The sequence below is a fragment of the Hypanus sabinus genome, chromosome 6 (assembly GCF_030144855.1).
Source record: "Hypanus sabinus isolate sHypSab1 chromosome 6, sHypSab1.hap1, whole genome shotgun sequence".
Taxonomy (NCBI): domain Eukaryota; kingdom Metazoa; phylum Chordata; class Chondrichthyes; order Myliobatiformes; family Dasyatidae; genus Hypanus; species Hypanus sabinus.
The window spans coordinates 157971264-158043352 of NC_082711.1; the positions used below are offsets into that span (position 1 = coordinate 157971264).

General features: G+C 43.0%; 1 long non-coding RNA gene across 1 annotated transcript; it reads left to right on the top strand.

Moving 5' to 3' along the window:
- The first annotated feature begins 25388 nt into the window (after positions 1–25388).
- On the top strand, positions 25389–28756 carry LOC132395998 (uncharacterized). Its single transcript, XR_009512804.1, has 3 exons — positions 25389–25470; positions 27611–27693; positions 28575–28756. It is a non-coding gene; the product is annotated as an uncharacterized LOC132395998 (long non-coding RNA).
- Positions 28757–72089: the final 43333 nt, after the last annotated feature.

Here is a 72089-nt window from a genome sequence, read left to right on the forward strand (position 1 = left end):
GCTTCTTTCGACCCTGTGCAGTAGTCCTCATCCATACCAGACAGTAATGCAGCCTGTCAGAATGCTGTCCACCGTACATCTATAGAAGATTTTGCGTGATTTTGTTGATGTACCAAATTTGTTCAATCTCATAATGAAGTACAGTCGCTTTCTTGCCTTCTTTATTGCTGCACCAATATGTTGGGACCAGGTTAGTTCCTCAGAGATCTTGACAACAAGAAACTTGAAACTGCTTACTCTCTTGAATCTTATGAGAGCCTATAACTACATCCCTGTAATCAGATTTACACTGTGACAGAAACAACACAGCCTCTTGCCCATGAGTTCTTTCTCCATCTATCCCTCTACCTTTTTTTACTGGCTGACTCCCCTTTTCCTTTCCAGTCCTGATGAAGAGGTTCCGACCCAAAACTTCAACTATCCATTTCCTTCCTTCGATGATGCCTGTCCTGCTGAGTTCCTCCAGCATTTTGTGAGTTGCTTCAGGTTTCCAGCATCTGTAGTCTCCCTTTGTATGGGTTTTGTGACTCCAATGAAGTCATGAGTGATCTGTGACACAAGTGTGTTTTACCCCATAAATCTCAGTAATGACCTTTACCTGAGGAAGTGAGTTCCAGATAGCTGCCACCCATTGAAAAAAAAATCTTTCTGCAAGAACTTACTTCTGACTTTAAACATTAATCTCTCACCTAAGTGAATATTGTCTACCACATCTCCCTCTAGGTTATCATTAATATATTGAGAATTTCAATCAAAACACTGGCTAATTATCAAAATTCCAGGCAATATAGCACTAGTTTGAATAATTGCTCCCTGTAATTTGATCAACAAAATAGCAAAAATGCAGTACTTATAAAATGTACAATGATGTGAATAAACGAATCATTCTTGAAGCTCCCTTATCAAAACTAAACACATCTCCCATATAAATTGCTTTTTACCATATAATTTCTTAGTCATTCATTTGGATATAAAGTATTCCATCTCATTAAACAATTACAATTACTGTATTAACATTGCATTTCTCTTGATATTTTAAGGCATACCCTTCACCAGACATGTCGGCTGAGAAATTCTACGGACTTCAGGCATAGCCTGATTGCATAGGGGATCTTGGCAGTTTCCTGTGAGGACACAGAGAGCTGGGATAAGTGGAATTTCCTAATAAGCAAAGCTTTTGTAGAGTTGAGACTTTCTGTGTGATTATGCATGAAACCACATTGTTTTGAATGTAGCGCCTGAACTACCACTTTAGACATTAGGGTTCCTTTGAAGTTGGTGTCCATACCAGTGATAACTGGATGGCGAAACACCACATGAATCATCTCTGACAGCCAATAGGAAATTATGCTGAAGTAGAGCAATAATCACAATGTTTGTCCAACCTCCTGCCTTCCCTGCAAAAGAAAGTCGAAATACCGGAGCCAGCTGAAATAATTCAATGTCTCACTTTACCGGCAAGCTTTGAAAGTTTTTTTTAAATGTACTGCAGCAAGCCCTTCAGTGAAAAGGTCCTGATTTCAAGGTCCATGCCATTTTTTTAGGAGTACTTGCATTCCACAGCATTGCCTCTGTAATGTCGATCATGAACTGCCCATTGATTAATACCCTGATCAGCTACCCAACAGTCTCTGAGCACAACCTTGTAGAAACATGATGAGTTTTCCCCAAGCATCATATGTGTGCAGAGAAACATTCTTTTCTTTTGTACTACATAAAATTCTGAGCTACATGATAGAATGGCTAGTCCTTAGAGTATGAGAACATCCAAAAAAACTAAAGGGTTTATAAGAATTTAATAAGACCATGTTAGATTCTATGATTAAACTCTTCAACTCACTGGAGTACACTATTGGATCTTTGTTCTAACTTCTCTGAGTTCAAATAGCATTGACCAGAATATAATGAGACTGCAGCAAGATGTAATTGTAAATATTAATTACAATGATCAATGCACCTGAGATATGAACTACTCCCTGCTTACCTGCTGGAGTCTCACTGGTGAAACATCTAGCACAACTGGCTTCAAACTCTTGTATACTTGATAGTGTCTTCAAAGATGCATTCAGGTTTTAAAGCAAAGTTCATTGTGCCATGGCACAATAGACCTGGTATGCTGTACAAGTTGTAATGAAAGTTATAGGATTTGGGGTTTGAACCCCATTCCAGAGAGCTGAATCTACAATGACATTGCAGGACAATAATACGGCAATGTAACACTCCCTAAAGTGCAGTGTTTCAGTTGAGACAGAGGATAGAGATTTTTTGGCATTATCTCAAAGAGTAGAGGAGTTAACCTCAGTGTTCTAGTTACAATTTAATTCTCAGCCAAACTTTTCTGATCAGGCTCTCAGCCAAATGTCATGTTGTTATATCTGGGAACTTGCTGTACTCTTCATTTTGCAAGGCGAGGGTGTTGCTAGTAAGACCAGCATTTGTTGTTCATCCCTAGTTGACTTTGAGAAGTTGTTGAAAGCCATCTTCTTGAACCATTGCATTGTTTGAGGTGAAAATGCTGGATCAGGAGCTCAGGCACAATAAAAGAGACAAGTCAGGAAGACAGAATCATAGAAATGTACAGCACAGAAACTGGTCCTTTTGGCCGATCTCATCTAACCTGAATGTGAAGCATTTCTAGAGTAATCCCATTGGTCCACACTGGGCTCATATCCCTCTTTTCCCATCCTGCCCAAATACCCACACAAAAGCCTTTTAAATTGTACCTGCCTCTACCACTTCCTTTGTCAGATAAGCCTTGTTTCTGTGTGAAAAACTTACCTTCAGTTCTGCACCAAATTTCTCCCCTAGCCTTAAATGTGTGCCCTCTCAGTCTATACATCCTGCCCTGGGGTAATGACTCTGGCTAACTATACCACTAATCATTTTACAAAGTTCTATGAGGTCAGCCTTCTGTGTGCTATATTCCAGTGAGAATAAACCAACCCTACTCAATGTTTCTTTATAGTTACAGTCCTCCATTCCAGGATGTATTCTGATGAATATCTTCTGCATGCCCTCTATTTCTATCACATCCTTCCTGTATTGATGCAACCAGAAATGAATAGAATTCTCTAACTGTTTAACCACCATTTTGAACAGCTGCAACACAGCATCACAAAATTTATACTCACTTCCTCAGCTTCTGAATGCAAGTACTGTTTATCAAACGCCATTTTCCCCACCCTGTCCACTGTTCAAAGAGATGTTGACTTGCACTCTGAGGTCTCCCTGTACATTAGCTTTCCTCAGGTCCTGCCATTAAGCCTCAATTTACCACCGTAATATGTAATGTGTAATACCATACAATTATCAGAATTAGAGTCCATCCGACACGCTCTGCCCAACTTTTCAGCTGATCTGAGTACCCTAGTATATTTGGACAAGACGTTCCCTCTAAGCTGCGTTGAAATGCTCCCACACATATAGCCTTTGTTGCTGTGCAGCTGGAGTTTCCTTTCATATAATGTGCTGCACAATTTTCAGGCCATCTGAAAAAACATCTTGCTCAGACCAATGGTTGGACCACGCAGCTGTAAAATATAATTAGAGGGAACACTGTTGGAAAACATTCCTCCTTATCTGTGACTCCAGCAATTTTTGTGTTACCTGAAAATTTACTAATCTACATTCTCATCCAAATATATATAACTACAACAAAGGTCCCAGCACTAAATCGGTGGTTCAATGGCTCAAAGGTTCATTTATTATGAAAGTATACAACTCGCAATTCTTCTTTGTTACAGACTTCCGTCCGTCTCTACCTTCGACCTCGTTGATGGGCTCACAGAGTGCATCACTGGTTACATCAACTTCTGCGTGGACTGCAGTGTTCCGGCAAGAACTGTCCTTTGTTATTCAAATAACAAGCCATGGGTAACAAAGGACATTAAGGATTTCCTAAACGCTAAAAAGGGTGCATTTAGAGATGGAAATAGGGAGGAGCTGAGGACAATACAGAGGGACTTGAAAACCAAGATCAGGGAGGCTAAAGACAGGTATAGGAGGAAGCTTGAGTGGAAACTCCAGCAGAACAACATGAGAGAGGTCTGGAGTGGGATGAGGACCATCACTGGGTTCCGGCAAACTAGCAACAGAGGAGCTGAAGGCAGTGTGGTCAGGGCCAATGAACTTAACCTGTTCTTCAACAGATTTAACACTGTGGCCACTGCCCATCCCCCACATGATTCGTCTATTGTCGGCCCCCAACCAACACATACTCCACTCTCCCCTCCTACCCCTCCTCACAGCCCCCCACCCTGCTCTCGTGACTACACCCCTCCCACACCTGGAACCACCACGGTGGGCTTCACAGCTGAACCATCTCCACCCAAGCAAGGCTGCAGGCCCGGATGGTGTCAGCCCCAGGTTGCTCAAAGCCTGTGCCCCCCATCTATGTGGAGTACTTCACCATGTCTTCAACCTGAGCCTGATTCTCCAGAGGGTTCCTGTGCTGTGGAAGACCGCGCCCCAGTGGCTCCAATGACTACAGACTGGTGGCATTGACCTCCCACATCATGAAGACCCTGGAGAGACTTGTTCTAGAGAAGCTCCGACCTATGGTTAGGCCACACTTAGACCCCCTCCAGTTCGCCTATCAGCCCTGACTAGGAGTTGAGGATGCCATTGTCTACCTGCTGAACGGTATCTACACCCACCTGGACAAGCCAGCGAGTTCTGTGAGGGTCATGTTTTTTGACTTCTCCAGTGTGTTATGAATGTACCACAGCTCCGAGGGCGGAAGAGTGTGGGGTAGCCCCCTCCTTTGTGAGAATCGCAGGATCGCTATTGATTTGGGTCAGGAGACCCAGGAAATGAGAGGGAGACGTGTGGAATGTCTTGAACCCCCCACCCCCAGCGATATAAAGCTACGGGAAACGGCCATTGTCTCTTGGAGACGGACTTGTGTATTACAATACTGTGCTACGTGGAAGCCCTCAGGCAAAGTGGGCTGGTTGGTGGAGGGATTGCATCATCCCAACCTGATTGACATCGGAGACCCTGTGAGTCAGGATAAAAGAGGGTTTGTGGGAACAGCCCCTCAGACGCACCAGAAGAAACGCTAGCGATCCCGTAATAGCGGAAGCCGGTGGGGAGGCCACGTGCATTCGGTTCCATTTGCCCCGGAACTGGTGCCCTTTACCACGGAAAAACGGCTTTTAGCTAACAACGGGGAAGCCAACTCCCAACGACTCTCGAAGGATTGACATCATAAAAGGACTGAGCAAGTTTTAACCCGTCTTTCTCTCAAACCAAAACGCTGCAGCTTGAACGAACTAACAGTGACTTTTATATTTCCATCGGACAATACATTATCCCCTAGACAACGATAGTGCTACTTCTTATTGATTATTATTATACCCGCGCTTTTAGATTTAGTATTGACGACGTATATTATCTGTATGTTTGCATTGATCTTATTTTTGTGTATCTTTATCAATAAATACTGTTAAAAATAGTATTATCAGACTTCAACGGACCTCTCTACCTTTGCTGGTAAGTGACCCAGTTACGGGGTTCGTAACAAGTGCATTCAATACCATCCGCCCTGCTCTGCTGGGTAAGAAGCTGACAGTGATGCAGGTGGATGTTTCCCTGGTGTCATGGATTATTGATTACCTGACTGGCAGACCACAGTACGTGCGCTTGCAACACTGTTTGTCAGACAGAGTGGTCAGCAACACTGGGGCTCCACAGGGGACTGTCCTGTCTCCCTTTCTCTTCACCATCTACACCTCGGACTTCAACTACAACACAGAGTCTTGCCATCTTCAGAAGTTTTCTGATGACTCTTCCATAGTTGGATGCATCAGCAAGGGAGATGAGGCTGAGTACAGGGCTACGGTGGGAAACTTTGTCACATGGTGCGAGCAGAATCATCTGCAGCTTAACGTGAAAAAGACTAAGGAGCTGGTGGTGGACCTGAGGAGGGCTAAGGCACTGGTCACCCCTGTTTCCATCCAAGGGGTCAGTGTGGACATGGTGGAGGATTACAGATACATGGGGATATGAATTGACAATAAACTGGACGGGTCAAAGAACACTGAGGCTGTCTACAAGAAGGGACAGAGCCATCTCTATTTCCTGAGGAGACTGAGGACCTTTAACATCTGCCAGAAGATGCTGAGGATGTTCTACAAGGTTGTGGTGGCCAGTGCTATCATGTTTACTGTTGTGTGCTGGGGCAGCAGGCTGAGGGTAGCAGACACCAACAGAATCAACAAACTCATTGGTAAGGCCAGTGATTCTGTGGGGGTGGAACTGGACTCTCTGATGGTGGTGTCTGAAAAGAGGATGCTGTCCAAGTTGCATGCCATCTTGGACAATGATTCCCATCCACTCCATAATGTACTGGTTAGGCACAGGAGTACATTCAGCCAGAGACTCATTCCACCGAGATGTAACACTGAGCGTCATAGGAAGTCATTCCTACCTGTGGCCATCAAACTTTACAACTCCTCCCTTGGAGTGTCAGGCACCCTGAGCCAATAGGCTGATCCTGGACTTATTTCCACTTGGCATGATTAACTTATTATTATTTAATTATTTATGGTTCTATATTGCTATATTTCTTCACTATTCTTAGTGCGGCTGTAATGAAACCCAATTTCCCTCCGGATCAATAAAGTATGTCTGTCTGTCTAACACCAAGCACATTTTGGATCTAGTTTGCCAGCACACCTCGGATCCCTTGTGTCTCCATTGTCTGGACCTGTCTATCATTCAATACCTTGTCAAAAGCCCTATAGTGCAGTGTAACTGTAGGGAAACACTATCTTCCCAGTTCCCCTTATCCTTGATGAAAGTGTGCAAAGTATTTTGGAGCTGCGATTGCAGCAGTGATCGCAATTCAAAATACTGAGAAGTAATTAGAGACATTCTCAGATGTGAAAATTGACATAGAAATACAAGAGTTACTTTGCCTGTCTTTCTGTCAGTCCCAGGCTGCCTTGATATCAGTTGGAGCAAAGATCTTGGGGCAGAGAGCAGGATGCGTCACCTCATTTCCCACAGTCCAGCTGTGTGTGCTTGAGGCTGTTGGTGACTTGCTGCCATGCCAGCAGGAACTTAACTTTAGGAAGCTGCAGAAGGCTGCATCGTAAAGTGATGCATCAGCACATTTAAACCCCATGGCTACTGACCTAACAGAAATATCAGATAGAGGTTTAAATTGCTGTGTTTGCTAGTTGCAGAAGATGCAAACTCCAAAATCCAGCAGCTGCAGAAACATTCCAAAATCAATATAAATATTTGTTTTATTTTATTCAGGGAAAAAAGAGCCTGCTCATTGTTTTAGACATCAAAAAAAAAATTGCAAGTAAATACTCCCATCTTACTTTTCTGTGTCACTTAATACAGGGGACTCAGACAAAGATCAGGAAATAAAGCCAAGCTTAAAGCTGCCAAGTCTGAGGCATTTTACTCATGTGATCAGCTTGTTGCCTTGGCAATGGGCTTTGAAAGAAGTGGCTATCTATGCACGGTTTGCCCTGTTAATATTTGATGAAATGTCATAGCACTCACAGACCTTAATTAGACTGGAATTGCAGAAGCTTTCAATCTTCTTTTGAATTTGGCATGTCCACACTCTTTCCCTTTCATTTCAAAAATGACTTTATGAGTTTTGGAGTTCCCTTAGATATATAGTATGACTTCATCTGGTTTACCAGACCGGGGTAAGTAAAATCACAAAGGCACTCATCAACGACATCTCACTCTCTTCCTGACAGCTTTGATTTTAATCGGTTCTTTTGGGCAGGTATACACAATTGTGCTTCTTTAAATATGCATATCAGACTCCAGTGATCTCATTGATTGCATGACACTGAGGTGAATCTCTTCGGCATTCAACTACTTAAACTGAATTCGTTCCCAAGACTTCAACATGTGAGCTATGAAATGCAGAATTCCCAGAGAACAAAAGTGGAATTCAATTCACCTAAGGTTCTCCAGTGGATATCATCTCTTAGATTCAAGACTTCATGGCATTTAAAAGTGGTTTTAATGTTATGGCCTGAAAGGGTTCCACAACTCTTGTTGTGGTTTGGAGGCTTATGTGCCTCAATGACCCCAGGATCTATGTTGGCCGGAGTCAGGGCTTTATGGATTGGCTCTTAGTAGGGTCACCCAGGCCAAACAGGTCATTGGGTAGAGGCCAGACTAAGAATGGTCCATCAGTCCTCCAGGTTCAGGTGTCCAGCTCAGGACTAACAACCCTGAGTGTTACAACAAATTGTTACAGAAACAGCAATGAAGAATCCTTCTATTTCTGAGTCTGATTGTATTCCTGAGACTCCAGCTGGGCCTTGAAACTCTGACAGTAGTGAAAAGCAAGAGGAAGCTACTGACATGAAGAGGGAAGTCCTGAACTCCACCAGAGGTGGAGGACTTTCATTGCTGCCCTAAATGCCCCTGGTGTAACAGGCAGTAATATTAATGTTATGCATTAGGAAATAAAAACCATATGCAAATAACACGTAACACAGTCTGTGCTGTCTTTACGACAGTTATTTAGTTTATAATATTTTCGCTTAGTAATTCATTCAATAGTATTTTCTAGTTAGAATTAGAAGTGTTTAAAGTATATTCATTGCATGTAAAATATATTGGCATGCGATGACGTCACATCCGGTTTCGCCGCGTCTTGTGGGAAAACACCGGTTTGAAATTAGCGCGAGGGTGGGGGCTTTCCACGAGGCTCACCTGAGCAGAAGTAGTTTGCAGGCATGAGAAATCACAGTGAGAGCAACGCTGTAAGTTAATAGATAATCGATATATTGAACTAAGATGTTAATGCCGATCCTGTTAGAAGTAACGACGGTAGATAATGTTTATGCTTTCGTTAGTTAAAGAGTCGCGGATAGTTTGCATGGAAGTGTATTTAAAGTAGTCAATGGAGCAGGTAAACTCTCCCTGTATACTGCACCTTAGTGTAATGTAGTTATAGTCACCTTTGCAAGTATTTACACTTGAAATGTGATATTAAGGAAGGAACAAATACTGTATCAATCTTGTATTGTTTTATCAACAGTTTTCACCATATGTTAATGTGAAGAGTGAACAGTAAATGGTTAATCTTACTGCGATCTGGTTTGCATTGGCTGTGGTTTATCTGGACGTTAAATTCGGCGTTCGTTACACCCGAAGGAGAACGTTACACAGTCTTTTATTGAAAGCAGTAACTCAACTAAACAGCAGTAGCAAAGTCATACTACATGGAGCTCTCAGTTCTTAAGTTGCACTTTTATATCTGCAATGTTTCCTTAAAAAAGAAATATTTGTAGAAATTATTTATACGTGAGAATTTACAGCTGTTAATATCGAATTGACTTTACCTCTTCCATCCCTCACATAAGTGAGGAGTAAAAATCTTTACGTTACGTCTTCATTTGAATGTGCAAATTATAGTAGTTTGTAATAAATAGTATGTACAGTAAGATGTACAACAGAACAGTCAATACTGTTGTATCAGCGCGAATTAATCAGTCTGATGGCCTGGTGGAAGAAGCTGTCTCAGAGCCTGTTGGTCCTGGCTTTAATACTGCAGTACTGTTTCCCAGATGGTAGCAGTTGGAACAGTTTGAGGTTAGGGTGACTCGGGTCCCCAATGATCCTTTGGGCCCTTTTTACGCACCTGTCACTGTAAATATCCTGAATAGTGGTAAGTTCACATCCACAGATGCGCTGGGCTGTCCGCACTACTCTCTGCAGAGTCCTGCAAATGAGGGAAGGACATTTCCCATACCAGGTAGTGATGCAGCCAGTCAGGATGCTCTCAATTATACCCCTGCAGAAAGTCCTTAGAATTTGGGGACTCATGCCGAACTTCTTCAACCGTCTGAGGTGAAAGAGGCGCTGTTGTGCTTTTTTCACCACACAGCTGGTATGTGCAGGCCAAATGAGATCCTCAGTGCTGTGTATACCAAAGAGCTTGAATCTGTTCACCCTCTCAACCCCAGATCCATTGATATCAGTAGGGGTGAACCTGTTTCAGTTCCTTCATGTCTCTATACAGTTATAAATTCAACCTAGAATGAATTCATTTGGTTGTTTGATAACTTTGAAATCTTGACTGAAAGCCACATTTGAAATCTCTGAAGTACTTACACAAGGCATTAAATTCTAGTGGATCACTACCCCTGACATAACTTGTACACAAAGGTGCTCACATTTATAATTGTTTTGTGGTTTTGAATACGTTGCAATACTGATGCACCATCAATAACTCACGGAGACGGGAGGCAAAAGATAGGCTTTTATTAGCTGCAAACGTGACCACGACATCTTGGAGACTGAGGGAGGAGCAGTGCCTCCAATCGCCTTTATACCGGGGTCTGTGGGAGGAGCCACAGGAGCAGTCAGCAGAGGGGCGTGTCCAGACAGGTATACACATAGTTTACCACAAATACATATTCTGGATTACCTGTCTCTAAGTAACATAATGTCTAATGTAGTAAAAGTTGATTAATCTGGTATGTTTTGGAGCTTGGTGATGGCGTATTGGCAGATTTTCCAGACTTTTGGATGCTTTTTCCAATTAATGCTGGGATATACTGTAGTTTTAGTTTGCTTTTAATTTGACACTTGTTATTGGTTTCAGCAAATATAATAAGTTGCAAAAGAGAGTGGGAAAGAGGGCCCCAGAGGATTTAAGGGGACATAGGAACTAGAGCTTCACTGAGTTTAAGGGATCCCAGAAACAGGGGCCTGATTTGTGAATGGGAGTGTGGGAACCAGGGCATTCAGAATGGAAACAGAGGAACCAGGGCTTCATCATGTTAAACACCATCCAAAATCAGCCACTGGTGAACTAGATGCCAAACCTTTGGGGCTTCCATCTATGTAGTAGCAAGTTATCAAGGTTTTACTGTGATTCTTTGCAATAACTATAAATTTGCAATTTTACATTAAATTCTTATGCTCCTGGGTGCCATAAACTCAGTTGTAATAATCTCTAAGAACAACAGGAAATGCTCAGATGGTTAAAGGCAGCATCCAAGGGGGAAAACAGAATCAATTTTTCAGGCCTAGAATCTTTTACTGGAACTGCAAGAGAAAAAATAAGTTGCGGAGAGGGGAAGGGTGGAAAGAACAGAGGGAATCTCTGTGTTACAGTAGGGATTTATGTTGCCACGGTGACAATTGTTATAAAAATGGACAGAAAACAGGAGAAATAAAGGAGGAAAAAATGGAGAGAAAGAAAGTAAAAACAAGTTGATACTGAAAGTCTCAAATGCATTAGAAACCTGTTGAATTCAGTACTGAGTTCCAAAACTGCTTCATGCTTTCAAGTGCCATCTCCATACTGGTACATGCTTCCTGGAATATTGAGTCACTGAGTCAAATAGCCTCACATGAATTCTTGTGGCTAATTCTTTGTACCTGGTGATAGTCTGACCACAGACCCGCCAGCCATATCCTCTCAACACATTCAGTCTCTGGTTGCATGTGTCAGACCACCTTTTCTCAAAAATATCCACTGGTTACACAGTAAATCACATCTGTGGGATCTACATCATTTGAAGACTAGTAGAGCTGCTGCCTCCTGTTGAGGAAGTGCCATTAGCAACCATCTCCTGGGACTCCTGTTCCCCCTGTGAGCATGGATTGCCACTGATGTCAGCCCTCATTTGCCACCTTTCCATCCAGAGTTAAAATCAGGACTGCAGTTTCAAAACAGGATGCCACCATGAGAACTAATGATATGTGAATAATTACCAATGCCTCAGGATGTTACAGATCACAAAACAAAATTATTTACTGGATTGAAGTTGCATGCAGACAAAACTGTCTTGAAGCTAGCTTAATTAATTTAAGTTTCAGTATGCTGTCTTTCTATATTGCATGATAACGCACTTCTGTGAATCAAGACAAATGCTCCGTTAAATTTGACGCTCCATCCCAACCTGGTAATTAAATCTTCTGCCGTATTTTTAAAAGATGCTTCTGCCAGCTTCCAACACACTCTGACATGACAAGATCATGCCCTCTCTCTCTTGCACCGCCTCCTCCTAAGATAAACTTGGCAACTTACTTACTGCCCGTTATGCCACAGACAGCAGCAATGAAGGCCCTGCATCTCTTTCTGTCCTTAGAATGATTCTTCATTGCTGTTTCCATAAGAATTTTATTTTGACCAGTCAGGGTTGTGAACTCAACCTCTGAACCTGGAGGACCGGTGGACCGCTCTTAGTCTGGCCTCTGCCCTTTGACCTGTTTGGCATGGGTGACCCTACCAAGAATCAAAGCACAAGGCCCTGACTCCAGCCAACATAGCTCTCTGGGTCACTGAGGCACGCAACCCTACGATAGGGTTGTGGTCCTTTTGGAGGATAAACCTAGCAAGATCAGATGTATTTTTCTGATTGTCAAGGATTACAGGGAGCTAACCTGTTCATTGAATTTGTTGTTGCTAACTACTGATCTAACACAACGCTCAGACCATGCAGATCAAGTCAAGTTCACTGTCGTATGCACAAGAACAACGAGGAACTGGTACAAAGAAACACTTACTTGTAACAACATCACAGCCTCGTAGGTGCAGACAGTACACAGAATATAAATCATACATAAATTACAAATAAAATTATAACATAGAGCAAAAACAGACTGTACAAAAACAAGACCTTTGTGAAAGAAAAACAAACAGACAACCAAAGGTGGCAGTGGGGAGATACATTTAGACAATAGACAATAGGTGCAGAAGTAGATCATTCGGCCCTTCAAACCTACACCACCATTTTGAGATCATGGCTGATCATCTACTATCAATACCCAGTTCCTGCCTTGTCCCCATATCCCTTGATTCCCTATCTATCTGGCAAAGGAGGTGTAAAGTGCTCCTGCCCTCCACTAGCCTGCGTCACCCTTGGGCAAGGTGTAGCGCCTGCTTAACACCCTTCCCCCACCCCCAATCAGAGCCATGTCAAGCCATGGGAGCAGGTCATATGAGCTGGTGCAGATCACAAGCCCTGGTTATGCGACCACTCACACCAGGCAGACAATCTCTGAAGAGTATTGATAGTGGCTGGGGTCACCAGTCTTGTAAGGGCACTACACGAGGAAATCTTCAGATGCTGGAAATTCAAGCAACACACACACAAAATGCTGGTGGAACACAGCAGGCCAGGCAGCATGTATAGGGAGAAGCACTGTCGACGTTTCGGGCCGAGACCCTTCGTCAGAAGAAGGTGACGGCTAACCACCTCTGTAGAAAAACTTGCCAAGAACAGTCATGGTCACGGAAAGACCGTGATCATCCATGTCATACAACACGGCACATAATGAATGAATAAACAAACAAAGACAAGTCCATAAGAAGTAAGAGGTGGTCCTTGCAGTTCCATTACTAAGGTAGTGTTAGAAATGTGAAGGTTTGATTTATAACGTGAATGAAAGTTGTTCCCAAATTTAGTGATGTTTTATTTTATTGACTTAATTTAGAGATACAGCACGATAACAGGACATTCCGACCCAACAAGCCCTGCTGCCCAATTACACCCATGTGACCAATTAGCCAATGGCTAACTAAACTATTCTCTTCTGCCTAAACAATGTGCTTATCCCTCCATTTTCCTTGCATTCAAGTGCCCATCTAAATGTCTCTTATAAGTCTCTAATATTTCTGCATCTACCACCACCATAGGCAGCACATTCCAGGCACTGACCACTCTCTGTGAAAAAAACTTGTCCCTCTTTTACCTCCGTCTCTAACTTTTCGAAGAGATCGAAACCCTAGGACATTAAACATCCATTCCTGTCCCTCTCTCAATTAAGTCTCTATAATGACCACAACATTGTAGTCTCATGTATTGATCCATGCTCTAAGTTCATCACCTTTACCCATACTATTCCTAATATTAAAATAACCACACTTCCAACTATCCATCCCATCACATGTATTACTTTGCTCCTACCTGTTTTTACTGGCTCTGACATCTACCTTCCTCTGCATCCCTTCACATTCTGACCTGGTGCTTTGGTTCCCATCCCCCTGTCAAACTGGTTTCAACCCTGCTCAGCAGGACCAGCGACGCTCCTGGCCAGGACGCTGGTTCCCCTGCAGTTTAGGCACAAGCTGTGCCTCTTGTACAGGTCTACCCTGCCCCAGGAAAGGTTCCAATTATCCAAGAAACTGAAACCCCGCTCCCTGCACCAGTTGCCAGATCCAAATGTACCCATGTAGTATACTCGAAGATGAAAATCATGACGTTTTTATTTTAGAGCTTTTTTTCTCAGCAAGTGAATTGTTTGTGAGTCAGGGGAGTTGGAGGATAGTTTTCTTGCTTTTGGAATATACCAGTTCCACTAATCTTACGCTGCAGAAATAGCCATGCAATAAAATTGATCATTATTTTCATTAGACCTATAGCAAAAAATGTATCTTGATTCAAGGTTTTAATTCTATGCACACAGCTTTCTGACCAATTAGTTTACTACAATTCTGAAATGTGGAAATAACACCCTCTGTAATTGGCAGTGCTTTAGAAGAGCTCAGCAAGCTGGGCACCAAGCCGAAATGATAGAAGTCTAGAACATCAGAAGCAGCACGATCAAGTGTTCATCTCACTCATGTCACTAAGGTCCTTTGGATTAAATTTTCTGGAAAATTAATTATAAATCAATTACAATAAACAAAATCAGAAGCAAAGCAGTACAGCTGTGAGCATCAAAGTCCGTTAAAGATTTGAAAGGGCTGTTTGTGCATACCAAATAAAGTCTGAAAACCAGTTGCAGATTTTAACTTTTGTGAATGACTGGAGTAGTTGAACATGGCACCTCGTCTACTAAGGCAAACTCGTCTAACAGCGATGCAGCATGAAGGACAATGAGAAAGCCACCAGCTCATAAGTTCCCTTCATGTCACAGGCCTTGGTGCTTTACAAATATATTACAGCTCCTTAAAGCAAAAGCAGACGGCAAAATCAGAAGTAAAAGTAGAGACTGTTCAGGATGAACTTGGCAGATTTGGCAGCACCTGTGGGGGGAGAATTAAAGTTAAGATTTCAGATTGAAGATCCTTCATAAAAACCATGAAAGACTAAATACAAGCTTGTTTCAAATTGCAGAGAGTTGGGGAGGCTGGATGGGATAAGACTAGGATTGCCCAAGTAATACAAATATTTTAGAAGATTAAAAAAAAGAGTCTGGAGAAACTCAACAGGTTAAACAGCATCTGTGGAGAGAAATGGATAGCTGATGTTTTGAGTCAAGACCCTTCACCTAATCAAGACCCTTCGCTAAGTTTTAAAAGTTTCTAAAACCCTCCAGGAGCTCAGCAGGTCAGGCAGCACCTATAGAAAGGAATAAATGGTTGATGTTCTCACCCTTCTTCAGGGCTGTTTAATCCTTTGCATAGATTCTGCCTGACCTGCTAATTTCCTCCAGCATTTTGGATTTCCAGCTTCTGCAAAATCTTTTGTATTTAAATAATCTTTATATTCGATATAAACTTGCTAGATCAGTCTGACGATGCAATTTAAATCTACGATGTGACTCCGCAGGGTTACATTTACATTAATACCGTAATTCTTACCATACAGTCTACTTCATAAAGCATCAACAATATTCACCTGGATGGCAATCGGTACACCTGCATGATAATGAGGCCCTCTGTTGGTCAGGGTTGACCACAGATATCACATACTAGTTGTCCACATGATATGCAAGCCAGGGCAGTACAACATGGAGAGCAAGCTGTTGCCCAAGCAGCAGGGTCCCCCTTCCAGTCAGCTGATAAATCCAAAGAAATGGCAGATAATGATAAAGTTTGGCACCAGCAGCATCACAGGAGTTGTCAGTCAGCATTGAATTCAACTTAGGGCTGCCTTAGAGACTTCAGCTCTAGACTTTCCCTCAGGGTTTACTCCCAAAGCCTTCCCCATGCCTGTGTCTAGCTGCAAGGCAGTGGAGATTTGAGATCAGAACTTTCCTTCTCCTAGAATGCGTCTGTGCAACGACATATATATGTTAAATAATAGCATGCTCGCAGAAGACGGCTTTAACTAGTGTATTCACATTGCAGTGAGAGAAAGGGGTCAATGCACATCGGTAAGTTCTCAGTCCATACATAGTGCTCTAAGAGAAATAGATCCATATATTACACTTGCTCCCTCTTTAATGTAACATAAAACTGTATATGTATAAAACATTCAATCTCCCTTTCATAACTGTATTCAAATAAACATGCTTTCACAATAATGGTCCACAATTAGCTTCTTGATTCCCCATGCTGAACTAAGGGCCTCTTGGTTGATCTGTGCATAGTTGTGTTCCATGCTTATCAGTGATCTTAAAGGAAATGCAATTGGACATTCAGATCCAGCTTTCATAGTGTGTAACAAAATGGCTCCAATGCCATAAGGGGATGCATCGCACGCCATTCTGATCAGTAGAGATGGGTCATGATGGGTGAGCAGTTCATCTGATGTCATTAGTCTCTTTGTTTCCTTGAATGCTCTTTCACGTCTTTCTGACCAATCCTTCTTTGCAACAGTGCACTCAATGGATGCAGCACTGTCACAATGTTTGGGAGAAACCGGCGGTAGCAGTTTAAAGGCCCGAATATGACCTGAGTTGTGACACATATTCTGGTTAGGATGCCTGTAACACCGCTTCAGCTTTCTCTGTGACTATGTAAGCCAGGCTTGTCAATCACATGTCCACAATGAGATTTCCTTCTTGAAAACCTCACATTACTCTCTCATTGCACGGAAACCATTCTCACTCAGCCTGGTAAGCACTTTACCAAGACTCTAGAGGTGTTCTTTGTCATTGTTGCCAGTCGTAATGATGACATCAAGGTAACATTCTGTTCCTGTGATATCTTGGAACACTTGGTCCATTATTCTTTGACAAATTGCTGGAGCTGATGCGACACCAAAGAGAAGATTATACTGGAAAAGTCCCTTATGAATGTTGATTATGAGGGACTTCCTGCTTGACTCCTCAATCTCAATTTGCAGATAGGCTTGTGACAAGTCAATCTTTGAAAACTTACCCCTGCCTGCCAAAGAATGCAAAATTCTATTCATAGCAGGGGATACTTTGCAGGATGCAGCACTGGGTTGATGCTCATGTTGAAATCCCCACATATATGAATGGCTCCAGCCTTCCCTTTCTTGATCACCAGGACAAGGGCATGGGCCAATCACTCTACTCAACCTTAGAGAGAATCCCAGACGCCTCCAAGCTATGAAGTTCAGCATCCACTTTAGGACATAGAGCATAAGGCGCTGGGCACGTTTTATGGAATCTTGGTATTGCTGCTTCATCCAGTTCAACTCTGGCCTTCGTGCCTTTGAGTTTACCAACCCCCTTCTCAAACACCTTCTGATTGGCATTAAGCAGCTGTGACATTCTCTGGTTAGTGCCACCATTTGAGCTGCAGTAGCCTGTCGACGTCACATTGAGAGCTTTGATTATGTGCCAGTCTAGTTAGATTCTTCTCAACCATTCACGTCCGAAAAGTGCTGACCCTCCACTTTTCAACACATAAAGCTCTAATTGCCGTGTTTGTCTTCCATACATCACATTCACTTTCAGTTTGCCTATAGGAGACATTTTTTCACCTGTGTAGAATTTTAGTGTCACTGAGGTCTCTAACAGCAGCTTAGAAAACAGTCTGTTGCAGTCAGCTTCTGAAATTTTAGACAAAGCTGGCCCTGTATCCAGTTCCATTTTCAGTTTTACACAGATGCATTTATTGTGATCCAGATGGTGTTGTGATCTGCTTCAGTTATACCATGGACTTCTAGGCATGTCAGCTCACCTTTGTCAGAATCTGTGTTTTCTGATTCTGTTTCATCTTCTGTCATTTTATGCAATTAATTTTGTGTTTGAAACTTTTCTCTTGGCTGTGCTTTTTGTCTGCCTTGCACATTCAATCTAAGTCACCTTGTCTGTGACACTTTCTATAAACTTTTCTTTGAACCAATAGTCATGTGCTTCACAGGAGGAATTGCCACATAAATAACATTTTGGGCATTTTGTACCATTTGGGGACATTTTGTGAATTTCACATCCAAAACTCTTTCTCTAGTTCTGCTGCAACTTTTGCAGCAGTCTCTAACAATATTGCAATAGTCAATGCCCATTCTAATGTTAGGTCTCTTTCTGACAGTAGCCTCTTTTGAGTGCTTTGACTATGCATACCACATGCAAGCCTGTGCCTGAATGAATCAGAAACTCCACCTCTAAAGTCTCAGTACTGGGAAAGTTTGTGCAGTTCTGCAAAGTATTCAGAAATGCTTTCATTCTTTGACTGGTTCCAATTGTGAAACCTAAATCTTTCAGTTATTACCAGTGGTTTAGGGCTCAAGTGCTTTTGTAAGATTGCAACAATTTTATCAAATCTTGCTTGCTGGCTTTTCAAGAGTTACTAGGTTGCATAAGAGATTGTACACTTTAGAACCCATTAAGCTCAGAAGTGTGGGGCTTCCTTCTGCTCATCCCACATCGTTTGCCTTACAATACAGTTCAACCCACTCGATATTTGATTCCAAGCCTTCAATTGCACTATCAAATTCATGAAATTTCCTGACTGAAGTCATCACCATCTTATTTTCACTTTAATTTTACATCTTTCATTGTGTACTATGCAGTTACTCACGCATCTGTTTGTGAGCATCTGTGATGGCTTTCTCCATTCTGTTTAACACTTTCCCATCCCTATCACTAATTTGTTGTGTCTGTGCAACTATATATAAATAAATGAAATAAAAGCATGCATGCGGGAGATGGCTTTAAATGGTGCAGTGAGAGAGAGATTAATATGCATGCGTAGATAACAGATCAATGCGCATAGGTAAGCTATTAGACCATTCCTAGTGCTAAAGGGAGTCATTGCTCTAACAGAAATAGATCCATACATTACATAGATGAGTTGCCATGACAGTTGAGTCCTATCTGCCAGAAATGACTGGTTTTAAAGTGGCAATAACCTGCTTTTGGCCCTTGTCTTGAGTAGAAATGTTTCACCAGGGTTAGTAGCTAAGCCACACATGAAGGCCAGCAGCTGGACTTGAATGTCAGAGGCTATTTGAGATGATTGCTATTGGGAACATTTAATGTGTCATGGTAGCTTATCCCCACAACTTTCCCCGGATATGACAACCTTAAGGGTCCTGGACAATAATACCACATTTCAAACAGGCAATCAATATAACCATTGCACCAACACAAATTTCAAAATAGGCAGTTATGGAACCTTAAGTGCTCTGTTTAAACACAACATAAGCAGCTGTGTTTACTCATTAGTTTGCACCATTAAGGAACAGTGAAAGCAAGAACCAATAGAAGTAAGCCGTACAACAGTCCAACCCAAATCATAGCAACTGGCTGTGTATAAGGATTCTTCATGGCTCCCTCGTTTCTTTTAACCATTGAATAAATCCGCATCCACTAGTTATACCATAAAATTTATTTCTCCCCTCCTCAAACAAAGCCATTCATGAGTTTGAAAACATTTCTTTAAACCTCTTCTTCGCATTCCCATCATGCAAGAGGCTATGAAGTGTCCATGCCAAGAAATGGCTACTTCCCTCAAACACTCAAGCTGAACAACATCTCCACCTACTAAGAGATCCTACCACCAACCCCCTGCAGCACCACTACTCAATCGTTTCCTGCCAGTGTCACCTTTTGTAGCAATCCCCGTACCTAGTGTTACTTTATGTACATACAATCAGTCTATGTATATAAGCTGATCTTATGCATTTATATTTATGTTTTTATATGTTTATCTTTCTTATACTAACTCAGATCATTTTGTTCTCCTTTACACTTGTGTACTGAAGAATGACAATACACAATCTTGAATTTTGAATCTTTAATATCTTACTCAATATCTCCAAAAAAAATCAAATGCTATCTGTACTATTGTTTATAAATGCCCTCTATCTGAATCTTTTTTTATGTATGTTAAGTTCTCTTTAGTGATTACATAGAGAACCCATCCAATCCAGGTATGTGTACATCAGGGTCTAATTTCATTCTGCTTTTTTTTAACCAAGTGATGTTTCTCCCCAAGCAAAAGCAAAAATATCTGATGATGCAGAGGTTTTGTCTCAAGTGCAGGCACTGAAACAATGTGTCAGCACTGAAAAAGGGGCAGATTGCCACACTCTTCAACCTCCTCGTCCTGAATCTCTGTGTGGTAGACCAGTAAAAAGAAAAGTCCCCAATGTATTTTACTGCTCGCATCCATACCCATGGAACAGAGGATGTGATAAGGGTACAGGAGAATATTAGTGGACAGATGCCAAAATGCCCACTGGCAATTGCAATGACTGTTGACTTTGCAGGATCTTTACAGTTCATGATCCCAAACTGACAAGTTCAGTACACCAGCTCTGAAAATTATCTCCAGGTTACCTGTTTATGTTACAACAGCAAATCGCAGTTAACCTTCAATAAAAATAGTCTTGGCTATTCTGGAATCTTACTGAAGGAAGAAAATCTTCCAGCAATTCACGTCCTTTGAATTTACATTGGCCACCAGTTTGGGCTTCAATTAATCTTGATTTAAATAAATATTTCCAATTAATCAACTGAAATGGCAATGTAGAAGAAAAGATTAGAATTACATTAAGATCACTGATGAAAAAATACTTCATGAAATTATACAGATTTTCTGAAAACAAAGAAAATATATTTCAAATCACAATTTTACAGCCATAAGGTGTTCAACTCCTATTGCTGGATAATGTGCTGCGAACCCAACTTTGTGTAGTATGAGAATCTTCCTTGAAACGTCCTCATGGTCAAATTAAACTGACAGTGATGTTCTTTTTTGTGTTTTGGGCAGAGAGAGAGGTATTTAGGGGCTGATGTTCTTGTTGCATTTCATGCAGGGTAGGGGGTTTTTGGCAGGGCTGATGATCGTGTTGCCATTCTTTTTTTCCTTTGTTTCATGGCCGTCTGGAGGAGAAGAATCCCAGAGTTTATACTTTGATAATAATTGAACCTTTGAATCTTTGAAGTGGAAGCAGGGATCTTTGAAGCAGGTGGAAGCTTCTGCTGTTAGAACAACATATAATTGTAAATTATTGGACAACATTAAAACAAAGTATAATTGAATGTTATTTCCTACCCTACTGCAACTATGCAAAGGACTGTGGTAGCCATTTCAACTGAAATGGAAATTTAAGAGCAAAGTACTACATATTGAAGTAGAGACAATAGTAGATGTAAACCCATTAAGCTAATTGTTAAGGGGAACTGTAAGTACAGCCAGCTATTCTTTACAGATATTTGAAAATGCATCCAAAAACCCTGGGGCAGTGCTATTTTTATTCCCATTTATGAACATGGAATGTTGTCAAATCAATTAAAGCGCGACAACACATAGTGAGAAGGTAGAATAAAAAGGTGAGGACAACACCTACACATATTAATTTTGTGCATGAACAATCCAACTTCGAACAAACTGCACACAGTGCAAAAAATATGTATACGCCGTAACGGCAACATCCTTGCCGTCAGAAAGAAAGACTTCAAATCTATTCTTATTTAGAAACAAAGCTCTACTCATATTCAACCTTTTAATCAGCAGATTTCTGAAATGGTTCAAAGATGGCCCATTTATTCAGTTCTAAATATATAATCTTCCATCTTCTCACATTGATACCATTCATTAATGTTGTAAGTACCACTGGATAAACAAGCTGCAGCTGTGGTAAGCAACATTACAATGGACAAGGTACACTTAATGACAGAGAAATGTAAACAATATGCATCCTGAAATGCTTATTCTTTGCAAACATCCCTGAAAACAGAGGAGTGCCCCAAAGAATGAATGACAGTTAAATGTTGGAACCCCAAAGCCCCTCTCCCCAACTCACCCCTCCCATGCACAAGCAACAGCAAGGAAATAGTTCCCCCCCCCCCACATGCAAAAAATCATCAGCGCCCTCCACCTAGCACTCCAGGGTGCGGCAAAGTAAATATAGCGATTGCTAAAGAAATTCTCTGATACGCCGGTGCAAATTTTCTCCGTAAGTTATTTATCCAGGTGTGCTACTTGTTTCTTTTATCTTGCAGAGTTGGCCCTTCCGGCCCTTTGAGCTATGCCATTCCAACAATCCCCAACAAATCTGATCAAACCTAACCTAATCATGGGACAATTTGCAATGACCAGTACATCTTTGGACTGTGGGAGGAAACCGGAGCACCTCAGAAAACCTCAGGGTGGTCATACAGAATGGCGCTGGAATTGAACTCCGACCTCTGGAACGCCATGAGCTGTAATAGCCTCGTGCTAACCGCTACGCTGATGTGGAGTTATGTTACAATTCATAGCATTACTCAATAGAAGCTCTCTGCATCCTTGGCCCTGTCGTTAAATTTGTTCTTGATTGCTTGCCGTTGGCTCTGTCTGTTACTGTCATGGTCCTGTATGCTTCTGTCACAGCATGCATTGTGGGATATGTGCCACAACTGATCCTTTTAACCCCAGTTTTATAGAGATGTGTAAAGCAAGCTTTTAAACATCATAAAAAGCTCACTTATCATCGGTAGGAGGCCAGCATGGTGTCATACATCTGTTCATGTCTAATGCAATGAAACTGGATTTGGTGAGGAACAGAAATAGCCTGGAGGTAGGAAATAATGTAGCAACTCCATATAAGGGAAAAATGAAACGCAGGGTATCCTTCAGAAATTAATAACACACAATAAACTATTTTCCCCTAAAGCTGTAGAAAAAGACATATCAAAGACAAATTTGCAGCTAGCAGCAGTAATTTTCATTGCTAGCCTTTGTGAAATCGGATTTGTAAAATATTTCTGAACCTCTTCCTGTAAAGGCCGTAGCAATGGTACCTATTTCATTGGATTACATAGCACTCTCCTTCAGTAGGCTTCTGATCTTGGTTGAGTCTTGCTTGTCAGTGCACAATATCCCAGTAAAATGCCAGGGTAACGTTAGCACACAAGTTCCTGTGGATGCTGGAAATCTTAAGCAACACACTCAATAAGGCTGAAGGAACTCAGCAAATCAGGCAGCACCGATAGAAAGGGAAAAACAGTGGGCGTTTCAAGCGGACCCTTCGTTTGTCCGAATGAAAGGTCTTGGCTCAAAAAGTCAACTGTTTATTCCCCTCCATAGATGCTGCCTGAATGGCTAAGTTCCTCCAGCATTTTGTGTGTGTCCTTGATATGTCTTTTTCTATAGCTTTAGGGGAAAATCATTCCTTGTGTGTTATTAATTTCTAGAGGATACCCCAAGTTTCATTTTTCCCTTATATGGAGTTGTTACATTATTTCCTACCTCCAGGCTATTTCTGTTCCTCACCAAATCCAGTTTCATTGCATTAGGCATGAATAGGTGTATGACACCATGCTGGCCTCCTACCGATGACAAGTGAGCATGTTATGATGTTTAAAAGCTCATGTGTGTCATCCCAAACAACCTTCCTCCAACAGCAACAGCTGTAGGAAATGATTTTCCAGCATAAAGAAAGCAGTACTGGAGTAAAATCTTTCTGGGCTATTTGTAATGGTTATCTCAGTGAGGAGTAAAGGGGAAAAAATACATTAGTTTTTCTCCCTCATCTGCAGTTTCCACAAACAAGCCAAGTCAACCACACCAACATGACTGGGGTTTCTACAACCACCACACTTATGGCAGAAAACCGAGAACACTCCTGTGCAAATTCAAACTCACTCCAATGGCAAACACAAGAGATTCTGCAGATGCTAGAAATCCAGAGCAACAAACACAAAATACTGGAGTAACTCAGCAGGTCAGGGAGCATCTATGGACAAGCAGTATCATTTTCAGAGATGCTGCCTGGCCGGCTGAGGTCCTCCAGCATTTTGTGTTTGTAGCTCGTCACTCAATTTCTTTAACCTTAGTTATCACCATAGTAAACAGGGCAGCCATTTCAAAAAAGTAAAGAAATGCAAAGAAAAATCAAACCTACTGTCTACAGGGTTGTTTTTCAATGCACAGAGTCATGCTAATGTTGTGGTTTTGGAGAATGGCAGCTGCATGGGGTTAAAAGTGTTCTTCTTTCTCAAATTACCAGCAGTTCTTATTAAAAACCTGTTTGTGTCCTTACGGGGCTTTGCTTGCAGTGTTTTCCAATGTTCTATTGCTAGTCATAATCTTGTAAAAACATTCATTTCAAACAGTTCATTGCAGTATGAGGAGCTACTCCCCAGTCATCTTTATTGTTCCTCAGTGATCTGGCTCCCCACTGATCTTTAATGGTCCCCAGTGATCTTGTTCACCTGTGATCTTGGTTGTTCCCCAATGATCTCGTGTTGGTCTGTTGAGGTGCAACTACAAAATGTAATTGTTTCCCGGTCAGCATGTTGTGAGTTTCAGAAATTTCTCAGCATCTCCTCGGTTCAAAAGATGTCAGCAGTGATATGAGTGATCTGCTGTTATATTATTCATATTGATCGAGCAATAATGAAAGAGTAAGAAAGTTCTAAGAAGGTTCAGGACTTTATAGAAGTAACAAATACATCTGGATTTGAAACCAAAATGTACATGACAACCAGGAGGTGAGTTTCTTTTATAAAGAAAATTGGGAATTACTTTACAACTATGTTTCAATTAGTCACTACTAAGTTGTCATAGATTTCTGCTCTTCTGTTTTTAACCTTGACTCTGTCCTGTGTTGTAAGAAATAATCTCCTGAATAGTCATGTAATATAAAGCTTAATAGTTCTTCATCTGGACCCTGAGGATCAAAGCTCTTCCAAGATTTTTAATGAGATCACCAACAACATCTTTTCTCAGCTAACATCAGACTGGAGTTTCGGAAAACTGAAGTCTAACACCACCAGGTTCAAATACAGTTTATTCACTTCAGCTTTTTGAACCAACCGGCACAACCCTAATCAATTGAATTGAACAATGTTATGACTACTTTGATCACTTTGTACTAAAACAGGCATTTTTTGTTGTAACAACGCACACAAAATGCTGGAGGAATTCAGCAGGTCAGGCAGCATGCGTGGAAATGAATACACAGTCGGCATTTAATTGTTCTAATTTTCTTCTTTCCTGTAAAAAAGAGAGCTTGATTTATGATTTATTATGTTTTAAAGTGTTTGATTTATGATTTTCTTGTGAACGTGTGTATTTGATAGTACGTGTCTGTGTGGCTTTTCATTGCATATGTGTAGACATTTACTTGTGCATATGACATTAAACTTGACTTTGACCTTAACCAGCTTAGTAACATCAAGTAACATGATGATTTTAACAATAATAATAGTTTCTATTACAGAGTTTAAAGTTATAGATTATCTACAATTTATTTCCAGTTAAGAAGAATCGAGGACATATTTTGGCATGAATTCTTATATCAAGATTTCAATTCCACAAGATTTTTTGTAGTACTCTATGGCTGCAGTAACCTTAACCTTTTTTGTATTGTTATCCACTGCAGGAGAGCATATCTTTAATATCGTTTGAGTGATAAATGTTCCGCTATCCCATTTCTACACTAAATCAAAGTAAGTGGTGGAGGGAAATGTGTGAATATTGGGCGGATCCATGTTAACAGCTAGGAATTCACACACAAGTTACCATGGGTCAATGTTTTTTTATATATATTTTTTATTTGATTTTTTGAGATAATTACATAGAGTGAATAGTATAATAGAATAGTAGAATATAATATCAGCCCTCCCCACTCCCCTTACCCTTTCCCCCTTAATATCCCCATCTGAAAAAAAAGAAGAAAGAAAAAAGGATTGCCTGGATATCAGAAGATCTCCAAGATCTCCACATGATCCATGGAGTTGAAAATAAATTCTATATATATTTATTTATTTATTTCCCCAAATGGCTAATAACTTTATCTTCAAAGAGCTTATATATTTAGTCCTATCTTTTGTAAATAAGGATGCCAAATTTTCAGAAATATATCATATTCATTTCTTAAATTACATAATTTTTTCAAGTGGAATGCAGCTAAAAATTTCATTATTCCAATGGTCCATAGTTAAATATGAATCTGATTTCCAAGTAACTGCAATAGCCTTTTTAGCTACTGCCAATGCAATTTTTATAAATTTTTTGTGATATTTGTTCAATTTAAGTTTCAGTTTTATCCCTTCAATATCACCTAGTAAAAATAATATTGGATTATGTGGAAGTTATGTTCCAATAAAATTCTTAAATTTATCCAGAAAGGTTGAATTTTAAAACAAGGCCAAGTGGAATGCAAAAAAGCACCAATTTCTTGATTACCATGGGTCCATGTTAACATCTAGCTGGCAGTTCCTTAGCAATAAACACACTAGTTCGCATGGGTCCATGTTAACAGCTAGCTGGCTATTCCTTAGGAATCCACTAACTAGTTACCATGGGTCCAGACTAACAGCTCACTGGCAGTTCTTTAGGAATCCACTAACTAGTTACCATGGGTCCAGACTAACAGTTCACTGACAGTTCTTTAGGAATCCACTAACTAGTTACCATGGGTCCAGACTAACAGCTCACTGGCAGTTCTTTAGGAATCCACTAACTAGTTACCATGTGTATGTCCGTGCATCCCAGAATGCCATGCCTCCACGCTACAGCATGCGAGCACGGAAGCTCTGCGGCCATCTGTCCTTGAGTGCAATTCCATGTCCTGAGCTTGGCAAACAGATACATGAACTTCATATCTAGACCCCCACAAAAGATATTTGTAAAGGAAGACATGGGCTGGGCCCACTATGATCTGGTCAATCCTTTCCTTTGTATTTGGAGTGAATTGATACTTACTTTTCATTTACAGGATGTATATGTTGTTGACATGTTCAGTTTTGTACTGGAATGTATCAGAACAGATTCTGCAGCCAAAATAAAGAATAGGCTAATGTAAATCTAGAACATAGAACATTACAGCACAGTGTAGGCCCTTTGCCCAAAATGTCGTGCTGACCTTTTAACCTATTCTACGATCAATCTAACGCTTCCCTCCCAGATAGCCCTTCATTTTTCTATCATCCATGTGTCTATCTAAGAATCTCTCAAATGTCCCTAATGTATAGAACATAGAACATGTGGAGATAATGCACAGTTAAATATGCAAATCCAAAAGTTGCTTTCTTAAGACACACTTCTCCAAAATTTCTTTCATAAAACCTTCAATTCTATATCCAGTTGTACTTTTGAAATGCATTAACAGACTGAACCTATCTTATTAGTTCATAGTTGTGAAGTCACAAGAGAAATCCAAACCTTGCCCATTTCAGTTTTTTTTAAATAATATGATTGGTGTTAGTACCAGATAAATGGTTTAAAATTGAAACATACGGGGTAAAATGATTTTATGCTTACCAAAGCTCATACCTTATTATTACAAAATCCGGCCATTCCACTTTCTGAGAAACATATGTATAGCCTTGCGAGTTGTTTAAGCTGAATTATTGCTTGAGATTTCACTTGCCTCCTTCCATTGCTGAAATATATATTTTAATTTAGAAAGGTTGAATACACTAATTATAATTGAACACACTAATGTTTCCTGTCATGTTGCTTTTAAAATGTTCTTCTAATTGAATAAGCACATATGACGCATTTGAGAGTGTTGTTTGAATTGACAAGCCATTAATGCAGATCAAACAGCAAACACAGTAATATCATTCATTTAATTTTTTCCAGGTTATTGGAGAGTTTGACAGAAGCCAATTTGCTCAGTAGACACCATATTTCTGAAAAACCTTTTAAAGTGCATTTTGATTTCTGTAAGTAACTCGTACATAGCAAATATTTATGTATAATCATTTACATATATTACTCTAGTGTTCATTTATACTGGCTTAAGCAAAATACATTATGACTTACATTTGTGTCCATAGTTTGTTATGCACCTTCAGATGTTGACTGACTTAAAGCTTAAATTGGCCATTGGCATGGCACAGTAGTTTTATACCATTGAAGTCACAGCTTATGTGAGTCAAAGATGACCTGGGACTCAAGTCGGCTGACATTTACAGGATTCCCTGTGAATGCAGAGCGGTGTGTATCGGCCATATGGGATGCACAGTAGAAACCAGCATCAAGGAGGTGTATCTGTTTGGGTTACCTGGAGAAATCGCTGTAGCAGACCATTGCTTTCACACTGACCTCGACAACACAAAACTATTGTGCTGCACCAATAATGCATCAATTGTGCTTTTGGGACCACCTGGTAAAGGAAGCCATTGAACTAAAATTAGAGGAAAAGAATTTTAACAAGGACAAAGGTCTTGCTCTGAGTAAAGATGCAGGATGGTAGGTTAGTCAGTTTGCCCCCCAGTGTGTGGGTGAGTTGGGGAAGGGTAGCTGATGAGAATAAAAAACAGTAAGATTTACATAGGATAATGTAAATAGGTAGTTGATGGTCAAAGGACCGAAGGGCCTGTTTCCAAGCTATTTGTTTCTATGATTCTTTGACTTCATGCAGACAACCTAGTTGCCAGTATAATCATAACAAGCAGTTTGGTTTTAGGATTGGAGCACGACATTAGATCTGTTCACAATATATCACTGCTTTTCATTATAAATGTAATTCAGCTTTAGCATTCTTTTGAGCTTAACAGAAATCTATAATTTGAACAACAGAATCTGTTATTTTTCATTTCAGACAAAATAACAGGCAGTTGTGCGCAACATGCTTATCAAATTCAACTAAACTTAGATCAAAAGATACCAACTGAACAAATTTCAAAGTGATGTCAACAGTGAGTCAAGGTACAAAACTGGGAATACTGGCAAAGTTCAGCTGCATTGATTCTCCAGCTATTCCACACATCCCAACTAGTTTTCCCGGGTATGAGGTAAGTCTCTAGTAATAGCAATGACAATTGGAACACCTATAATGGTGTGGTGTAGTAATTACATGTAGAGTTTTTCTTTTGCCAGAAGCAACTATCTACAAGTAATGCCACTGAGTAACAGGCATTCAATACTTTGTAAAGCATAAAACAATTGCCTTTATGCTTTAAAGGCATATATTCTTGCACAGAAGGGGCTTAATTTGGGAGGATTTCTCATTTGTCGACTTTCAGTAAGTGATGCTAGTGGCAATTTATACCGTCAGAATGTCATTCTTGTCTGCATAGAAATTGAAAAATAATATGAAATATCTCTGTAATGCATTAAAACATGTCAGTTTAGCCCTTGGCTTCCTTGGGCTATGTTAATGAGCACTTCAGCTAATGTACTGTTTCCAGTGATGGCTGGATCTTTCCAATTTGTGTTGGTTTATGCACAGCAGAGAAGGCAAATTACGCATAATGATTAGCCATAAATGTAAGTGATCATTCATTTTCTTAAGTCACCATACCTAAGGTACAGGTAAAAGCAACATCATAGATTTTCAGGTGGAAATATTTTCTGCCTGGGGGAGAAATGAAGAAAATATCCATTAAAGCTGCAGATAAAACTAATATCTCAACTAGGTACATTGATTTTCTAGAGACAACTGACTAAATGGCATCCTTCTGTGGTGCAATATTAATGGAATACTCAATTAAAAGGTGTTTTCTTCAATGCGTGAGGTTTAACAGGTAAGGCAGACAAACTCAGCATGGAATGGCTCCGAGGACTGAAATGTTATAGCAATAATAGAGAAGGATAAGACTGGCAGCTCAGTATTCCAGGATGCAGATGCTTTAGGTATGACAGTGGTACAATTAAGTAGGAAGGCAGAGTGTAATGCAGGTTTTCAGAAATAAAATAGAGTGAGGTGTTTTATGTTTAATGAAACCCGTCACACATTTTACTGAACTCCAAACCTACATGCAAAATCACGCTAAAACACTTCATGTAAAGGCATCATCGTGTCAGATCAGCCTCTTAAAGTGAAACCCCAACTTAATGTCAGTGGTTCTGAATTATGTACGTTTCTCCCAATTGCGTTACCCTACACAGCACCCAACCCCTGCAGGAATTCACTACAACCAGCATGGTGAGCCTGTCTGGAGCTCGGATGAGCCGCCTGGCTTGGGTTCTGTGTTCTATGGGTGGAGGAACAGCATGGACCTCTGGCTTATGCAGTGGAGCATTGACACACTCATGGTCATGTTGTGACGCCAGGGCTACGTCAGCGAAATACTTCAAATTATGACGGGCCAGCTGAAGGCAATCTACAGAAATATGTTCAGGTTTACCCATCACATCTATGACAGGTGTCGTTTCTCCCTGTTCCAAAATGCGGAACGGGTAATAGTAAGGAGGCATAAAGGGATGCTGATGTGCATCATGGCAGACAAAAGCAATTGAGGCAGAATGCAGATCAACAGAAACCCAAGAGTGCTGTATGCCACATTGGGAGGTAGAAATGGGTGAAAAGGAATTGAATTTACTGAGGAGGGCGGACACTACTATAGTTTTTTTGTAGTGTGGGGTAGTGGGAAATCCATAATAGCAGATACCTTTGATGGGAGGAGTTTCGCACCTTCTCCAGAGAAGAGATGGCCAAGAAAGTCAATGGTTGACAATTTAAACAGGCATTTACCAAAGTTAATAATCAACCCGTGCTAGCTTAAGCACTCAAAAAGCATTTGGAGGTGTGATACGTATTCAGACTTGGATGCATTGGCGACAAATATGTCAGCCAGGTAAACAAAAAGAACATCTAAGTTTTTTAATACAGAGCCCATCAGCCGTTGGGAAGTTTGTGGTGGATTCTTCAGTCAAAATGGCATGCACAAAACTCAAGAAGGCCAAATTGGTTATCGCAGCTTTTTTGGGAATGTCCTCCAAGCGCACAGCCCCTAACTAGATCAACTTTGGAAAAAGTTAACTTCCCAGCTTAACATGCGGAAAAGTCTTGAATGTGTGGGTCCGGGTAACGATCAGGGATGGTGGCCTCTTTAAGGCATTGGTAATCACCACTTGGGCGACAACCACAATCAGACATAGGGAAAATATGGAGAGATGAAACCCGGGTGCTATTTGGCTGGCATACAAGTCCATGTTGGCAAACTCAGCCTTCACGGTGGCCAGTTTTTCTGTGTTATGTCTATACGCATGAGCGAGTTGTGGGAATGTGGTGCTCGAGTTTGGTGTGACTGAATGCGGGGTTGATAACGTCTGTGAATGCGCTCAGCAGCCGAGTAAACTCACATGAAGTGATGCATGTGCTTAACAGAGTCATTGTGGGGAACTTACTGGGGGAGCAGGGTAATGACCCAAAGTCCTTGACATCCACAAGCTGGCAGTTCTTAAGATTGACTAATATTCCTTGGGCCCACAGGAAATCTGCACCGAGCAGAGGTGTAGCCACGTTAGCCAGGACAAAGTTCCATGTGTAATTGTGGTGAACTACATATACCTGTCTGGACACGCCCCCCCCCCCCCCCACCGCTGACTGCTCCTGTGGCTCCTCCCACTGACCGTGGCTCCTCCCACAGACCCCGGTATAAAGGCGATTGAGGCCTGAGCCCTCCCCTCAGTCTCCAGGATGTAGTATGGTGGTCAATTGCTGCTTGTTCTTTCTTCCAGTCAATAAAAGCCTATGTCTCGCCTCACATCTCAGAGAGTTATTGATGGTGCATCAATAATGTTGCCCACTGAAGCAGAGTATCATACATCATGTCCCGTAAGTTTGGATCCTGCGGCCATTGGCAGCCTTCAGCACGGTGTTGTCACTCTTTGCCTTCTCATCAATAGATGATGTTTGTAGCACACACTCAGTTGAGCACCCATGTCAGACAGGAAGTGTCACCCCGAAAGGGAATCTGTAATGAACTATGTTCACAGATTTTTGATGTCCTGACGTGCTAGCACTGTTGTAGCTGTAAGATGGTCAGTACTTCCTAGCGTTCTTACCAAAGCGAGTATGGTAAAAACACAGGCCTGGTGTCATCTGTTTTGCATCTGTGGGCTTCCATTATATTGGGGGCTTCGCTGACCAAGCTTATTAAGGTAGTGAAAGGAGGAGGAATGATGCACCACTGCCTGGCTGAGTGTAGACTATCAGCCATTTTAGCAAGCTCCCGATAGTCCATCACAGGTGCATTAGTAAGGGCTATACAACCTTGATCAGGAATTTGTGCATGAGGAGTTCTTTAGAAATAAGACAAGGACGGTGATTTCCCAGGAGAGACAGCATGTGGTCCACTAGCCCCTAAGGCATACCATTACATAGGCTGGGCAAGGAGAGCAACAGTTTGACACTCAGACTCCAATAGTCCTAAAGTGTGTAAAAGACGTTTTCAGCAACTGGTGTTCAGGCAGACTTACCACTCTGCCGTGGAATTACTGAGCAATGGTACCATATGGTACCATCTGTTGTCTATGGTTGTGAGCTAACTGGGGCTCAGCTTGTCCAAACCATGCAGCGGCATTTTGCTCCCAAAACTCTGGCAGTTTCAAAGCAACTGCGTTGGCTGATGTGTTCAATAACTCTAGAACCGTCCTAGAGCATTGGGATCACCGATGCAGGTTTTCGCAAATAAAGTGAAGTGAGGCATTTTATGTTTAATGAAATACATTTTATTGAACTCCAAAATCTACACGCAAAAGCTTACTAAAACTCTTTATGTAAAAAATGTCATCATTTCAGACCAGACTCTTAAATTGAAACCTCAAGTCAATATCGGTGGTTGTGAATTATGTATATTTCTCCCAATTACATTACCCTAAAGTAACAACAGTACTTAGAGGTGACACCTTTGGAGGATTACCCAGTGAGGCCACTTGGATAGAATTTAGAAACAAGAAAGCAAAGGTCACTCTATAGAGAGTGCAACTGTAAGCACAATAATCCTCCCAATAGTCAGTGGAAACTTGAAGAGCAGATGTGTAAAGACATTGCTTATATTTATATGTATAATAGGATTGTATTATGAGGGAATTATAATTTCCCCAAGCTTCGACTGGATTACCAAAAATGTAGGGGTTTGGATGGGATGGAATTTGTGAAGTGTTTTCAGAAATGTTTCCTGAATCAATATATAGAGGGCCTTCCTCCAGAGGCTGCAGTACTAAAACTTCTATAGGGTACGAGGCAGGGCAAGTAACTGAAGTGGTAGTCAGGGAGCACTTTGAATCTAGTGACCATAATTCTATTAGTTTTAAGATCATGATGGAAAAGGATAGGATAGGTCACAGGTTAAGGTCCTAAACTGGAGCGGGGCTAATTTTCAGGGAAACAGGCAGAAGGTCAATAAGGTGAGCTTGTTTAAAGGGAAAATATCAAATAGCAAGTTAGAGACTTTTAAAAGTGTGATATCAGGAGTCCAGTAGTGACATATTCCTGTTCAGATGGCGGGTAAACCTGGCAAGTTTAGAAAATCTTGACTGACAAGAGATGTTGAGGCTGTGGTCAAGAAGAAAAAGAAAGCTTACATTGGGTTTAGGAGGTTGGGCATGGGTGAATCCCATGACATGGTGACTTAAAAAGATGAAAAATATTATTGAGAGAGAAATCAGGAGGGCAAACAGAGGACATGAGATGGATCTGGTAGGCAGGGTAAAGGAAAATCTCAAGAGGTTCTTTATCTATAATGAATAAAGCGGTGGCTAGGGAGAGAGTTGGTCCCCTCAAGGATCAGCAGGGTAATCTATCTCTTCAACTGCAGCAGATGGGTAGGATTTTTAACAAATATTCCTCCTTGAAGAGAAAATCATGGTTGCTCAAGAGATAAGGGAAGTAAGTGGTGATATTTTGGAGGAAATCCATATTACTAGAGGGGAGGTATTTGCGCCCTTACAGTAAATTAACAAGGATAAATGACAGAGCCTGATTGAGTGCATCCTCGGAGTTTACGGGAAAAGAAATTATGGAGGCCCATGCATAGATATTTGCCTCATCATTAGAAATTATCTAGGATAGATCTTTATTGAATGAGGGTCAATCTTATGGAAGTATTTAAAGTTATGAGGCATAGAAAGGTAGACAGTAGCAATCTTTATCCCATTTGGAGGAAGCCAAAACTAGATAGCATTGGCTTAGAGTAAGAGTGGAAAAGTTTAAAAGGGGTCTGAGGGGCAACATTTGTATGCAGAGTGGGGTGAGTATATGGAGTGAGCTGCCAGGCAGGTATCATAGTATCATTTAAGAAGCGCTTGGATAGATACATTGAGGGGCAAGGCTTAGAGGGATATGGGCCTAAAACAGGAAATTGGGACTAGCTGTGTGGACAGCGTGGTCAGCATCAGCTAGTTGGGCCAAAGGGCCTGTATCCATACTGTATTGTTCTATGACTCTATGACACTATTAACCAATTCTTTGATAAATCCTGGATTCCAAGCTACATGATCAAAATGTACTTACCATGTTATAAATGGGCTTAACAGGAGCTAGCATTTAAGACATTGTAAACTGTGGGAACTATGTTCTGAAAATTGCATATGTAAAATACAAATATATTTTTGCTCACGTCTAGTTATCGTTGGTGAAAATATTGTCTGCAAATTCCTTCCGAAGGTGGTATAAAACACAACATAATTGGACCGCTGCCCCTATGCTTTTAACTTCAGCGCTTGCTATACCTTATGTATACCACTACCGACCAGGAGTATATTACTAGGCAAGTGTATTTGCACATTCTGTATATTCATATTTCCCTTAATAGAGATATTTTTTTATTAAACAAAATATACTTTATTCAAAAAATAAAATTATATACAATAAACCATTCAAAGACGCTCAATCCTTTACAAATGTTTCCATTGTGCTCTTTACATTTCCACAGTTTTCGCCACCCACATGGCACTCTGTTATTCCATACTTACATACCCTTTTTGAGGGGTTATACACCCCGGCCCCCTACCCCTCAACTCCCTGGGAGAAGAACCCTAAACTGTGGGCCCTCCCCACCGGGCCCTTGTGGTGGCTGCACCGAGTTTGAGTGCGTCCCTCAGCACGTACTCCTGCAGCTGAGAATGTGCTATTCGGCAGCAATTCCCCACGGACATCACCGTGTGCTGGCAGACCATCAAGTTTCGGGCCGACCAAAGAGCGTCTTTCACCGAGTTGATGGTCTGCCAGCAGCACCGGATGTTGGTCTCCATGCGTGTCCCCGGAAACAGCCCGTAGATCAGAGAGTCCTCTGTTACGCAGCTGCTGGGGATGAACCTTGACACAGTCCCTTCCATCCTCCTCCACACCTTCTCGGCGAACCCACAGTGTGCAAAGAGGTGGGTCACTGACTCCTCCTCACTGCGGTCCTCCCGTGGGCAGAGGGGTGTGGAGACGATATTCCGGGCATACAGGAGGGATCGGACTGGGAGGGCCCCTCTCACCGCCAGCCAGGCGAGGCCTTGGTGCCTGTTGGTGAGGTCTGGCAATGAGGCATTGTGCCAGATGAACTGGACGGTCTGCTCAGGGAACCACCCCACTGTGTCCATCTCGTCCTTCTCCTGCAGTGCCTGCAGGACATTACGTGCTGACCACTGCCTGATGGCCCTGTGGTCAAAGGCGTTGACCTGAAAGAACTTCTCTACGAAGGACAGGTATGGCGGCAATGACCAGCTGACAGGTGTGTTGCGCAGGAAAGGGGCAAGACCCATCCTTCGTAGCCAGGGCGACAGGTAGAACCTGGGCACATAGTGGTACTTGGTGCCCACATACCTGGGATCCACACACAACCTGATGCAGCCACACACGAAGCTGGCCATCAGGGTGAGGGCGACATTGGGAACGTTTTTGCCCCCGTTGTCCAGGGACTTGTGCATGGTGGTCTGTCTGACCCGCGGCACAGTAGCGTAGTGGTTAGCACGCAGCTTTGCAGAGCAGGTGACCTGGGTTCGATTCCCACCACTGCCTGTAAGGAGTTTGTAACAAGGGAACCCCTTAATAGAGGTATTAACAAATTTAAAAGGGAAAAAGCCATTTCTTGCCATTGAAATGATTGCACAAATCTTAGCACTGCACTGGAGTTAGCCACTTCTTTATTGATGAGAGAAGACTTTTTGCTAATGATCTCATACAGCTAAAAATAAAATAATATTCTCTCTTTGACAGCCTTCTGAGCAAAAGATGTCAAGGGAAGAATGGTGAGCTGTCAAAGAACACAGCATCTTTACTTTGTTTCAATGTATTTTAAATATTTTAATATCATAGCTCAGGATACCAACAGCCTTTGTATTGAAAAAGAACTCACAATAAAGGCACTCTAGCTTTTCATGAGTCTTCAATGATTCTTTATAACCAAGTAATATTCAAGAAAACTAATTTACCTAGACAAGTTATTGTTGACATTCTTTCAAAGCTGGAAAATGCAAGCAATATATGCTTGAAAGTGGAATTTCTGATTAAGTATTTGTGGGATTTGTGCTTCAGGTCTTATAGCTTTCCTACATGTTCAAGTATACACTAAAAACTATCTCTGGAACTATGCACCTTTCAAGCCTCTATTTTTCAGAGTTCTGGCCGATATGGTGTAAATATTTGAAAAGCTATCAGGGGAATAGAGATCCATTGTCTATTATACATTCTTTCAGAAACTTCCACAATCCCACTGGAACACAAACAATGGCAATACGATGGAAGATACCTGTTTTTTCTCAAAGTGTGCAAAAATAAAACATGCACAGCTTGAAGGAGCATGAAAATTTATATACCCTTTCGTTTTGAAAGCATTAGTTATAACCTTTTCGACTATGGAGCCTTTGGGAGAGCAAAGTGATGGGGTGGGGGGAGATGCAAAGTTGGTGGGGAGGGATGATTACCATTATCGATATGGCTCAAGTTTTAGATCAGCTACATTCAGTAGGTCTCAATTTGTCTATAAACCTCCCAATGTATAAAATGAAAGTAGTTACTTTCAAGTAGATTAGTAGTATTCCTCAATGTATATATTTGCTAATTATTTGATAACTTTTCCAGCTATTGCTGAGCCTGATGCCTCCTATTAGTGAACGGCTCAGCAAATGAAGTCGTTCATTTAATATATCTGTCCAAGTTATTTAAGCCGTAAGTGGTATAGGGGCATTGAATTTGATCAATGTTGAGCCAATCAGGCAAAGTTCTCCATTATTACCCAGGGCCGAGTTCTAATTGAAACAGATATACAAATAAATTGTGGACAGCAACTCCTTATGACGATAAGTTTCCTGTAGTAAAAATAGTCCTTGGTAGAGGGTGTCTAAATCCAGAGATTAAAGAGATTGTTCTCTGGGATGGGTATCTCCACAATTATGCCCTATCTTTTAACCACGTACATCATCAGACTATAAGACCATAAGATATAGGAGCAGAATTTGGCCACTTGGCCCATTTCATCATGGCTGATCTAATTTTCTTCGCAGCCCCAATCTCCTGCCTTCTCCCCGTATCCCTTTATGTTCTGACCAATCAAGAATCTATCAGCGTCTGCCCTAAACATACATGAAGACTTGGCTTCCACAGCTGCCTGTGGCAAAGAATTCCACAGATTCACCACTCGCTGGCTGAAGAAAGCATCTGACAGAACTAAGCAAAAAAGCTGATTGATAAGAATATGATGGCCAAGCATTCAGAGGATACCCCAATTATGAGCGCACTGATGATGTCTCCTCGTATGGTGACAAAACGTTTGCAAATAAATAGCCACGAATGGAGAACAACTCAACCCAGTCAAAAAACACTTCCTTTCGGACATGGAATCACTTCATTAATTAAATCTGATCTAAGGGAGCACAGGTATTATAGAATAATTGATCTCCCCAAACAAAGAGATGAATGTGATGAACAATCTGCATTCACTTCAAAACAGTACCCTGGAGATCATATAAGCTGAAAAACATTCTCTTTCATTCTGATTAGAACCTTGAATTTCCAGGTTCTAACTCCTGCATTGCTGTAAGACAGAAGAAAGTGCAATGTATTCCTGCTACCTGTTCCATTCCTTACAGATGTTGTGTAAGTGCTCTCAGGGTAAGAAAGCAAAATTATAATTTTGCCAGTCAGTGAAAATCAAAAAACACTGCTGGCATGGATCTAACGAAAGGTCTTCAACCTGGAAACGTACAACTCTGTTTATCTTCCCATAGATATAGTCGCATCTGCTGAATATTTCCAGCATGTTCTGTCTTTATTTTATTGTATTATAGCTCATTATATTTTATTTTAATATATTATATTTTCATCCCTGAACATCAGTGTTTCTATCACATAGCTGCTTGATGGAGACCCTTGCCTATGTCCACAGCTAACAATAATAATATATACAACATGTGGGTCAATTAGTGACTTTGGCCCAATCTTTTTATTATACCGTGGCGACCCACTTCCCAGCGCACTCGAACCGGCTCACAAAGCGGCGCACGCCGGCATTGAGGGAGGTCCCAAAGAGGGCGCCAAGCCTGCTTCACCAGCAAGGGGAAAAGCCCGCACGTGGGACAGGACTGTGAATACGTGCCCCCTACAGCATTCCCGCCCGGGGAGGGCGGGATCAGGAAGGTTTTAAAGCGAGGCCGCGAAGTTTGAATAAACCTCTTTTGTAACTGCAGCTCACCAACTCCGTGTCATTATTGCAGCGCTGCGTGTAGCACACCGCTACAATTGGTGACCCCGACGGCCCAAACGATATTTGGACCGGAGATGAACGACACCGCATCTGTTCATGCAGTTTCGTTAAAACTACCAAGCTTCTGGACTCTGCGACCTCACCTATTGTTCCAACAAACAGAAGCCCAATTCCACATTCGGCAGATAACCTCGGATGCCACACGTTACTACTACGTGGTGAGCTCCCTCGACCAGGAGACAGCCGCCCAGGTTGAGGAGTTCATACAATCGCCCCTAGCGGACGGCAAATACACAGAATTCAAAGCCTTGCTCATAAGGACTTTCGGACTCTCACGGCACGAGTGAGCTATACCCGCTTACTGCACCTGGATGGTTTGGGGGACAGGTCACTGTCGGCTTTGATGAATGAGATGCTCTCCCTGGCTGGAGTTCACAAGCCCTGCCTCATGTTTGAGCAGGCATTCCTGGAGCAGCTGCCCGAGGACATACACCTGGGGCTGTCCAACGTGGATTTCAGCGACCCCCGGAAGGTGGCAGCCCAGGCGGACGTGCTGTGGAAAGCCAAGAAGGAGAGTGGGGCATCTGTCACACAGATCACCAGGCCACGCTCACAGCCGCAAACCAGACCCGGCCCGGCCGCAGAGCCCGCTAATCCCAGAGGCAGGGGTGAGGAGACCAACGAACAATGGTGCTTCTACCACGAGCGGTGGGGTGCAGAAGCCCACCCTGCAAGTTCCCGGGAAACGCCAGGGCCAGCCGCCGCTGATGGCTAAGGCAGCTGGCCATCGGGATAGCCTCCTGTATGTGTGGGACAAGCAGTCGGGACGCCGCTTTTTGGTCGACACCGGAGCCGAGATCAGCATCTTACCTCCGACGAGTTACGACACCCGCAGCAGGGCACCGGGTCCCCCCCTGAGGGCCGCGAACGGCAGCACAATAAGGACCTACGGCACCCATATGGTGCGGCTACAGTTCAACTCCAGCCGGTTCACGTGGGACTTCACACCGGCCGCCGTAGCCCAACCGCTTCTGGGTGCGGATTTTTTGCGGTCTCACAGCCTACTGGTCGACCTGCCCAGGAAGAGACTGGTCCACGCCGAGACCTTTCAAATGTTCTCCCTGGGTGAAGCCCAGTTGCCGGCCCCACACCTAGACTCCATAACGCTGTATGACAATGACTTCACCAGAGTCCTGGTGGATTTCCTATCGGTTCTGGCACCGCAGTTCACGGCAGCCATGCCCAGACACAGCGTACAGCACCACATCCCGACACAAGGACCATCCCTCCACGCCTGAGCTCAAAGGCTTCCCCCGGACAAGCTCCAACTGGCGAAGGAGGAGTTCAAGAGGATGGAGGAATTGGGGATCATCCGGCGGTCCGACAGCCCATGGGCCTCCCCGCTGCTCATGGTGCCCAAAGCGACGGGGGGCTGGAGACCATGCGGCGACTACCACAGGCTGAATGAGGCTACAACACCAGACCGCTACCCTGTGCCACACATTCAGGACTTTGCAGCAAACCTGCATGGCGCATGGATCTTCTCCAAGGTAGACCTCGTCCGGGGATACCATCAAATCCCGATGCATCCGGACGACGTCCCCAAAACAACACTCATCACCCCTTTCAGCTTTTTCGAGTTCCTCCGCATGCTGTTCGGCCTAAAGAATGCCGCACAGACGTTTCAGCGGTTAATGGACGCGGTGGGACGCGACCAGGACTTCACTTTCATCTATTTGGATGACATCCTCATAGCAAGCAGCAGTCGTCAGGAGCATCTGTCCCACCTCCGTCAACTCTGCACCCGACTGAGTGAATACGGCCTGACAATCAACCCGGCCAAATGCCAGTTCGGGCTCGACACCATCAACTTCCTGGGCCACAGGATTACTAAAGACGGGGAAACCTCTCTGCCCACCAAGCTAGACGCTGTCCGCCATTTCCCCCAACCCAACGCAATCAAAGGCCTTCAGGAATTCGTGGGTATGGTGAATTACTGCCACCGCTTCCTCCCTTCAGCTGTCCAAATCATGCGCCCCCTGTTCGCCCTGATGTCGGGTAAGGGCAAGGACATTACCTGGGTTGAGGAGTCCGCCACCGCTTTCATTAAAACCAAAGAAGCCTTGGCAAATGCCGCAATGCTAGTACATCCCAGAATGGACATCCCTACCGCCCTCACAGTGGACGCATCCAACATGGCAGTTGGTGGAGTGCTGAAACAACTCATCGAGGGTCGCTGGCAACCCCTGGCGTTTTTCAGCAGACACCTGCGACCACCCGAGCTCAAATACAGTGCTTTCAACCGGGAACTGTTGGCGCTATACCTGGCAATCCGGCGTTTCAGGTACTTCTTAAATGGTAGGCCCTTCACCGCGTTCACGGACCACAAACCGCTTACCTCTGCGTTCATGGACCACAAATCGCTTACCTCTGCGTTCACGAAAGCATCCGACCACTGGTCGTCCCACCAGCAGTGACATCTGTCCTACATCTCCGAATACACGACGGATGGCCGGCATGTCTCGGGAAAGGACAATGTCATGACAGACTCCCTCTCCCGCCCTAACATCCAAGCCCTGTCCCAGGGGGTAGACTATGAAGCGCTGGCGGAGGCGCAGCAGGCAGACAAGGAGATCCCTAGTTACAGGACCGCAGTCTCCTATTTGCAGCTCCAGGACGTCCCCGTAGGCCCAGGTGAGAGGACCCTACTCTGTGATGTCAGCACCGGCCAACCCCGCCCCATTCTCCCGACAGCCTGGCGGCGGCGCATTTTCAACTCCATTGACAACTTAGCGCACCCCTCCATCAGGACAACCGTCCAGATGGTCTCCAACAGGTTTGTTTGGCACGGACTCCGCAAGCAGGTCAGTGAATGGGCCAGAATGTGCATGCAGTGCCACGCAGCCAAGGTGCAGCGGCACACCAAAGCTCTGCCACAGCATTTCCACCCCACCCACCGGAGTTTCAACCACATTCATGTGGATATTGTGGGCCCCCTGCCAGTGTTGCGAGGAGCGCGGCACCTCCTGACTATCGTGGACCGGTTCACAAGATGGCCAGAGGCGATCCCGCTCACCGACACCACCTCTGAATCTTGCGCCTGGGCACTGATTGCCACCTGGGTATCTTGCTTTGGTGTACCGGCCCGCATTACCTCCGACAGAGGCGCCTAGTTCACCTCCAGCCTGTAGTCAGCTATGGCCAGCCTTTTGGGGACACAGCTGCACCACACAACTGCCTACCACCCACAGTCGAACGGACTAGTGGAGTATTTCCACCGTCACCTGAAGTCGGCTCTCATGGCCCACCTCAAAGGGCCTAACTGGGTGGACGAGCTCCCCTGGGTCCTACTCGGCATCTGCACGGCGCCCAAGCAGGATCTGCACACCTTGTCAGCCGAGTTGGTGTACGGTGCACCCCTGGTTGTCCCAGGAGAGTTCATACCAGCCCCAAGGGGGCAAGAGGAAGAACCCGCAGCAGTCCTGGGCAGACTACGCTAGAGGCTCGGTAACCTGGCCCCCATACCCACTTCACAGCATGGGCAGAACTCAACCTGTGTACCCAAAGACCTGCAAAACTGTAAGTTCGTTTTTGTACAATGGGACAAACATCGGGCACCGCTACAGTGGCCCTACGAGGGGCCGTTTACGGTGATCAAAAACAACAGGTCCACATTCGTGCTGGACATTGGGGGGAAAGAGGAGGTTTTCAAGGTGGACCGACTCAAACTGGCCCACGTGGACTTGGCGCAGCCGGTCGAGATTCAGGCACCGCGGCGCAGAGGCAGACCTCCCATGCAGAGTCTGACCCAGACTGTGGACATTGGGGGGTGTATCGCCGGTTCTGTGGTGGGGGGGGGGTTATGTGGCGACCCACTTCCCAGCGCACTCGAACCGGCTCACAAAGCGGCACGCGCCGGCATTGAGGCAGGTCCCAAAGAGGGCTCCAAGCCTGCTTCACCAGCAAGGGGAAAAGCCCGCGCGCGGGACGGGACTGTGAATACATTCCGGCCCGGGGAGGGCGGGATCAGGAAGGCTTTAAAGCGAGGCCGCGAAGTTTGAATAAACCTCTTTTGTAACTGCAGCTCACCAACTCCATGTCGTTATTGCAGTGCTGCGTGTAGCACACCGCTACAATAACATGTTAATTACAGGAATTATTTTTCTGTGTAAGCAAATCTTGTTATATTAATGCACTAACTGACAATTATTCAAAATTTAACATGGATTTGTTTACAAACTATCTGACTCTTTAAAAGTGTACATACATGGATCATGTAATTTACTTCTTCTATATCAATGAATACGTAAGTTTCAATTTATAATAGTTTTTAGATTATCAATCTGCTCATAATAGATTGTTATTACCTAACCATGTGAAGTCATTAAATTTACTTCTACATGACAGGAGCGAAAAGGTAAGAGATTTGCCATAATCTTTCCACTTCCTTTCATTTGGTTTTCTGCTGCTGCATTGTGCAATTTTTCAGTATCCAGTCCAATTACTAAAGTAATTAATAATATAGAAGCACAGTGGTTAAGTTATTGTGTTATTGCCCAGAACCCTGGACCATTGATCTTCATATTAGAGTCTGAATATTAGAGAAATTTAAAATTAGCTTTATTTGTTGTACGTGTATCAAAATGTACAGTGAATGCATTGTTTGCCTCAAATCAAGGCAGTGGAGATTGTGCTGGGGACAAGCTGCAAGTATCTCCACACTTCCAGCACCAACATAGCATGACAAAAACTCACTAACCCACATACCTTTGGAATGTGGGAGGAAACCAGAGCAGGCAGAGGAAACCCTCACGGTCACGGGGATGATCTTACAGAGACCAGTGGGAATCAAACTCCAGTCTTATAGCTGGTGCTGCACTAACCTCTACACTACCAGGCACCCCTCATGAAACCCCTGGATTATTAAATCCAAGTAATCAGATAAACGGAAATAAGTAAATTAGAATCTGCAATGCAAACCTCCACACTTCTGAACTGCTGCAAGAACCCATCTACACCTGGTCAAAGTATCACTCCAGATCCACAGAAGTAAGGGTCATTTAGGCAGTTGGCTTATTGCCAGTCGAAAGCCACTTCCTCCGTGTTGCTCATTAATTGGCCCGTTTGAAATTTGTGGCCGCTCTTTCCCATTGGTCAGCTTGCACAGCACGGCACCAGTTTCCAGTTCTGGGCACCTCAGGGGTGGATAAAATCAGCACGTGCGGGAGGCTCAGCCTCTTTCATCCATCCCCAGGGCCCACTTCAGGCTGAAGTCACGACCAGTGCTGAAGAAACATTGAGAAAGTGCGTTGCAGACATACACGCACCCCCCACATTTGTTCAGTTAAGTATTCATTCGTAGCATGCTTAGTTTTTCAGTCTTACAATTTGGCGACAATTAACAGAGCACCCTTCAATTAAAGCGTAACTGAATGTCCAGCATTGAGGTTTTGGGTAGTTTAGATGAATACTTGTTTAGCTAGATGACTGGTTTAGTGTTTCACTGTTCTTTTGAAATAAATAATTAATGTGCTCATTTTAAATCAGTGTCTTCTGCTTTACTCATTAGATTCCTGAACCTGCCTCCACACTCAACTCTTAATTGTCCTCTGAAAAGGCAAAATGAGCCCTTCAGTTCTGCGGCAGCTTGGGATGGGCAACAAACAGACGGTACCAAGCAATGCTCTGCGATCAAATTAATTTAAAAAAACTCTTGTGACTAATTCAAGCTAGAGGAACGTTTAAATCCAGAGCAAAAACAATGTGAATTTTATTTTTAATTGACCTCTTAGAAACATCTCTGAGCCTTGTGACCTACTGTTACTGCTTCGAGTGATTTTTAATTTTAATTCCTGAAACTCTGCCCTCAGAAAAGCTTACCTAAGTGAACTTCCCAGGTTACCAGGGCAACATCTCAATTAAAGAAAGCTCTGATGTCCAGCATGGAAGTACAGATTGTGGGGAAAGGCTGTGTAACAGGTTAGAAAGGAACAAGGCAAACTGAATATTTAAATTCAAGAACGATAATTTGTGTTTTCTTTGTTTATTTAGTTATGGATTGCGAGTGTGTTGGCAGGGTCAGCGCCATTGCCTGTAACTAATTGCCCTTGAGAAAAGGATGACAAGCCACCTTGTTCAACCATGTTTTTTGTTTGACAAAGCTGTGGTGAATGTAATTGCACAGTGGGTAGGGACTTGCCACATTTAGATTTAATGACTATAAAGACATTATTATTTCCAGAGGAAAAAAATATACAGATGGGCAATGGAATTAGATGGGGAAAAGAATTACGTTTTTAATTTTATCAGTGTTTAACTGGATAATGCAAAAGTACAAACAGCATGGGTATTCAAGAAACGTTCAAATAAACAAGCATAATTGGGTTGATTGGTTTGAAAACTCAGATAATCTCCATATAAACAAATTGTTTCAGCAAGCAACTGCCCACAGATAAGACTATAAAACTGTAATACATGGGAGCAGAATTAGGACACTGGGGCCATCAAGTCTGTTCCACAATTCCATCATGGCTGATTTATTATCCCTCTCAACCCCTGTAAACTTTGATGCCATGACTAACCAGGAACTTACTGATGCACCATCAATAACTCTCGGAGACGTGAGGCGAGATATAGGCTTTTATTGGCTGGAAGAAAGAACAAGCAGCAATTGACCACCACATCCTGCATCCTGCATCCTGGAGACTGAGGAAAGGGCTGTGCCTCCAATTGCCTTTATACCGGGGTCCGTGGGAGGAGCCACAGTTAGTGGGAGGAGTCACAGGAGCAGTCAGCGGGGGGGGGGGGGGGGGGCGTGTCCAGACAGGTATATGTAGTTCACCACACCTACCAACCTCCACTTCAAATATACTCAGTGACTTGGCCCCCATAGCAATGAATTTCACAGGATCAACACCCTCTAGCTAAAGAAATTCCTTTCTCTTCTCTGTTCTAAATGGGTGCCCCCCTGCTCTGAGGCTGCACCCTCTAGTCTTAGACTTGCCAACTGTGGGAAACAAGCTCACCATATTCACTCTCTCTAAGCAATTCAATATCAGATAGGTTTCAATAGGTTTCTCATCCTTCTAAACTTGAGCAAGTACAGGCCAAGAGCAGTCAAATGCTTCTCATACGTGAACACTTTCATTCCCAGAATTATTCTCATGAACCTCCTCTGGACCCTCTCTGATGCCAGCTTAATTTTCCCGAGATAAAGGACATAGGAGTGGGCAGTGTAAATAGTTCAACACATTACATGGGCCGAAAGGCCTGTTTCTGTGCTGTACTTTTCTACGACTCTATGACTAACTACTCACAATACTACAAGTGTGGTCTTTTTAAAAATTCATTTACAGGACGTAGGTGTCACCAGCTAATCCATCAATTATTTCTCAACCCTAGTTGCCCTAGAGAAGGTAGTGATGAGACCAATGGAGATGGTCTGACCAATGCATTATAAATCCTCAGCATCACAAGTCTGCTCTTATACGTTAGTCCTCATGGAATGAATATTAACATTGCAGTTGTCTTCCTTGCCACAACTCATCCTGTGAAATAGGTTTTAGGGAATCCTGCTCAAAGACTCCAAAGTCCCTTTGCACCTCTGATTTTTTTTAATTTTCTCCCCATTTAGACACCAGTCTATGTCTTTTTTCCCCTCTACTAAAGTTCATGACAATACAGTTCCCTGCACTATATTCCATCTCTCACTTCTTTGCACGTTCTCCCAAACTGTCCAAGTTGTTCTGCAGAGACCCTACTTCCTGTTCCTCCTATCTTTGTATCATCTGCCAGTTTGGCCACAAAGCTATCAATTCCATTATCCAAATTGTTGACGCATAATGGAAGAGAAGCCATCCCAATATTGACCTCTGCGTAACACAACTAGTCACCGGCAGCCAACCGGAATAAATCACTTTATTCTGACTCTTTACCCCCAGAAATTCCAACCATTGCCATTCTGCCTTCATCCCTGTTAGTGGCCCTTCCAATCTACTTTGGTTAGCTCCTTTCTCATGCCTCTGTAATTCCCTTTACTTCACTGTAATACTGATACATCTGACCCTATCTTCTCCCTCTCAAACTGCAGGGTGAATTCTATCATTGCCTGCCAAAGGTTCTTTACCTTAAGCTCAATAATCAAATCTGGTACATTACACTACATGCAGTCCAGAACTGCCTTTCTCCCAGCCATATTTGATTAAGGAGTTCAACCACAAGCTGTTCTAAAAAGCCATTTCGTTGGCATTCTACAAATTCTCTCTCTCGGGATCCAACACCAATGTGATTTTCTCAATCTATCAGCATATTGAAATCCCCATGGCTATTGTAACATTGCCCTTATTACATGCTGTAATGTTGAATCAGGTTCACAAATCTAGCAAGCGAGACAGAAAGCACACTCTGTGAATAGGTATATTAATCATTTATTTGCAAACAGTAAAAATTTGACCAAACATTCATGTTGCCCAAGTTGCAGAAACTAAATTAATCAATCACAATGGAACGCAGAATATAGAACATAGAAATGTACAGCACATAACAAGCCCTTTGACCCACAATGCCGTGCCAACCATGCAATCCACTCTGGAAACTGCCTAGATTTCCCCAGCACATATTTTTCTTTTTTTCTATTTTTCTAAGCTCCATGCACCTATCTAAGAGGTTCTTAAAAGACCCTATCGTATCCACGTCCACCACTGCTGCCAGTTGTGCATTCCACGCACCCAATACTCTCTACGTGAAAAACTTAACCCTGACATCTCTCTGTACCTATTTTCAAACACCTTGAAACTAAGCCCCCTCGTGTTAGCCATTTCAGCACTGGGGAGAACAGCTCTGGCTTTCAACACGATCAATGTCCCTCATCATCTTATACACCTCTATCAGGTCACCTTCCATCCTCCATCATTCCAAGGAGAAAAGGCCAAGTTCACTCTACCTATTCTCATAAGGTACGCCCTCCAATCCAGGCATCATCCTTCTAAGTCTCCTCTGCACTCTCTCCACATTCCTCCTGTAGTGAGGTGACCAGAACTGGACTCAGTACTCCAAGTGGGGTCTAACCAAGGTCTTATACAGCTGTAACATTACCTCATGGCTCTTGAACTCAATCCCATGGTTGATGAAAGCCAACACATCATATGCCTTCTTAACAACACTGTCTACCTGCACAGCAGCTTTGAGTGTCCTATTGACACAGACCCCAAGATCTCTCAGATCCTCCACACTGCCAACAATCTTGCCATTAATATTATATTCTGTCTTCAAATTTGACCTACCAAGATGAACCACTTCACACTTAACTGGGTTGAAGTCCACCTGCCTCTTCTCAGCCCAGTTCTGCATCCTATCATGTCCCACTGTGAACTCTGACAACCTTCCAGACTATCCACAACACCCCCAACCTTTGTGTCCTCAGCAGACATACTAAACCACCCTTCTACTTCTTCATCTGGGTCATTTATAAAAATCACAAAGAGGAGAGGTCCCAGAACAGATCCCTGCAGACCACAACTGGTCACCAACCTCCATGTAGAATACAAACCACCTACAACCACCCTTTGCCTTCTGTGGACAAGCCAATTCTGGATCCACAAAGCATTGTCTCCTTGGATCCCATACCTCCTTACTTTCTGAAGGAGCCAGGCATAGGAAACCTTATCAAGTGCTTTACTGAAATCCATATACACTACATCCACTGCTCTACCTTCATCAATGTGTTTTGTTACATCCTCAAAGAACTCAATCAGGCTTGTAAGACATAACCTGCCCTTGACAAAGCCATGCTGTCTATCCCTAATCAGATTATGTCTCTCCGAATGCTCATAAATCCTGTCTCTCAGGATTTTCTCCAACAACATGGCCACCACTGAAGTCAGACTCGGTGGTCTACAATTTCCCGAGTTATCTCTACTCCCTTTCTTGAACAAGGAACAACATTTACAACCCTCCAATCCTCTGGTACTTTTCCTGTCCCTATTAATGATGCAAAGAATGGAAGCTTCCCACAAGACACTCCACCCCTCAAACCTGTATGATTCTCACAAAACTCCCTATGTTACATATAAAATACAAGAGTACAATACTCAGTAACGTAAACCCAAGACACCCCCAGTACACTACAGCAGCCCACCTGCCTCTCTTTGTCCCAAAAGGCCACCAGCCCCACCCTAAAATGTAATAGCCAATAGCCAATGAGCTGGACCCCCACATAATCTTATACACTGACCCTGATATATGGTCAACCAGGTGAGTGATATTACCCAACCCTGTTGAAGTTTGAGCCATGATAGGGCGATGATCCCACTGTGGGGCTGGGAGATGGGGATGGCTGGCTGGATAATGAAAATGAGGGAGAGAGGGTAGTGTGGACCCCTCGATTTAATCCTCAAATTGATCACCCTCTCCACTGTGAGTCCAAAACAGTACAGGCTAGGCCAGTGATCGCACATTCACACACCCGCCATGGGGGGGGGGGGGGCATCATTCCGCAGCTTCTTCCACTCAGGAGGAGGCTCAGGAATGTGTGGGGGATAATGCCTCCAAGACAACAGAACTCAGAGCTAAGGAATTAGCCTGTTTAGGGGTTGGTACATTCAAAAGACTGGGGAGTCTTTTGGCCGTGTGGTTATTGAGGTTATGGAATGAGGAGGTACCAGGGTGATCCTATCTAATAGAGAGGTGGCTGCTTTAGGGAGCCTATTGTCCCAACATGCAATCAATAATGCCCTGAGAACGCTGTCTGCTTCCCCTGAGCTTAATGCATCACTATGGGATCGGATAACAGCAGCAGTTAAACTTAAGTATCATTCTCTTACTGAATGGAATTTAAAACCCCAAGTGGAACAGGGCACAGTAGAAGAGAGCACTAAAGTTCTACACCAGTGGGCTGTTATCATAGAATATACTGTGATAGCGATAGTCCACCAGAGGATGTTAAATTAACTTCTGGAATGATAGGGTGTATGTTTACAGAGGCAGTTTTTCCAATAAAAGGGGCAGCACAGTCTTTAATAGCGCCATCTGTTGGTCATCCTACTGCTGCACTGGTACAATTATTATAAGGTTTGGAGTATGTAGAACAGGATGTGCTAGCCAGGCACGGCCACCTGCCTTTTCTATTTCCCGTTGCAATTTATATCCTACATCCTGGCTACTGTTTGAGGCCTGAATATAACTCCCACCAGGGTATTTTTACCCTTGCAGTTTCTTAACTCTCTCCACAAGGATTCTACATTTTCCGATCCCATGTCACCTCTTTCTGAGGATCTGATTTCACTTTTTACCATCAGAGTCCCCCCTCCCACCCTCGCTGCCTATCTGCCTGTTCTTTTGAAAAGGATCATTGTATATTGTAATTATTAGTAACAATTACTTTGATAAGTTGTTATTTTACCAAAGTGTGAAACTCATGACTCATGGAAACTGAACAGGATTCAGGACAGGCTGAATCTTCTGTTTTCCATTTTAAGGCTGCGGGCTTCCATTTTAGGCTTCAGTTTATCAATGTTACACACCACTGAAGGAGCCCAAGTCTCACTTTGCACAAAGTTAATAAGTTTTAAAAGTTTCGAACAATTCTGAAGCTGGAAAAAAAGCAAGTATAGCAGGTCCCCAAATACTTATGTAGTGTGCAGCAGTAACAAAAATAATGTTCATCGTGAGAATTATAGAGGAATATGCAAGGCAATTATTTAAGAGGGTTGGATGCTGTAAATAGTGTCTTAAGCTTTTTTCTAAACATGAATCCCACAGAAAAATTGTTTTTTCTTATTAGAACTGTTACTCAAAAAGAATGTTTATTCACTATGTGCATAAATTTCCATTTGAAGCACTGCATACCTTTAATTGAAATGGAAAGCCAGGCTGTCATCTAAATAGAAAGTGAACTTTAGTTCAAACTAGAAGATTTAGACAGCAAATAAAATTCCAGGGCTTTCCTCTGAAAAAGAAAGGAAAGTTACACAAGTCTGACATAGTTAAACAAAAGCCTGGAAAACAAGCTTCAGAATTTCCTGAAATAGTAGGCAGGTTCACCTGACTGTTTCCTGTCAAGCAGATGAACAGGTGAGAATATTCAGTTGTGAATTCCTATTTATAACTGCTCTGTTATAGGAGTCAAACTAGATATGTTGGAGGCTGTGGTAGAACATAGGACCCTATGGAAAATCCTGGCAATTCTGGACAATGTTTCTCACCCCCTGCATGGCACCTTGGCTGAACAGAGGAGCACTTTTAGTAAAAGACTAAGACAGCTGCATTGCTCCAAAGCAGGAGTCGGCAACGTTTACCACTGAAAGAGCGAATATGGACCCATTTCCCACAGAAAAGAAAACACTGGGAGCCACAAAACCCGTTTGACATTTAAAATGAAATAACACTGCATACAACGGTTTTTTTTGCCTTTATGCTATGTATAAACAAACTATAATGTGTTGCATTTATGAAATTGATGAACTCCTGCAGAGAAAACGAAATTACATTTCTGCATGCAACAAAAACATTTTGAACTCCGAAAAAAAGACGTTGGGTTGAAGGTTACTCCATAGTTAGCCTACCTTGGATCGAAGAATTAAAAGAAAGCGCGCACTGGCGGGTGTCAGGCATTGGCAATGGTGATGCATATTAATAGCGATAAAAAATGCGTTGTAGCGGTGTGCTACACGCAGCGCTAAAATAAAGATACTGCAGTCAAAGGTAACTTTATTCAAACTAAACGGCCTTGCTTTAAAGCCTCCCTCAACCCGTCCCCGTGGGCGCGGATGCTCCAAAAGACACGTACTCACAAACCCCCATAGGCTATCTCCCTTAGCCGGAACGGTGGCTAATTGTGAGCCGGTTTGGATGTGCCAGGAAATGGGGTGTCCACAATGTTTTTAGATTGTACAAGATCACCATAATCTTCAAATTTCGAATTACATTTCAAAAACTAACAAACCACGGGGAGCCACAGCACAGAGATGAAAGAGGCGCATGCGGCTCCGGAGCCGCGGGTTGCCGACCCCTGCTCCAAAGCATGCGATATGAGATCATTCTTACCCACGGCCATTAGGCTTTATACTGAATCAACCTATAGCTGGAGAAGTGATGACCCTAGCCCCCCCACCCCCCATTAGATTGTTTGTGGTAACTTATTTTTTTATTCTTTCTACTTCTCTTCTAATATTTATATCTGTGCACTTGTAATGCGACTGTGATACTGTAATTTCCTTTGGGATCAATAAAGTATCTATCTATTTAACAAACTCTCCTGCTAGGAATGAAATGGATATGCCTACAAACCTGAAAAAAAAATCATCTCCTAGTCTCTTTCAAACTCAAGCTCTAAAGGTGAGCAATCAACAGAAAGGGATTTTTCCTTCTTTTTTAAAAGTAACCTAACATTATATTGAGAAAAGGAAGGATGATTAAGTCATAACATCTAATCAACTTTGATAAATTTGCTTCTATTTCTATTTTGATGTATTATCATCGATATAAACAGAAAAATGTGTATAATAAATGCCTTTTCACTACCAAAGCCAGACAAATAAATTTAATGTCAGTTCAGTCCTTGTACATTCCCATTGCTTTACTAACTGTCAGGAAATTTAGAGAAGGCCTATCCCAAAAGCAGAGCTGAGGAGACAATTAAGCAGGGAGCAACCACTTTAATAATAAACTGCAAAATAACAAGCCTCAGGGGGCCACAAAACAGAGAGGATGGATACTTAACATGACAAAGCAACAAGGTAACTGAAGGCCAGGAACAACTGGTTAAGACTGACTAACACTGTCAGTGAACAAGGGCTGTGGATGTGAGCTGGGTTTAAATAGGCTGCAGGTGATGAGAAGGAATTGAGTGGCAGGTGAATCCTGTTAGCTGGGTGGAGACTGGGAGGGCTGACGGGATCCTACCTCCTACAGCCAGCACCCACCAGCACAGGACAATCCGGATGAATTTGGTGGAACTCCTCACTGAGCGATGGATACAAACTGGACGGCACTCAAGATCTCTCCTCTGGGCCATACTCTTTCTAGCCGACCAGGTACTGCACATCCCATACATGAGGACGTGAATCCAACAACCAGCAAACCCCACTGGTCCATGGACAACAGGCTTGAGGTCAGACGTGTGGAAGGTAAGTGTGATCCTGAGAGACAGTGGCAGTTGGAGATGGTAAGTGACTGGATTGATGCAATGGGTAATATTGAAGGGACCGATAAACTAGACCCCAGGCTGGAGTCGTCTGGCTGGGAGCCACCAGTGGTCGCCTAGCAGCAGTTGGCGCAGTTGTCAACTAAGATGAACCTCCATGCCTTCTTCCAAGTATTCCAGCAGTGGTGAACCAGGACCCTAGTAGGCAGGACCTCAACAGTTGGCTCTTCCTTATGGAACAGTAGAGGTTGGTATCCATGAGACACTTCAAAAGGTGATATGCCTGAGGCAGAAGAGTTGTGGAGACGATGGAACAGTTTGCTCTTGAGCAGATCCTCCTTCCAGTTGGAAGGATTAGAGGCGACGAAGCGTCACAGAAATGTCTCCACTTGCTGATGACCCCTTTCTGACTGACCGTTGGTCTGCAGATGATAGCCAGAGGACCAAATCTCTGAGGTGTGGAGGAGGGAACAGAAGGCTCATTAGAAGCTGGAGATGAATAGTGGGCCCCTCTCCAACACAATGTCCTTTGGGAAACCGCAGAGGAGAAATACATGTTGGAGAACCAGCTCTGCAGTCTCAGACGCTGATGGAAGTTTGAAGAGGATAATGAACTGGTCCACCACTGTCACGATCACCGTTGGCCCACTGGAAGGTGGTAAACTCATGATAAAGTCCATGGTGTTGTGGCACCATGGGCATCAAGGGGGACCTTACCATATAGAGGGCCCCTCATCTCTTAACCAGTGGTGCCATTTTCTCAGATTCAATGGCTGTTTGATAGCCCACAGTAAATGCCCAAGTTGTTTCTCCACCAACTCTCAGCTCTTGGGGTGTTAAAGAAGCTCTCCTTAACTGCTTGGATTCTGCAGGCATTGTTGATGAGGGTCCTGCAGGCTGAACTGGTTCTGGGAACAGAACTGGGACTCTGGCTGATGACGGTCGGTCCGTAAGACGCTTGTCAACATGGAGGACTAGAGTGATGAGGCTATCGTGGACAGAGAGCAACTCCCAAGTTCACAGCTAGTCTTTCGAGTGCTCTGAGAGGCTGTGATGATGATTGGCCAGCAGCATTCCCACATTCCGGCTGCACTCTGCCGCAAGGTCCGGAATACTATGGTGTAATTCTGCACCCACCATGAGCCATGATGCAAGCAAAGATCCAATCTGCTGCTTCCCTTCCACTTCCCAGATGTTCGAAAACCAAGTGCATCTCTGCAGTGAATTCCTCATATTTATTGCATATGGTGGTTTTAATACCCCAGGTTAGAGCTCACCTAGTCAAGAGAGAGATTACAAAGGTGATCTCGGCTTGGTCTGTAGAGTAGAGGGCTGGCTGCAGCTCGAAGTGCAAGGCACACTGGGACAAATAGTTGCGGGATTGGGTTGGGGATCCATTGAAGCGTCTGGGCACTGGAATCCAGGGCTCTGAGGACTGGCCCAGAGTTGCTGTTACGAGATGGAGAGTTGGTTCAGAGTAGCAAGGAGCTGGTCAATGGATTCCTTACTAGTGTACTCATTAAGGCTGACAATTTCCTTCAGGTGAGCAAGTTTTGCTGGATCTATCACTAGCTCATCCATCCTCTGAGGAAATATAAAGGAGGCCTGACCCAGAGACAGATCTAGCAGTGACAATTTAGCAGTGAACAATCACTTTAGTAATAAACAAGCCACAAGTGGCCACAAAGTAGGAGAGAACAGATACTTAACACAACAATGTAACTGAAGACTAGGAGCAACTGGTTGAGGCTGTCTGGTTCAATTGGTGAACAGGGATTATGGTTATCAATTGGGTTTAAATAGGCTGCAGGTGATGAATTGTAAGTGAGCGGCAGGTGATCCCTGTTAGCTGTGTGGAGACTGGGAGGTGTCTGCCTGTGCAGGCCTGACATTACCTCTACTTTAAAATTTGATGGGTCATTAATGAAACCTCAATGGTGACCCAAGCTAAGTCTGGATACATATTGTTTAAAAGGTGTACTTACAATGATTTATTGAATGGAACAGATGGTATAGTTAAATGAAAAGAACTAATCCAGAGAAGCCAAAGGGAAATTATTTTGCTTTCTTAGATTTAGATAAAAAGTCTACATATTAATCAAAAAAATGTGAATATCCCATCTTTGAATATTTACCAGCATTGTTGAGTTGAACAGCAAGAGAAAATCTGGAATGGAGACTGAAAACGTATATTAAACTTGAATGATAAACTGGCACTATGATGATAGATGTTGGTCAAAAAGGCAACGTCTAACATTAAAGATCCATGCCATCAAAGACTTGCCGTCTTCTTGTAGTTACCATTTGGCAGGAGGTACAAACCCTCAAAGTTTCTCACCACCAGGTTCAAGAACAGCTAGCTACTCCTCTTTAGCCATTCAGTTCTTGAACCAACTGGCACTACCTCAGTACAGTAACATTATGATCACATTGACCACTCTGCACTAGAATAGACTTTATTTATATGTTCTGTTTTGTTTTTATTTTCATTACTTGTATCATTCATGTTTATGCTTTCCTTGTTTTAATGTGATGTGTTTGTGATGCTGCTGCGAGTAAGTTTTTCACACCTTCTGTGCATATACATGTAATCATGTAATTTTGCATATGACAATACATTTTCAATGATGTCCTGTACAACTTTGATTTCATTCTTCCAACTCCAATGTTCCTTGTAAGCAGTGGCTATTTTTATTCAAATGAAGGCAATATCAGCAGCCAAAGAATTAAGCCTATTGCCAAGTTAGCTAAAGCTAACCTGCCCTCCCGAGTTAGCAGTGTGCTGAATTTCTTCATAGGTATCAGGCTCAGCAAAAAGCAGCTGATTGGGCAATCGAGGTCAGGTGACCAAGCGGTTTGAAAAGCTCAAACAAATAAATAGGGGGTTACCTCAAGCGGAGCGGCCTGTGGAAAACAGCCAGTGAGTGAGTGGGCCAGTGAAGGAGTGGAGATTTGAGGCTTTGACTCGAGAAGCTTTGACGAGAAGAGGCGGAGGACGAGCTTGCTCCCAGTTAGTCTTTACAATGCCTCCTGAGATGATAATGTGCCTCTCCTGTGAGATGTGGCAGTCTTGGGCGAACTCCCCTCCCCCTCAGAGTCACATCTGCCAGAAGTGCTTGCAGCTGGGCGATCTGGAAGACCGTGTGAGGAATCTGGAGCAGCAGCTGGATGACCTTCGACTCATAAGGGAGAATGAGGCAGTCATAGATGAGCGCTACAGGGAGGTAGTCACACCTAGGCTGCTGGAAGCAGGTCGTTGGGTAACAGTCTGAGGGGGGAAAGCGAAGGTGAGTAGACAGGTAGTGCAGAGCACCCCTGTAGCCATTCCCCAGAATAATAAGTTTACCGTCCTGGATACTGTTGGTGAGGACGACCAACCAGGTGTAAGGTGGCAGGGCCTCTGGCACTGAGTCTGACCCTGTGGTGCAGAAGAATGGGACGGAGAAGAGGAGAGCTATCATCATTGGAGACTCTATAGTCAGGGGAGCAGACAGGAGATTTTGTGCACGTAAGAAGGAAACTGCATGGTTTGTTGCCTCCTGGGTGCCAGGGTCCGGGATGTCTCCGACCGGGTGCATGACACCCTGGTACAAGAGGGAAAGCAACCAGAAGTCGTGATACATGTTGGGACCAACAACATAGGCAGGAAGAGGGATGAGGTCCTGAAATGTGAGTTTCGGGAACTAGGCAGAAGGCTGAAGAACAGGACATCAAGGGTGGCGTTCTCAGGATTGCTGCCAGTACTACGTGACAGTCATGGTAAGAATTGGAGGAGATGGCTGTTGAATGTGTGGCTGAGGAGTTGGTGCAGGGGGCAGGGTTTTAGATTTTTGGACCATTGGGATCTCTTCTGGGGAAGGTGAGATCTGTACAGATTGGATGGGTTGCACCTGAACTCGAGGGGGAGCAATATCCTTGCTGGTTGGTTTACTAGCATGGTTCGGGAGAGTTTAAACTAATTTGCAAGGGGGATGGGACCCGGAGCGATAGAGCAGCGAAAGAAGTGCATAGAGTAAAGCCAGATCCAATAAATAGAGAGGCTTTGAGGAAAGAGCAGCAGAATAAAGGGTGTAAAGGTAGTAAGGTAGAAGGGCTAAAGTGTGTGTACTTCAATGCAAGAAGCATCAGGAACAAAGGTGATGAACTGAGAGCTTGGATACATACATGGAATTATGATGTAGTGGCCATTACGGAGACTTGGCTGGCACCAAGGCAGGAATGGATTCTCAATGTTCCCGGATTTTAATGCTTTAAAAGGGATAGAGAGGGGGGAAAGGGGGAGGAGGGGTGGTATTACTGGTCAGGGATACTATTACAGCTGCAGAAAGGGTGGGTAATGTAGCAGGATCCTATTTTGAGTCAGTATGGGTGGAAGTCAGGAACAGGAAGGGAGCAGTTACTCTACTGGGGGTATTCTATAGGCCCCCTGGCAGCAGCAGAGATACCGAGGAGCAGATTGGGAGGCAGATTTTGGAAAGGTGCAAAAATAACAGGGTTGTTATCATGGGTGACTTTAACTTCCCTAATATTGATTGGCACTTGATTAGTTCCAAGGGTTTCGATGGGGCAGAGTTTGTTAAGTGTGTCCAGGATGGATTCCTATCACAGTATGTTGACAGGCCGACTGGGGGGAGTGCCATACTAGACTTAGTATTAGGTAATGAACCAGGTCAGGTCACAGATCTGTCAGTGGGTAAGCATCTGGGGGGCAGTAATCACCGCTCCCTGACCTTTAGCATTATCATGGAACAGGATAGAATCAGAGAGGACAGGAACATTTTTTAATTGGGGAAGGGCAAACCATGAGGCTATAAGGCTAGAACTTGTGGGTGTGAATTGGGATGATGTTTTTGCAGGGAAATGGACTACGGACATGTGGTCAATGTTTAGGAATATCTTGCAGGATGTTAGGGATAAATTTGTCCTGGTGAGGGAGATAAAGAATGGTAGGGTGAAGGAACCATGGGTTACAAGTGAAGTGGAAAATCTAGTCAGGTGGAAGAAGGCAGCATACATGAGGTTTAGGAAGCAAAGATCAGATGGGTCTATCGAGGAGTATAGGGTAGCAAGAAAGGAGCTTAAGAAGGGGCTGAGAAAAGCAAGAAGGGGACATGAGAAAGCCTTGGCGAGTAGTGTAAAGGAAAACCCCAAGGCATTCTTCAATTATGTGAAGAACAAAAGGACGACAGGAGTGAAGGTAGGGCCGATTAGAGATAAAAGTGGGAAGATGTGTCTGGAGGCTGTGGAAGTGAGCGAGATCCTCAATGAATAGTTCTCTTCAGTATTCACCACTGAGAGGGAACTTCATGACAGTGAGGACAACATGAGTGAGGTTGATGTTCTGGAGCACGTTAATATTAAGGGAGAGGAGGTGTTGGAGTTATTAAAATACATTAGGATGGATAAGTCCCCGGGGCCTGACGGAATATTTCCCAGGCTGCTCCACAAGGCAAGGAAAGAGATTGCTGAACCTCTGGCTAGGATCTTTATGTCCTGGTTGTCCACGGGAATGGTACCAGAGGGAGGTGAATATTGTCCCCTTGTACAAAAAAGGTAGTAGGGATTGTCCAGGTAATTATAGACCAGTGAGCCCTACATCTGTGGTGGGAAAGCTGTTGGAAAAGATTCTTAGAGATAGGATCTATGGGCATTTAGAGAATCATGGTCTGATCAGGGACAGTCAGCATGGCTTTGTGAAGGGCAGATCGTGCCTAATAAGCCTGATAGAGTTCTTTGAGGAGGTGACCAGGCATATAGATGAGGGTAGTGCAGTGGATGTGATCTACATGGATTTTAGTAAGGCATTTGACAAGGTTCCACATGGTAAGCTTATTCAGAAAGTCAGAAGGCATGGGATCCAGGGAAGTTTGGCCAAGTGGATTCAGAATTGGCTTGCCTGCAGAAGACAGAGGGTTGTGGTGGAGGGAGTACATTCAGATTGGAGGGTTGTGACTAGTGGTGTCCCACAAGGATCTGTTCTGGGACCTCTACTTTTCACGATTTTTATTAACGACCTGGATGTGGGGGTAGAAGGATGGGTTGGCAAGTTTGCAGATGACACAAAGGTTGGTGGTGTTGTAGGTAGTGTAGAGGATTGTCGAAGATTGCAGGGAGACATTGATAGGATGCAGAAGTGGGCTGAGAAGTGGCAGATGGAGTTCAACCCAGAGAAGTGTGAGGTGGTACACTTTGGAAGGACAAACTCCAAGACAGAGTACAAAGTAAATGGCAGGATACTTGGTAGTGTGGAGGAGCAGAGGGATCTGTGGGTACACATCCACAGATCCCTGAAAGTTGCCTCACAGGTAGATAGGGTAGTTAAGAAAGTTTATGGGGTGTTAGCTTTCTTAAATCGAGGGATTGAGTTTAAGAGTCGCGATGTAATGATGCAGCTCTATAAAACTCTAGTTAGGCCACACTTAGAGTACTGTGTCCAGTTCTGGTCACCTCACTATAGGAAGGATGTGGAAGCATTGGAAAGGGTACAGAGGAGATTTACCAGGATGTTGCCTAGTTTAGAGAGTATGGATTATGATCAGAGATTAAGGGAGCTAAGGCTTTACTCTTTGGAGAGAAAGAGGAGACATGATAGAGGTGTACAAGATATTAAGAGGAATAGACAGAGTGGACAGCCAACGACACTTCCCCAGCGCACCACTGCTCAGTACAAGAGGGGGAGGGAAGTTCAAGGGGGATATTAGAGGAAGGTTTTTCACAGAGAGTGGTTCATGCGTGGAATGCACTGCCTGAGTCAGTGGTGGAGGCAGATACACTAGTGAAGTTTAAGAGACTACTAGACAGGTATATGGAGGAATTTAAGGTGGGGGGTTATATGGGAGGCAGGGTTTGAGGGTCGGCACAACATTGTGTGCCGAAGGGCCTGTAATGTGCTGTACTATTCTATGTTCTATGTTCTATCCATCAACCTTCTTCATCAATAAGCAACCTGTGTAGATAAATCCAATAGACCAGCTTGCAAAAACACACAACACCAAAAAAGAAATGCTGGCGGAGCTTAGCAGGTTAGGCAGCATCAACAGTGAACATTTCAAGTTGAGACCCTTCATCAGGAGAGGAAAGAAAGAGGACAGAAGGCAGACTCATCCCGAAATATTGACAGCTCATTTCTCCCATAGACGCTGCCTGATCTGCTGAGTTCCACCTACATTATTTTTAAGTGTGTTGATCCATTTCAGCATCTGAGGGCTTTCTTCTGCATGCTAGAACATGCACTGTGTAAATATGCACCCAGGATCCTTGCTATTTTGCCTTGTCATATTGTTGTGGAAACACTGGGAACACTCAGATTGACTTCGAGTTTCGTTTTAAGAGTTTATTAACATGATATCATGGAGAGTCTGTAGCAGTCTCCACCACCACCAGAACTCTGATTTTTAGGTTACACCAAGCTCATATTTATACCACAAGCCAAACAACAACATATCTTTCTTTGGCATCGCACGGAAAGTACATGATCAATCGTTTAAAAGACGTGTCAATTATTTCTCAGCACGAGTCTAACAGTTTTTCCTGCTTCCTGTTATGATGATTAAACCCAGAGGCATCTTCCCTTCTTGTTCCAGGGGCCTAGCATCTTATTTATTGGAGTTCCTGGTACTGTGCATAAGGTTATTCTCAACATGCATCAGCAGTCTTAAGCCCAGCTGCTCCAGAATGATCAAGTATCCCATCATGTACTCGTTTTAACCATTTCTACCATGCGTATGTATTTGGTGAAGTATATGACAGCCCTTTTAAATCTGCCAGGAATCTGAAGTGCTTGCCTGTGGAGATACCCAGACATCTGGAGGAGCAACCAGGCATGACAGTTGCAAATCTCTCACCACCTCTTGGATTTACATCCACACACAAACAGTGACCATGTTCAGCTCAGACCACTCATGTAGAAGCAGGCAATCACTGCGCTTCACAACGTCTGCTTCAATGTAACCTCCAACGGACCTGCCTTTAGTCTATGGAGTGTACTGTTGAGAGCTTGCACCTGAGAGCAATGCTGGGCCGGAACAGAATTACCTTTAGTTAGTGAAACTCGAGACCAAGCTACATGAGATGTTCCAGTGCATCTGACTTCAACCCCACCACTGGTCTGACCAGTAACAGAACAGAGATGCCATGGACAGTGTTGGTGGATGGTCCTTGCGTTTCAGACCCTTAGCCGTCTGCCAGGCTTTGCAGCAGTTGGTAGAATAACCCAATTCGAGTGAAAGGGCACCAACAAGAATGATAATGTAAGTGTAAGTAAGGGGTTTATTTATCATAATTTAATGCTTTTAATTCATTTTAAAGTGACCCTTGTTTAGATAAATGTTTTTAGTTTTATTTAATCTTTCACCTTAGAATCTTCATTTATTTAGTGACACAGCACAGCATCAGGCCTTTCTGGCCAATGAGGCCTCGACACTCAATTACACACTCGTGACCCGTTAACCTACTAGTCCATAAGTCTATGTGATGAAGGAGGAAACCAGGGCACCCAGAGGAAACTCACACAATCACAGGGAGAACATATTGGTCATACTCCTTACAGACAATGGCGAAAATGTGGTGAACTACATATACCTGTCTGGACACTCCCCCTGCTGACTGCTCCTGTGGCTCCTCCCACAGGCCCCTGTATAAAGGCGATCAAGGCCTGAACCTGGCCTCTCAGTCTCCAGGATGTAGTATGGTGGTCACTCACTGTTTGTTCCTTCTTCCAGTCAATAAAAGCCGATATCTCGCCTTTCGTCTCAGAGTGAGTTATTGATGGTGCATCAGAAATTGAACCCAGGTTGCTAGCATTGTAATAGTGTTACTCTAACCTTACACAACCATGCTGCCTACTTTCTTTAATGCCCATTATCTTCATGAAACTTATTTGAGCAGCTTTTAAAGATCCCTGACTATTTAGGATTTTTGAAAAGTGCTATCAAAGGTCATTGGGTACCTGAGGCCCACTTGTCTCTCATGCCCTGCACAGGTTTACAGACGGTTCCCATGTTTGATGAGTCAATTTGGCCAGCCCTCCACAAAAGTGGGCAAGCACCATATCAGTGATTTCAAGCAGCCGACTGGCTCGGAGATACCCAGATCTCAATTAGGCACTCAGCGCCTCACTCCACCTAGTTGAGGTTCCCACTACCCTCCCACTACACACACTCGAGCTCTGATTTGCTGGCGTAGCTGACGCAGGGAATTCCTCATCACCCCACCAACTGATCTGCCAATTCTATCCACCCCAGCTGCCTGACCCACACTAGACATGGCTAGCGATGTTTTCTTTATTGAAGACACTAGATAATCTGCCCATCATTTGGTACCAAAGAACAAGGGACCAAATTCTCATGCACTGGTAATACTTCAGATCATGAAACATGGTGCAGTTTGTACTATATAGAAGATGCTACAGCATTTCCAAGCAACAAAAATGAGCAAATATGAAGTCTGTATCAACCAGCTAATGGTCTTAGCTTGTCTGTCACAGTATAGTACATTTCAAACTTCAAAGTAAAATTTTATTTTTGAAGTACATATATGTCACCATATACAGCCCTGAGATTTATTTTCTTGTGTGCATTCACAATTAATCTAAAGTATAAGCATAATCAATGCAAAACAGCCCAACTAGAGCATTCAGTCAGAGTGCAGAAGACAACAAACTGTTCCAATGCAAAAAGAAGAAATTGTAATAATAAATAAATAAGCAATAAGTATCAAGCACAGGAGATGAAGAGTCGTTGAAAGCGAGTCCATTGATTGTAGGAACATCTCAATGATGGAGCAAGTGAAGTTGAGTGAAGTTGTCCCCTTTGGTTCAAGAGCCTGAAAATGTTCCTGAACCTGATGGTGTGAGTCCTGAGGCTCTTGTACTCTCTTCCTGATGGTAGCAGAGTGAAGAGAGCTTGTCCAGGGTGGTGGGGGTCCCTGATAATGGACATTGCTTTCATGTAGATGTGCTCAATGGTTGGGAGGGTCAATGATGTACTGGGCCAAATCCACTACCTTTTGTAGGATTTTCTGTTCAAGGGCATTGGTATTTTTATATCAGCCTGTGTTGCAGCCAGTCAATATACTCTCCACTACACATCTATAGAAGTTTGGCGAAGTTCTAGATGTCGTGCCGAATATCCTCAAACTTCTAAAGATGTAAAGGCGCTGCTGTGTTTTCTTTGTAATTGCACTTGCGCGCTGGGCCCAGGAAGGACTGAAATAATAACACCTAGGAATTGTTAACCTTCTCCATCTCTGATCCTAAGATGAAGACTAGATCATGGTCCACTGGATTCCTTCTCCGATAATCAGCTCCATGGTCTTGCTGACGTTGAGGAAGGAGTTGTTGATATTACACCACTCAGCCAGACTTTCAATCTCCCTCCCATACGCTGATTCATCACCTCCTTTGATTCACCTCCAACAGTGATACCGTCGGCATTTTAACTAGTTGTGGTGGTTAAATGATATAACTCATACTCCTGAGAAGAATAGGTGAGAAAAAAGGAACATAAATGGATGGTGGTCAATCTTTAAGGAATTTACGCCGCTGTATGCTTTTATACCAAGGCTCAGCAGGGGTTATGTATAGTACCCCTGAAATGGGGAGATGGCAAATGAAACATAGATGTTTCACCATGTTCATGCATCAGTCACTTTATGGAACGAGTACGGTGTGTACTGCCCCTCCCCAGGCATTCTGGCAGGCATGAGCAATCAATTGCCTGCTGAAGACTGAATGCAAGCCCTTACAAGTCGATGGATTTCAGCAGATTTCAACCTTGTCACATATGCACCTACTTGTGCGTGAGATGCGAATTTTCACCTTCAGCAAACAGACATTTTGTTTAAAAAGCAGCTTTTATTCTATTAACTCAGAGGTTCCCAGCCTGGGGTCCGTGTACTTTTTGGTTAATGGAAAGGCTCCGTGAAGTCAAGAATGTTGGAGATCCCAGCACAGGCACGAAAATAACAATACAGTATCCTCTCCCTTTTAAACAGAAGTGAAAAATGTGATTATTGCACTGTTCATCACATGCAGCTTGTGATTCTGACTGGTGTCCCCTCAGTGTGGGGTGAGTTTCTGCAAGGGTAGCACTGAACAGACTGAGAAACTGGCTTTTCATTTCTCTGCCCTTAACACATACGCTGCACAGCTAGTTATTTCCTTGTTTACCTGCCCTTTCGTTTACTGATTAGTAGAAAAGTAACAGGTTCTGTAAATATGGGTTATAAATGAGAGAAACAATGCACTGGAACTTCAACATTGCAAGAAAAAAAAGCCTAAAAATAATAGCAGGGGTGAATAATTAATTAAAGAGCCGCCTGCTGTGACTACAGTTCCATTCAGAGTACCAAGTTGTTTCTCGAAATGTCAGGTGACAAGGAATAATTCTTTCATCTCCAGCAACCTATACATCTTCATGAAACACAGAATAACAAACCCCATGGCTTTACAATGCAAAGGATATTTATTTTCAGTTTCATTATTCACTCAGAGTAGAATTCTTTCAAATACTTCTGGCAGCTAATTAAAAATGTTCTGATTTCAGAAATTGCATGGAGGAATAAATTTGAGGTACATTCTCCTGCAGAATGAATTGACCTTTTAGTAATGACTTGCACTGTAAGACAATAATTTTATGTTTCTTCTCAAATTAGGTCAGAGGCCTGCAGCAAAAGCCTACTTGTACTTTTATCAGGATAAAGAAATAATTTCTCCCACAGCTGTAAGATCTACATTATAATTATTTTAAACTGTCGCCATTTCTGCTGTAGGATGGCATGTGCAAATATTTAATGTCCTTTTTCGAAAATTCTCTTTACACTATTTAATAAAGGGTCATCGTAGTGTTGTGTAAACCTGAATTACAATACTGACTACCCTCAAAAGGATTTCATTCACTAAAGAGTGCATTGGGATCTTCTGGGGTTGCGATGAAATTATTTAAATTAAGTGTTCTTTTTTAACCTTTTCTTGAAGTAATACAGTCTCAGGAACATGCTATAATGAAGATTTGAAGACTACTTCCTGCTTATCAGAAGTAGGGCATAATAGGGATAAAGTCATAGAATTACACAGCAGGGAGAGTGGCACCTTTACCTACCAGTTCGATGTTGACCATCAGGCCCAAACCTATACTCATCACATTTCCCATCAACTCCATCTGGAATTCAGTCATACAAGCGCATACGCACACTGGTACAATTACATTGGCCAATTAAGCTACCAACCTGCAAAAGTTCAAAGTTCAACATACATTTATTATCAAAGTATGCAACCTTGAGATTCATCTCCAAACAGGCAGTCACGAAACAGAGAAACCCGAATGATAAAACCCACAATAAAAAAAAAAGACCGTCGAACACCCAATGTCCAGAGACAAAAAAAAACACATCATGCCATAAAAAGAAGACTGTTTGAACACCCAGTGAGCCCATATTCCCATATTTAGGATGAGAGAGGAAAATGAAGAATCTGGAGGAAAATCACAGGGAAAGTTCACTCATGAATCACGGAGTCTCACGATTGAATCCAAATTGCTTGAACCATGAGGAAGCAGCTCTACTATATGTACCGTTAAGCCGCCATATTGATGGCTATGTAGTGAGATACGCTGGTACTGTGATGAGAGGATTGTAAGGACCCAGGTGCTGGAGTATCCGAGGCTAGAATCAAGACATGAATTCAAGACTGAGACAAGAATAGGGGTCTTGACTCGATACTAGACAAGACCCTGACAAGACTAGATGAGAATCCAGATGAGACAGAAATCCTAATCGTAATTGCTTGCTGAACCAAAGGCGAGCTGACGATTGAACATCGAACCTGAGTTCAGGTGCTCTTCAAATGTCCAACTTTTGGAACCAAACATGGCTGTCAATTAGCAGAGCAAGCCATAATCTTTAAAGGACAGTGCCAGCTATCCATACTCTGGAGAATCGAAACATCTAAACTCCAGAGCCTGGTGCGGTCGAGTGTGTACCATAACAAGTACAGTAATTTAGTGCGGATCCTGTGTATGTGCAGGAGGGCTAAAGCAGGCCATGGAATGCCCTTGGTGAGTAGGATTAAAGAAAATACTGAGGCATTTTATTCATACATTAAAAAGAGCAAGGGAAAAGATAGGAGCACACAAGAACAAAGATGGGAATTAGTGACCGAGGGATTAAATATGAACTTGGCATTGGTATTCATCAAGAAGGACATGGAGGAAAGTGACTTCAGGGATGAATGTGTTGATAATCTAAGGCATGTTGATATCAAAAAGGAAGAAGTAATAGATCTCTTGAAGACATAGATTACCAGGGCCTGATGGAATCTGTCCCAGGTTCTTGTGGAAGCCATGAGAGGAGACTGCTGGGGCTTTAAAAGAATAACAGAGATCCCTGTATGTTCTTTCCCAGAGGACTGTAAAGAACTCAATATATTTCCATTGTTGAAAAAGGAAAAGGATAGGTAGGCTTATTCAGAAAGTCAGAGGCATGGGATCCAGGGAAGTTTGGTCAGGTGGATTCAGAATTGGCTTGCCTGCAGAAGGCAGAGGGTTGTGGTGGAGGGAGTACATTCAGATTGGAGGGTTGTGACTAGTGGTGTCCCACAAGGATCTGTTCTGGGACCTCTACTTTTCATGATTTTTATTAACGACCTGGATGTGGGGGTAGAAGGGTGGGTTGGCAAGTTTGCAGACGACACAAAGATTGGTGGTGTTGTAGATAGTGTAGAGGATTGTCAAAGGTCGCAGAGAGACATTGATAGGATGCAGAAGTGGGCTGAGCAGTGGCAGATGGAGTTCAACCTGGAGAAGTGTGAGGTGGTACACTTTGGAAGGACAAATTCCAAGGCAGAGTACAAAGTAAATGGCAGGATACTTGGTAGTGTGGAGGAGCAGAGGGATCTGGGGGTACCTGTCCACGGATCCCTGAAAGTTGCCTCACAGGTAGATAGGGTAGTTAAGAAAGCTTATGGGGTGTTAGCTTTCATAAGTCGAGGGATAGAGTTTAAGAGTTGCGATGTAATGATGCAGCTCTATAAAACTCTAGTTAGGCCACACTTAGAGTACTGTGTCCAGTTCTGGTCGCCTCACTATAGGAAGGATGTGGAAGCATTGGAAAGGGTACAGAGGAGATTTACCAGGATGCTGCCTGGTTTAGAGAGTATGGTTTATGATCAGAGATGAAGGGAGCTAGGGCTTTACTCTTTGGAGAGAAGGAGGATGAGAGGAGACATGATAGAGGTGTACAAGATATTAAGAGGAATAGACAGAGTGGACAGCCAGCGCCTCTTCCCCAGGGCACCACTGCTCAGTACAAGAAGACATGGCTTTAAGTTAAGGGGGGGAAGTTCAAGGGGGATATTAGAGGAAGGTTTTTCACTCAGAGAGTGGTTGGGCGTGGAATGCACTGCCTGAGTCAGTGGTGGAGGCTGACACACTAGTGAAGTTTAAGAGACTGCTAGACAAGTATATGGAGAAATTTAAGGTGGGGGGTTATATGTGAGGCAGGGATTGAGGGTCAGCACAACATTGTGGGCTGAACGGCCTGTAATGTGCTGTACTATTCTATGTTCTATAAAAAGGGGCAATAAGGATCAACAAGCAATTTAAAGGTTGTTGAGCCTTATATCAGTAGTAGGGAAATTAATTGGAGAAGGTTGTTAGGGAAAGGGTTACTCATGTTTAGGAAAGCAATGATTTACTAGATATTGTCCACAGAGCTTGGTGTGGGTGAAGTCATGCCTTACAAACCTGACTGAGTTCTTTGGGGAGGTAACTGGGACGTTTTATGAGGATAAGCAGTGGACCTTTTCTGCATGGACTTCAGTAAAACAATTAACAAAGTCTTTGTGGTTGGCTGACCCAGAAGATTAAATCACATGGGATCCACAGTAACTTTGTAGACTGGATTCAAAATTTTCTAGGCCATAGAAGTCAGAAAGCAGTGGTGGAGGGGTGTTGTTCTGATAGAATTCTATGACCCTGTCATGGTTCCGGCTGGCCGTTCCCCTTTAACATTTCTTTCTCCCTGATCATGCCCTAATTTCAGTCAATTGCTGCTAGTTACCCAATAATCAGACACCTGGCTTTCATCAGAGACTGAGAAATAAATACAAGGAAGACTCTATCACAGGTTGCCAGTTTGTTGGTCAATTTTTGTATGATACTTTGTTCCCTATTCTGATTAGAATTGTTAGTTCTAAGTTCTGCTCTAGTTTCCAGAGAGTCCCTATGAATCCGGTCTCCTTGTCAAGATCCCTCTGGTTTCCTGCACTATGTTCAGGTCTATGCCAGCCTCCCTAACTGAGTCAATGTGCCAGTGTCCTGCACTTAGGTTCTTCTCTGTTGCCCCTGTGTAACAGACCCATGGTGTTCCACTAGGATCAGTACTGGAACCACTGTTGTTTGATATGGATGAAAATCTAGGTGTGTTGATCAGTAACTTTGCAGACAACATAAAAAAAATGGTGGAATTATGGATACATCAGACTTTTTTTTTCCCGGAGTGGAAGTGTTGGTACCAGAGGGGATAAGTATAAATGAGAGAGGGAAAGTTTAACTGAAATTTGCAAGGTGTATTTCTTTATGTGCATGGAACCCACTTTCAGGGAAGGTGGTGAAAATAGATACAAATTGAAAAGGCACTTAAATCAGCACATGAACAGGCCCAAGTGCAGGCAGATAGTATTGGTTTAATTTAGGATCATGGCTGGCATGGATACTATGGGCTGAGTGGCTTGTTCCTGTGTTGTACTAATCTATGTCTAACAGTGCTGTGTAAAATTCTTAGGCACAGGTACGTATATAGTAGGGGTGCCTAAGACTTTTGTACAGTGCTGTAGTAATTTTATGCATTGCACTGTACTGCTGGCACAAAAAAATCCTGACATATGTGGGTGATGATAAATGTGATTCTGTTATACAGTAGGTCTCTATTGTGGACTGAGAGTGGGAGGGTACAGGGAGAGGGGAATCAATGTTGGGAAAAGTGGAAAGAAGAGGAGAAGGAATGGTAAGCATCAGAGAGACATTCTGAAATGATCAATAAACCAATTGTTTGGAATCAAATGACCTTGTCTGATGTCTTGGGGCTGGGTCTGTGCAAATGTGCCATCAACACTAACCCCCCTGCACCCTGGCACTCCTTCTCTGCCACCTCTCCCACAGCCCTCACATGTTTCATCTTTGCAACATCTATGACAGGATAGGACAAGACAGGACTGCTGAAGGGTCTCGGCCCAAAACATCAGCTGTACTTTTTTTCCATAGATGCTGCCTGGCCTGCTAAGTTCCTCCAGCATTTTGACTTTCTCGTGTTTGTCATTCCACTCTTGCTGTTCCCAACATCCTTTGCTCCTGCCGGATTTCCAAAACTCACCCTCTGCTCCATGTTGGAAAAAGATTTGGTCATCCCAGCTATAAATATGTCACTAAGACTTTTGCATAGTACTGCCGATTTTTAGGCAAGCTGCAAGAATTGCCATTCTTGCACTTGACAAAACCCTCTCGCCCAAAATACTACCTGTCCATTGGAGAAAACAAAGAAACTGTTTCCTTTTGCAGAGATAAAGGCTGAGCTATTCTATCATGCACAGCATTTATATATGCAACGCAGTGGAAGGGTATTATCAAACCCTGAATGCAATTAATGTTTTGGTGTTTGTACAAATTAGAGCAGAACTCTGAAGTTTCTGTGTGTAAGGCGCTTCTATGCAGTAATGTCAATTGTTGTGTAACAGATTTGACATCACTGCGGCAACATCAAAACAAGTACACATAACTAGAAAACTTACATTAGAAAAGCAGGCTTGAAAAGTTAAAGTGGCCAATTCAAGCATTATCCAAAGTATTATTCTTACCAGAGCTATAGAAGACAACTAAAATTTCATCCTCTATGCAACAGATATACACTGAGAAATTAAGTAGTGCAGATCATACTTGCATCTACCTTTGCATTAAATTAACAAGCTGTGAAAAATAAACAAGGAAAAATAATTACTGGAATCAGCTGACTGCAGCATGATCTATGGCTGAAAGCCTCAAAGAGCCCAGAGAAATCATTTTCTCTTTTAAAATGAAAATGTTGCTGCTTGAGTCAAAATAGATACAGGTCCTCAGAATAATTCCGATAAGAAGAAAGGTCAGTGTTTGCATCACAAAATCTTCTTATCATTGTACCACTGTTTCACTCTTGGGAATTCTGACCCTCTAAGTTATCTACCTCCAAGCCAAGCGTGTAATACATCACTCATCTATCAAAGGAACCCTCAGGTAACAGGTGAAAGAAGATGTATTTAAACTGGGTTTTTGCTGAATTCATTAGGGCAATGAGTAATTGTACTCAAAACTGATCTTATCAGCATTATGGTTAGAAAATATTCTCCAATTATTATCATTGTTCAGCCTGCAGAGCACTCATACAACATGTTCTTTTAACCAAAAGATAACCATTTTGGCTTTCTTGAATGAGGCAGCTGATTTGTAAATGAAAGAGAGACAGGTGTAAAAGCAACAGCCAGCTACATTGATGCCCCATTCCCTGATACTCCTCACTTTCCTGCAATAATTGAGCCATTAAGCTGGAAAATCCTGGCCACATTTATAGCAGGAGCCGCTGGCCAACCAGAAGCAGAAAGCAGAGAATGCAACAAGTTATTTAGCACCTGGAAACTAACTTTTTCCAAATGTTAAATGCTGTGGTGGTGCTGGAGGGGAGTTCCCTTCTAATGCGATTCCAACTCGTGAAAATTATTCTGATAATTACTCCTCCCTCTGAGCCATACCAGAGTCATAGAGTAGTACAGCCAGAAACAGTCTGTTCGGCCCATCTAGTCCATGCTGAAACCATTTAAACGGCCTATTCCCATCGACCTACAGGACCGCAGTCCTCCATACCCCTACCATTCACATACCTAACTGAACTTCTCTTAAGTGTTGAAATCAAGCTGGCATGCACCACTTGTGCTAGCAGCTCATTCCACACTCTCACGACCCTCACTCAGAGTGCAGACCCTCATGTTCCCCTTAAGCTTTTCACCTTTCACCCTTAACCCATGACCTTTAGTTTTAGTCCCACCCCACCTCAGTGAAAAAAGTCTGCTTGCATTAACCCTATTCATACCCCTAATAATTTGTATACCTCTAACAGATCTACCCTTAGTTTTCTAAGGTCAAAGGAATACAGTCCTAATATATTCGATCTTTCCCTATAACTCAGGTCCTCCAGACTCGACAATATCCTTGTAATTTTTTCTGTACTCTATCAACCTTGTTTACATCCTTCCTATCGGTAGGTAGCCAAAGCTGCACACATTACTCCAAATTCGACTTCACTAACATCTTACACAGCTTCAATATGCTTGATGCTTCTTCCTGGTGTATTTCACACTACAGTACTCAGCCTCATGCATTCCCTTCTTGCTATTCCTCACACAAAGAGCTCGTATACAAATGGAGGAAAGCAAGTAATGAAAGGGGTCCTGTCATTCTACAAACGTGTGGCTGTGCTGAAGGAAGAAGGCAAGGAAGTCAGCATTGGCAATTTCAGAGCTGAAGATTTGAGGCTATGTATCTGTATTTTACTTAGCTTTTTCTTTTTAGTCTTAACAACCAGCCTACTATAGTTTTACAAATATGGATGGGAAGATGCCTAACATTGGGCTTAGGTTTTCCAACACAGCTATTTTTTTGCAGTGAATTTATATCCATGCCTTTTCAAAATTATCAAGAGATAGAAGGGACAGCGAACCCAGATATAAATAATCCCTATCGATGACTTCTACATGCATTTGTGATTCCCTCCCTGAAATCTTTCTAACCCTCTCTGTCTTTATATTATATTCTTGTGGTGAACTACATGTACCTGTCTGGACACGCCCCCTGCTGACTGCTCCTGTGGCTCCTCCCACAGACCTCTGTATAAAGGCGATCAAGGCCTGAGCCCGGCCTCTCAGTCTCCAGTATGTAGTATGGTGGTCACTCACTGCTTGTTCCTTCTTCCAGTCAATAAAAGCCGATATCTCGCCTCACGTCTCGGTGTGAGTTATTGATAGTGCATCAATTCTATAAAACACAATATTCTGGCCTAACCTTTAGTTGTACGTCAAAGACCTCCTATTGGCCTTGGTGAAAGTTTCTTCCTTTAACCCTCAAGAAGTCCTTTCATACATTTTTTCTTCACTAGAAGCAAGTCACAGCAGTTATTATTATGACAATGCTATTCACCATATTGCTCAAGTGAACTTAGTAGTATCAAATATCAACAGCGATAAAAACTCACTTTGCTCAATAACAACTATTCTTGTTAAAGGAGAAGAAGGAAATCAGATTTTCTTTGGAATCAACATGACATTGCGTTTCATCTGTGTATACTGTAACTATTAGGAATAAAATCAATGGCTTCAATGGCTGCTCAGTAATTTCTGCAACTAGAGCAGGCAGATCCCAGAGTGCTCTTGAGGATGGCAAAGATGGCAAAAACTCTGCCCCAGGTAGATCTGCAAGTCAAGTCCAATGTTGTCTTGATCATACCCTCAGTTCTAATCAACAAGCTCCAAAACCTGGGCCTCTAT